The following is a 72,089-nucleotide window of genomic DNA, read 5'->3' on the forward strand; positions in this document are numbered from 1 at the left end:
TCCACGTCACTAGAGCTAGAAACTTCATCAATTTTCTCTTCATCTTCAAAATCATCAATTTGAAAATCCAAAATCTAGATAAACTTCTGGGTTTTCTTTCATTTCGTGATCGAAGTATTCAGTGACAGTGTGGAGAAAACGTACCCTCGCAACAGGTTTTGCATGCAAATGGAGCTTGACGTGGGAGAGCCAATCACGTCTCTCGTACACTTATACACGTCATCAAAAAAACCCAATTTCGCGGACGTAATTGTGCGTGTTTAAAGCATTCAGAGAGAGAACTTTAAACTATCAATTGAGTGAGTTTCATCGGTCTCCATGATAAATGATGTACACCATCGTGTTTTTCTTATTTTCTCCTTTAATTTGATATATAATTCTTTATTTTTATGATTTTCAATATATTTCTACTTAAAAAAAAACAAAAAAACTCAATGACAAGCTCGCTCTCTTCGCTCACTCGCTTTTGAGTTTCTCCGATTTTTTTTTCTTCTCCTTGCTCCCCCGGACAATATTCTGCGTACGGCTACTATTGTTCTTCAATGATTCTGAAGACGCTCTAGTAGAAACGTCGAATTGGTGCCGTGGTCGAGAGGTTTAAGGTTCCTGACTGTATGAAATTTCAGGGTTTGGTACCCGGCATCATGGGCACGCAGTGAAGCCCTTCCGTCTGGTGTTTTTTTTTACATTTTTCTTCTATCATCATGACCGTGTAATGAAATGAAGGAAAAATATGCCATAGGCCCTATGCATTTTCTATTTTTAAAAGACAAACGTTCTATACCTTTATCCGACAAGTTTTAGGCCTACAATTTGATATGATGGCACGAAATTCCCTCAAGCGCCACCAATAAATAGAGGAGTTCGCAATAGTGTTGAGGATTCGTAGAATGGACCTACCATGAAAAAGGCAATCATTATGGTCTTTAACATAATGTAGGATGGTATAGGCAATATCTGGTACCGTAAATAAGACCAATGTTGTACCCAGGACGAGACCGTACGTCAGAAGCACTTGCTTATTCTCTTTCCTCCGTTCTTTCATCTGGGCGGAATCACTGAGCGTTGCTCTGGAAATGGTCTTGTAGACGATGTAATAGCAAATGGCAGTTAGGACGAACGAGAGGGTACACACGGCAAAACGAATCTTGAAGACCTTCTTGTTGCCTGAAGTTTTTTCAATGGTTGCAGCGATTGCGATAAATATCACCCAGGCTGCGATGCAGATGAAGATTCTTCGATATCTGGTGAGAGTGTGACGGCCGCTTAAAGGATCGTACTTGAATGCAATGAAGTATTCCACAGCTACAAGGAAGATACTGGCAGATGATACCAGAAGGGAGGCCACGACAGCTACTTTCCAAGCGTCTGCATATTCTTGTGAGGAATCCTGAGATATATACAACAGAAAATGCTTGGTGATAAAAATAGAATAAGGACCTTTATGAATATATTTTAATATCACATAATAATAGTGATGGTGAAAACATGGTTTAATTATAACATGCAGGTTTGGCCGTGAATTATCACGTTTCATCCATCTATGAAGGATGACAAGTGATTTGCATTGTAATCCTGAAGGCCTGCATAAAATGATGTGTATATACGATCTCTCGTGGCTTCATGCGGCTACCGCGGCACATCACAATTCTGATTACGATTTACATTCCGTATTAATCACACTTGTGACGTGCAGAGCCCGTATTTTCCCCATACCACATATCAGACCCAAAGCAACCACGCGCCACTATTGCGTTCGACACGAAGACTGTACCAATACACGCAAGTAGAACGTACGTAGCACGTGTCAAGCAGGTAAGACACATTAATAAACTCGCAAAAATTCATTTTCCACCCGTATAAATTATTCCGCACGCAGTGAAATCCATGCACGCATAGTTTGCAAGAAAAGTCTTGACAGGGCCTTACATATGTATTGAGATTTAATTTAGTGTAATCTAAAGGCATTTATTCATTTCTGTTTAACATTCAACAAAGTACAACAGAACATGACACAGTCAACTATTTAACAAATATAATTCTTACTTGAATAAATATTAAATTTTTTTTTGGTTTTGATTTGATTTATTATATCATTTCACATTCCACAAAACATACATCTTGAGCAAATGAGAGTATAATGACAATAATTACATTCACTGTTTTACAAAGTAATATCGGAGGACGTGAAATTTGAGGAACCTATTTAAAAGCATAGATTGTAACGATTTAAACATAGGTTCCCAGAAAAAAAAATGAGAGAAAAGATTAAGTGATACATCTTGAGAAGATATAATTTTATGATTAATATCCGGCTATTTTTTTCCAAATATTTATTTTCTTTCATAAATGTTGATATTTTTTAAGCTAATAGATCTCGCTAAGGTTAACATAAGTTATGACTTTTTGTAGGTAATTTTGACGAAGGCAATGTTTCTATGGCCAAAAAATTACACTGTTTTCTTGTGTGTAAAGCAGAAATCAAATGCATCAAATAGATCGACATAAAAAAAAACATACCTCGTGATCTTGGTCATGTTGATGGCACTTTGGACAGGACAAAACATAAAGGACATTCAACACGCAGTCGGCGAGGACGATGTTGAATGGAAATATCAGATGCTGCTTTCGAAGTCGATGATGACAGATGATAGTAAGTAACGTGGCGGTGGTGAGCAGAAGGCCGACGACTGATAAATATCTTATTCCAGTCTCAAGCTTTCCAAGGCAAGCTTCAAAAGAATGATTGGAATTGCTTCCACGGTCGGAATGATTCATTGTTACTAGATCGTTGTTTTTGAAAATTTATTTAACTGAAGTTCTCCCTCATTGTGCATGATCTATGCCTTGATCAAGGAAATATTCCATTGCCCTGGTTGGAAAGTTTAACACTGCATTGGTGCGGGAAGTGGAATAAGTTGGTGGGCGTGTCTTAAGTCACGAGCGCCATTACGCACGCATATTGGAATGATTAATCTTTAACAATGATAAATAAAAAAAATACCCTGATCTGGTAAATGGTAAATCATGTAGCGACAAATTCGCCATTGAAAGTGAAAGCAATAAACTAGGGTTTCATTAACTATGAAATTCTTGCAGTGGCGTACCTAGGATTTTCCAAAGGGGGGGGGGGGGAATTCGTCCGCCAAAAAATTTGACAAGCAAAAAAAAAAAAGTCTTCAACCACAAATATAGGATTTCGTACCAGACAAAAATTTGACAAGCAAAAAAAAAAGGTCTTCAAGTTCAAAGGAGCGGGCCACTTGTGGCTCGTCAGGGATCAGTTGTGACTCGTCAGGGGGCAGGGATACGTCCCTTGCATGGGTTGTGACTCGTCAGGGGGGGGGGCAGTCTTCCCCCTCTGCCCCCCCCCCGTAGGTACGCTAATGAATTCTTGATTATAATGACGACTAGTTTATTTACAAACGAATGTGGGTTGGTATATCAGGTAAGTGTTTTATCATGATCGTGATAATAGTAATTTGGTGATGTGGAATGAGTTATGCATCTGGAGTGAGAGTGCATTGCTTTGAGCGCGTAAATGTGTGGGCATGTTCGTGTATTTTTGTGTGCGTGAGTGTGAAGTAAGGGTGAGGAGTGTGTGTGTGAAAAGAGAGAGGGAGTGGTGTGGGTGTGAAAGAGTGTGAAAGGGTGAATCTGAGAGAACGTGGGAGATATAAGAAGGGAAAGGGTGAGGGGAGAGGGGGGGGGGTATCAAAGGAAATGTAAAAAGGCAGAGAGAGCTCAACAGAGAAACAAATTGATTTAAATAAAAATAATGGATAGAGAGAGAGAGACAGATGATTTGAAAGATCTATATTGAAAAAGGACAAAAAAAGTGATGTTATCGAAAGAAGTTTTATAATCTAGCCAAAAAATGTCTCCGAAATGTTAACTTCGAATGTTCAGTTGTATCATAAAGAAGAGTCTGTTTTCATTCAAGATCATTATTTTCATGATTAAGAAGGAAAAAGTATCCGATTTAATGTTTCCGATCTGTGCCACTTTCTCGTGGAATTTCCCCTATATTTAAACACAAAATATTTATCTAAAAAATGGCCTTCTCCGTAAGATTCCATATTGTTTTCATTTCAATGTTTGAAATGCCCCTTCCTCATTTAAATCTATGTGTGACATTTAGAGTATTTTAATTTATTGAGATAATAAATTATTGTACCCTCATATCTGATAATAATTGTCTGGATTACATGGAAACCATGAACTAAACACCATGAATCACACTTAAGTATTCTACAGACGTATAGGGGATATCATCCTCAGAAAAAAATTGTAATTTTCATTTTTAAAAGATGTATCATAATCAAGACAAAAAATGTACTATTTCAATTTGTGTTTTTTTTTCCACCAACATGGAAACGTAGCCCTTTAATAAAATTTAACTCAAGTGCGATGCTCTAAAACAAATTTTTGAATGTATTCTTTTTACTCTGAATTTTCCAATTATTATGCTTCCACCATTAAAATACTGGGCTATTTCAACGCCTAAGAAGACTGGGGGGGGGGGGGCTGATTATGATCTCGGCCGTCGATTGCGACGAAAATTGGCTTGCGCGTTACCCATGGCATGATCTATAAAACGATAAGATCTAATTCTGCGAAAATCCCATTGCTAATTAATTATGTGAATTTATGTGTAAAATATAAAATTGCTTGAATTAAATAAATTCTGCCCCTAAGATGTTTTTTTTTGTTTAGAGACTACAGGATTCTGATCAAATGTATTCTAAAAAAATCAATATCACATTTATTTTCTTATGTATTTTGTTGCTTTCTAAATTGCCTATGTATTTCTTGTTTTTCGATTTTTTGCTTTTTATTTCAATGGAAATTGTCGGGGACTTTATTTTGACCAAAACAAGATTAAATTTATTGATTTAAATCAGTAAAAGGAAAAAATAATAGTACATTTATGAATTGTGGCTAAAAACACTATTTGAATTGGATTTGTTCACGAATTCACGTTTTTGAGCCACTTTGGGTCTGCATGCACTTACGAAATGTTGCGTAATTTCGGAACTGCGTACCCCGTGGGTCGTAATTTGGTATGAAAAAATTGCACGGCGGATTTATCGCGAAAATGACGAGGGCGGGGGGGGGGGGGGGAGGGGACTGAATCAGCCCCCAGTCTTATTCACACAAATGTTGTTGTTTTTTGACATCTGAAATGGCTTTACATCTGCGAACATCTAATTTTGAAATTGACAATTAAGAGTTGTCAAAAACTTTGTATTACGGTAAAAGAGTACACTCTCATCAATGGAAAATTCTCTCTCTTATACTGCTTATTAAATGAATGTGCTCCGTTCGCGCAACAAATGCAGCACACATGTGCACGCGCACCCACACTCACATCTGTACACATCCTCACCAAGTAAAGTCGCAATTTGGGATTGAAATTAATAAAATCGGCAAGGACACTAAGTTTACAGTTTAATGAGGGAACGCGACGTACCAGTAACATTGTGTAAAGTTGACGTGAATTAATAATAAATCAAAAGCAATACAGGCATTAGTTGATGGAAAGGCGATGCACAACTGTTCATTAGAACGGTTTCAACTATTTTATTATAAAAGGTACTTAGGAAATTTCAACATGAGTTAATGGTTTCTTGATATCAATAACACAATAATATTTTGTATCTATGAATATAATGTAAATGTTGATTTCAAATATATATATTTTTTAGGCGGGGGTGTGGCATTTGTGTGATAAATAAGTTAGGATCTATATGAAGTTTGGTTGCAAAAGGGTTTAGATCCACTTTGGACATGTTGGACCATTCCGAGAAAAATCATGTTTTTATATCCTCCCATATTGCAATGTTCTTATGAGAGACTTAATTGTCACGATGTACTTCCCTGCTGTGTCAACATAAAAGTGGGTATAAAAGAAATCTACCTGTCTTCATATTTTTTTTTTAATATTCTTTTCCAAAAATTTCCTTTGTGGATGTAACCCCTCTTGCAAACAAACTGAAATGGATCTAACCCCTTTTGACCTTTTGATAAAAAGGTATTTTTCTTTGTCATTTTTGTTCCCTTTTAATGGGAAATTCAACCTTTTTTGGTATCATCTTATAGAGCTACTAAAGTCTTTACATTGAGATTACAAAATCAAATTTGATAAAAAACTGATCTAACCCTTTTGTGCATTTGAGCTCTTCATACTAGCATTAATATTCAAGTGCTCATAACTTCTTATTCATTCAATTTTACTAGACAAGCAAACACAAGAGACGACCTTTTCCATTCCCTTTTCATGTACAATGAAATAAACAATATCTGGTAGTGTATATAACCATGATAACACCAAATTTGAACCAAGAACGAGGCCTTACGTCATCAGTATCCGTTTATTCTCTTTTCTCCGTTCTATTATTACCCCGGCTTTAGCTGGGCTGCCTCGGCGCTCAAGCATTCAAGGAATTAATCCTGCCGGGTACCCATTCACCTCACCTGGGTCGAGTGCAGCACAGTGTGGATAAATTTCTTGCTGAAGGAAAACACGCCAAATGAATGTGTGTAATTGCAAACGATTGTAAGACGCATCGATTTGTGAACAGAGATTGCTGCGCGTTTCGACGTAAGGACTACATCTCTCCATGTAAATTAGGTTACAATCATCTGAACAATTTGAGAATGATTCGTTTTTTTTAGTTCAAATGATTGAAGAAAATCATACAAAAACTAGAAGATCAACACTCGTAGTGCAGTCACTATACAAGCACTGTAAGTGCTAAATTAGCACTTCATTTTTTTTACAGTGCAGTAGTAGTAGTGTCATCGTCATTATTATCATCATCATCATCATTATTATTATTACCATTATAATTATCAATGTTATCGTTATCATGATCATCATGATGTTTAGATCACCATTGCTGTTGCCTTGAAATGATTATGAACATGATAGATGAATTGCCTTTACATTATTGACGGATTTGAGTTGAAGGAATATTTTAATACAAGTTCTCAACCAAGCCTTTAATAAACGACAACCACTATAGGAATTGAACTCGATATTACAAACCTACTGTAATCATCGTTCTAAATATAATACACGTAATTAATATCAGTTATCCTCGTCATCATTATCACTAATACAATGATCACGATATGTACTCCTCCTCCTCATCGTTATCATTATTAAAAATGCCGTCATGATTACTATCGAAATCACTGTTATAATCATCATCGACGTTATAAAAATGATAACAATAGTAATTGTAATGATAATAATAAAAGCTAATATCGTTGTGGTAGTAGAAGGAGTAATAATAATAATAACAATATCGATAATGATGATGCTAATAATAATAGTAATGATGAAATATATGTATATATATACAGTGCGTCCCAGAAAAAAACGAAACCGAGATTTATCGATGATTTATCATAACTTAATCACAAATACAATAGACAAGTGACCTACTATTGTAAAGCTTAGAATCTCCTCTTTCATCTGAGATTATTCCTCATTCACGCATGAGTGAGCGAAAACAATTTGAAGAAAGGATACCAAAAACTCATTTGGCGGGGGGTATCTGAATTTCAAAAAGAAAATCACATTCCTAAAAAGTTCAATATCTGCTCTTTTATTTGATACCTTAATCACAGAAAATGGTCAAGAAATAAAAAAGTTATGTTCCCTCGAAACAATGCTTGTATTTCCATAATTTCATTAAATAAACGTGTTTTCACCGGTTTCCCACAGAAGCTATCGCACGGTTAAGAAAAGACTTAGTGCATGGCTGATCGTCAACAAAATGGAGTGTCGAGTGACTCGGAACGCTAGCCTGTAAAACCTCTTCATTTTATGAAATTATTGAAATTCAAGCTTTATTTCAAATGAGCAGAACTTTGTTATTTTTTGACCATTTTCTGTAATTATTGAGGTATCAAATTAAAGAGCAGATATTGAATTTTTAGAAATGTGGTTTTCTTTTCGAAACCCAGATACAGCCCGCCAAGTGACTTTTGGTATCAACTTTTCAAATTGTTTTTGCTCACTCATGCGTGAATGAGAAATAATATAAGTAATTTCAGATGAAAGAGATTCTAAGCTTTACAATGGTCGGTCTTGTCTATTGTATATGTGATTAAGTTATTATAAATCATCGATAAATCTCAGTTTCGTTTTTTTCTGGGACGCACTGTATATATGTATATATATCGCTAAAAATGATAATAATAACGATAACAATGATTACAAGGAACCTGATGCTGATGAAAATGAACATGAAAATATCACAAACGAATTTCAATATCAATAAAACATGCAAACAAATCAATAAACCTACTCCTAAACAGAGTCAAACAACCAAAACGTGCAAACGACCAATACACAATGACAATCACTTTTTTTCTTCAAAGTTTATTCACTCCAAAATTCAAAACGACTGTAATAATTCAAATCTCCTAGCTATGATGAAGCTACACAATGTGAAGCTTATACCAAAAGAAATAAAAAATAGGCATTACACAGAAACTTTCTTGAACATATTTCTAGAGACGTGCACCCAAACATGATTTTGTAACCTAAATTTAGGTGTAAGCACTAGCTGTCTGAAATTGGTATTGTCTCCTTCACATTGGTTTTGTCTCGAAAACGTATTGACTATCGGAAAGAATATGATGCACATGAAATTAAACCTTATATCTTCAAACTTTAAACACTAAATGAAGTGATTAACATCACACTTGCCATAATAGCACATTGATTAGACAATTGTACACAGCTTGACGCATTGATAAGTTACCATCATCTGTCAACCTTACAAACAGGGAATATTCCAGCTCTGCCTTAGGACCCAGTGTGGCATGTCCACACTGTGGTAAATTGTTTGACCACAGTGATTCATGCGACAATACCCATGCGAACCCTTTGTTAGAATCTTTTACGTGATATACCCACCGTTAAACGGCTCCAAAAGCGCACCTGCGGTTTTACACTGTGTGTTTTTAAGCCACAAAAGGCGGTGCTGCACCATCCCGAGTTTGCTCAATCTCGAGATTTTAGCCCGATCAGCCCTCTTCGCGATTAATCTCGAGATTCAAGAAACCCCGTCTGCACCATCCCACGAAGAGCGATTCCTGCTCGAGCGAGGCAACAAGCCCGATATTACGAGCATGCGCACTTTCGGATCTTGGAGTTTCAACGGCCCGCGCTTTTGAATAACTTCCCGCGATATGCAAGCAATGTACTCCTTTCACTAGCACTTTCGCCGAATTCAACCGGTGTTATGCAACAATCCTCTCAGCTCAGCGAGTGAAGAAGTGATGTATTCTTCGTTAAATATGATGGCGGAGTAGGAGGCAACGACAGAGAGAGAGAGAGGGAGAGAAGGAGGAAAGAAATGCTATTTGCTCACATTTTGCGAAGGAATAAGACAACACTGCTGTCAGTGTTGTTATTGAATATGACCATCGTCGATGAGCGCCTCCCCCTTCGGTCTGGTCTCTCCCAAAATCCATTCACTGGTGGGACACCATCGTTGCTTCTGAACGCTATTCGCATGTATAAAGTTGACTTTCGCACGTGTTTATGTTTTGACCAAGGCGGAAGTGGAACGCGAATTGCATTATGGACTGACGTCATGAATAAATTACCCCGAGTCCAATCTCGAGTGCGTCTGCACCGACGAATTAGCGGGATAATTCGTAAAATAGTGCGCTATTTTGCAAATAAACCCGAGTTGACTTGGGATTGCAATCTCGAGATTAATCCTACGAACTAGCGCGATAATTGCGTCTGCACCGCCAACTATCTCGAGATTTTTCAGATCGGGATAATTTGCCGGATCAGAAATAGCGCGCTAATTTGAAAACTCGGGATGGTGCAGACGGCCCTAAAGGTGCGTTCTACCTTACCATATTGTATTATATACCACACTCAACTGTTTGACTTTGCCTATGCGCACCAACCAACTTTTGTTTACACTGTATTGAGTACAGGCTAGCTGCATACAGAGTATCACAGCGTTAAAACTTTAACACATAAATTGGCTTGATCACCAAAGACAAAGACAAATTCAGAGTTTACTTTCTCTTTAACATGTTAAATTGTATCTTAATAACTACGTAGCTTGTTTACATGCTATTAAGTTTTACTTACAAGTGAGGAAAAAATTTCTTGTCGCCGATGTAATGGTTTTCGTTTTCAGAGAAAAAAAATACCAACGGAGTTTTTCAGTATGAAACGACGGCATATTGACGCCACTCTCTAATCATGCTAAAACGTACAACCATTTTTAGTGTATCTACCATAAATACAATAATGAAGACATTGTGATTAAGGATGGGACATTATTGGAAGAGGAGCTTTGTCATTTGTTGCAGAACAACATCATACAACAGTATTCATTCCGACAGATTGGTAGTCAAAGCACACAAGTAACCTTGTATTGCTTCTTACGTGTAAGACGCAATGAAATAAATTTCAATCTAAAATAATTATAACATTATCACGAGACAAGCTTATGCTTTACAAAGACATAGGGTATCATTATAAGACAGGTGATGTATAAATTATATAACGATTACTTCCAAACCATCATCTTCCAAGCATCCAAATCAAATAAATAAAGATGTTTTATTTTCAAATGTACAGCATTTCCATAGGCAAATTAGGAGCAAGAATCTAAATACACAACATGATAATTTAGTGAGTACGTTTTGTTTTAAGATAGTGCGGTTTGAAATAATAAACTCGAGCTTTTTATCTGTACAAGAACATGAAATATAAATCACATCTTTATATGTTTACTATAAAGGCATCATTATCATCATCAATAAAAGGCACTATATTTAATCAGATCAAATAAATTTACGATTAAGCTGTCATATTATGCATAGTCCGCATTTAAATAATAGCGCCTCTACATAATATACTCGGACGCGACTAGTATACACACACACATTATGCAATAATGTTACAATATCTGAGAGATGAGTAGGTTTAGCAACAATCAACTCCATTGCACGATCAAACATGATATTTTAGCTATATTTCTGAATTTCCTCATAATCATTCAGATTATCTTTAAAAATAATCACGGGCTTGGACCGTACAAAGAGTCTCGTCTAATCACGTTAGAGTTTGTTACAAGAAAAATATTATTTTCTCTTAACTTTATACTACATGAATATATTACGATAACGTGCATTTATATAGTTCCTTTGAAACAATGTTGCATGAATTGAACCTTACTGATATTTATCACGAATGCAAAGACTAAAAATAAACATTAAAAACTATCATTGGCCAAATATGTAATTTTCTTAAATCTATTGCGGTATGAAACATATTTCAGGTTGCTAAAATCTGTAAATAGGGCATAAATATCACCATAAAGCATATTTTTCAAACGGTTCGTGATCATGATGTTTAAGCATATCGGAGATTTCTTCGTATCCCACAAAAGGTAAATATTGATTGCCTGAATTATCCTAAGCAAATAAACATGTGTATATTGATATTCAATGAATAACGGGCTCCACGCTACTCAAACAGGCATAGTTTTCTATTTTTCCTCTTTCATTTGTTATTTACCGCATACCATCGCATCAGAACGAAAAGTCGTGACCAAGGTGAATGTAGCGCAGAAAGAAACACGATGATTTGCAATCTCCGCGCTAACATTCTTTGATTATGATCACAACAGTGTTGCGCGCAGGGCCGGAGAAGAGGCCAGGACCAAGACCGGGACCAAGATCGCGACCAGACTATCCGAGGCCAAATTCAAGGCCGAATAGTCCATCCTCGAAATGCACAACACTGGATTACACATACACTTACATAATATTCTGTATTCATCGCAACCGAAATTTTGAAACCCCCGATGCACGATAGTTACACAAAGATAATGAATAAAATCTAGACACACCCAAAGGGCAACCAATCTCCTTGAACAAGCACACACTAAATCTGTACACTCACGAAAAAATGTATTAATGCATGTTCCTAACTTATCCTATCTTGAAAGCTTAAGCGCGATGGAGTTTATACAGTCATATCGGTCAATTATAATTCACATATTCTTCATAGAATTACATGTATGCAAATGAATATGTATGTTTCATAGCAACGTAGGAAATATTCAAAATTATCCTATATTGATATCTATAAAAATATTCAGACATTCTTAAATATATATCTGGTAATTGGAAGAATAGTTTCAACGACGGCCCCTATGTTTGTGGCTAAACAAAACGCTCGCAAACGTATGTACAATGACATTATACATGTATTTTGTCTGGCTAAATATGTAATTCGTTTGACCTGTGGTTTATATGACGTTATCATGAAGAAGACCCTGAGGGCCTGTTAATTCATCATACATTTTTTTTTTAAGTCAGAGCATGAAGCCTAATATTCATCATATCTGTGGCCGGTATCAATGGTTACTACATGTAAAGATATTCACTTTTTTAGACGATGAAGGATAATCATAAAACTACTCTATAGCGCCTTTTTTTTTAGGATTATAATGCACAATGATCATGAATATCTTTATCCATCAGATAAAAGATTGACTTTTTTCTATTGCATAGTATTGACCTTGTAACACTTTACAAAGAGATGTTAATTATTTTTCAATAAACACATTTTTTTTTATTCACGAGTTCACAAGTTCAAAGTGGACGAATTATGAGTCCATACCGCGATTTCCAATTCGTTTGAAATCGCCCATCCAAATGTTCTGTTTATCCTCAATGCTTTGGATGCGTAGGTACATTTATAAATCATCGCTCTCGGCTAGTGACACCGTTGGTGAAAGCGCGCCATGCCTTGGCGAATCAAAGCCGTACGACTTTGGTTTGGGGTTGAAATCGTTGAAACCACCGCTGTATTTAAGTGATCTGGTTTGACCTTGACCTCTACCGATCGACCCTTCAGAGTTCAACGAAGCCGGAGACCCAGATCGGTTATCTCCGTTAGATGACACACCCCAACCGCGTGGCTTGACATTAAAGTCCTTAAAGTTGGTTTTAGAGAGCGTTGGCCCTTGTTTGAGTGGTACTGGTTCTACATGCTGGGATCCTGGGTACTTGGGGAAGTCGCGGTTGGCTTTGAAACCAGGCTTGATTCGTAGATCTGAAGGTGGCTGTACAACTGGTTTTGGTTTGGCCTGAGTCGGAGGAGGAATCTTCACTTCTTTTTTCGGAAAGGCATGCGAGACACATCCAAACGGCGATTTTTCTGCAGCCTCCCAAGGGGATACCTTCTTCTCTGGCTTCACAGAGGGCTGCGGTCCCGGTGGCTTCTTAAAGGGAGTTGGTGCTGGATGCTTCATCGTCGACTCATCAAGGACAAATTGTTCTGATCTTAATCTCCTCTTTTCAAACATCTCTGCTGCTCTACCGGAGTGTGACTTGAGGCCATCGGCAAGGACCAGACACTGCTTCGGCGACACCGCAGTGTGCTCGCATTTTACTTTGCTCTTCAGCTTGACATTGAAATTCGTCGGTTCCACCTTGATACGCTGTGTGAATCCTCCAGGAGGCGGCGGTGGTGGAATCGGAATTACCCCATTTGACATTGGTGGTGGTGGCGGTGGAGCGGCCTTGATGGTGATAATCGCTGCTCCAGACTCCCCAGTGGAAGATCCATCGCTGTCTTCATCGGAGTCCTTCTGCCCGGTTGCTTCAATCGTGTATCTGGCACTCCGCTTCCGACGCTTGGCGAACATCCTTGCGCCTTTGGCCTGCTTGTTCTTGGGAAACATCAGAAGATCTGCGATTGTTTTACACGCTCGCCTTTTCTCGACAATTGAGACTTCGGGCTCGGGATCTTCGCTGACTCGCCCAGCTGGTTCCGAGTACGGACGCTGTAATCGCTCTTTACGCTCTGTGAAAACGAAAAAAAAGAAAAGAAAAGAAAAAAAGTAGGAACTTAATTGTTTAAAGCAATAAATCATCAACATGAGATTAGTTGTATAATGAAAACTAAGCAAAGGCATTAAAGATACATTTACCAGTTCAGAGATTTCAAGATTAGGAACTAGAAGCGAAGGAACGATCTGAGGAGATAAACTGTGGGGACGGAGGTCGAACCATTGTTCACGCGCAATAGACCTTATGCATTGACGTAGTCCCGCCCCCATCTAATAGAGGCTGAAGTAACTGTCTCGCATGCTTTGGTAATATGCAGCTAGTGCATCTCTAACAACTCCGTTTACACGTATTCCTGTATCCTCTGAGGGAGGGCGCTGTGAGATTATGACATCATATGCATGAAGTCTATAGCCTGTCATCACTAAGCTTTATTGAGCCTGAACACTTAGGAACTTTACAGTTTTAATAGGTGGACTCCTCTAAAGAGATATCTGTCAAAGTCAAACGAATGTCAGTCTCTTCACAAGCCACGAACCATTCTTTTCAGTCTCTTAGATAGGTTTTATCAAAAAAGACCACTTGGGTTTAGATCCACATACATGTTTTTCTTTGTCGGTACGAAGGTCAGAGAAAGAATCAAAGAAACTTACCAGCGGCAGGCTGGTCCTTAGCAAGGCTGCGAAGGATGATACTGGGATCTTTATAGACATCAGTCTCTTCTTCGAGATGTTTCTTCGGTGTAAGAGGCGATTCAGGAGGCACACCACTATCAACAGACATACCGCTTGGTGACTGAGGTGGGCTGCCAAAGTCCACCTGCAGATAGAAAGGAAATTGTAAATATTTAGTTTCTTGACAGTGGAATGGAAAGACGAGAAAGTAGAGGTTGGGAAGTAGAGTATTCTTTTCGCAATGAGTGTAGTCCTTAAAAGGAATGCAAACCAGAAGGAGTGGAAAGCTGAGTGGTAGGCAGGGAGAGAGGCTTGAGTAGATGAGAGAAGGCTGGGTTGAGTCGACGAATGGAGTTGTAAAGCAGAGGCAGGAGAGAAGACTCGACGTTTCGGGCGGGTTGACTGTCCATCTTCCGTCTTTACATTCCTTTCCAGGACCACACTCATTCCCAAAAGAATACGATACTTCTCAACCTCCACTTTCTCGCCTTTCCAATACCCTTCTATTCTCTCAGCCCTTCCAAGACTTTACACATATGTACCATACATCACTTCCGCGACAATATTTTTTGTTGAGAAATGAGGGAAACTTTGGTGATTTAAAATCAAGAAACATGTTTAGGGATGACTGTGTTTTCACATTCTCAAACAATAGTCGATACGAGATGGAAAGGTTTGTTCCAAGTTATTCAACTGTTCGAATATCAATATTGCAGAAATCCTTTGTTGCGATTCATTGATTTAAAGTATCATTTCCACAATATGAGCACGTGCTACTTCTCTTTAACGTTTCCTTGAATATTATTTTTTAATTTATATTCAGTTTTGTCCTTTTTACTTTGAAGATACACTCGATTTATTCATTGAGAGGGTCGCACAACACAAAGATTAGCGAATTATGATATCGTAAGCTTGATTTTAACGAATAATTGTACATCATAGTCAATGCAATCAATAGTAAAAAAATGTTTTAGGATGATTGCTTAGCTTTGTGTTACGGGCTCCAGAACCTACCTTTGTATTTTCATCAGGCATGGCAAAGGTGATCGTAAGTTCCCGTCCGACCCCGGCAGCTTTACCGGAAGGCTTGGACTGCATAATGCTGACCGGTTCGTATGTCGACTGTTTTTTGCTCTTCTGCAGCGGTGACGGTTTCCCGTACTGGAGAGCGAAGTCGGTTTTCGGACCCGGAGCCGAGTAGCGTGGGTTGGCGGATGGTTTGGGCATCTCAAATCTTGACTTTGGTTTCTGCTGCGGTTGTTGTTGCGGCGGTAGCTGGAACCGCGCTTGCTGCGGTTGTTGTTGCTGCTGCGGTAGCTGAAACCGCGCTTGATGCGGCTGCTGTCGTTGTTGAGGTTGTGTCTGTTGATAGATGGGTTGCTGTTTGGCTGGCGATGGTTGTCGCTGTGGAGACTGCCACGTTGTTGACCTCGACGAGTTGTCTACTGTAAATTGGGCGAACAATAATAAATCATGATGCATATTTTTCATACACTTTTTTTTCTTACTAAGCTATATGCACACGCATCAGTTAAGGAAAACGGACTGTCTTCGAATAACGTTAACATACGTTTTCCACCAGTAGCCAAACATGTTTTGTACTGTTGTTATGGCCTTTCCTACTTTCTTTGTTGCATCATGATATCATCACTTAAACTTGATCATACATAATAATAAAACATCAGATGAAATTGGAAAAAAATGACTAAAATCAAATGTATACATTTTATTTAAAAGATATAGCGCAACTCATTTTCGACCTGTAAGAAATTGATTACCTCGGACGAAAATATTAAAATAAAGCAATGTATAAAGGATAAGGGTGTGATTAATCTTTGGAATATGTTAAACGTTCAAACAACAACAAATTATCAAGGTACATATATTTAATTCAAGCCTGAAACTCGAGATAATATGAATCGCAGTGAGAAAATCAACGAAAACTTCAAAATCATAATCGATTGGTGAAAAATAATAAGGGTTCAAAATCAAAACAATATAAAAAAAGGAAGGGGAGAGGGCTAGTTTTCAAATAAATAAGCAGAAAAGGTAGAAGTACACGATACAGAGGGGATGAAGGAGCTAGAATGGTAAAATTATTACAGATTCAATGAACTACCCCTTCCTACAAACTTTCCCATAATGTATGAGTGAATTTACAGTTTGCATTTTCTTGATATAGCCTTAACGTCTAAAAGGGGGAAAACAGATCTGGGGTTTTCTTTCAGTGGACGTAGGAATGCTCCTCTCCCCTTCTGTTCTTTTCTAAGTCGTTCGATGATTCCCCGATCTCACCATTACCCGATATCCGTGCTCGATCGGTAGCCGATTTCTGTGGATGCGTGATGATGACGTCACTGGTACGCCTCCCATGATCCATCTTGATTGGCGCGGTGTGCTCAATTCCACCAATTGGCTTGCGCACCGGTCCCGCCATATCGTTGCGTTCTGTCGTCGTCTGCGCTACGGTTTTCGGCGTCTCGCCGTCCAGCGATTCCATCACGGTCTTCGTAACCGTCTCCTGCAGTCGTTCGCCGTCTTTAGTCGTCTTGATTCGTGTCGTTGTCGTCGTGACCTTACGGACCGCGCCGCCGCTGTTCGACATCCGCCGGTCTATAGATATGGGCAGAATTGGTTGACCTTTGATTTTTTTTTTGCCTTTACAATAGCAATTCACCCCAAAGATTCCTGTTTTCTAACGTTAAGTTTGATATATTTCTGAGCGTACATGTATAACTCTATTAATGAACTCCCATTTCAGATTTGTTGTTTCCGTTGCACAATTTTGGCAACTGAATGTTTTCTTGAAAATTGTGACAAGAAAGGAGAAAATAAATGATGAGGCTTCAACAAAACAAAACAAGATTTAAAAACAATAAGCTTTGAAATGAACGGTGATAATTTAAGCAGCATGCGAAAAGGGTTTATTATAGAAAACAGAGTCACATCAGTCGAAAAAAAGTATCATGATAACTAAAACAACTGTTTAAAAGAAACAATTTTGAGTCAATCGTAAGATAAGGGTTAATATATATATATCGTTGTAATTCACAACAACTCATCAACAAGGGTTATAAGAGTCAAAAGAAGATTTAGGTATACATGTACATGTATACTGGATTGTAATTCCAGTTTGGGTAAAAATATAGGAGGGGTTAGCAACGTTGGCTGGAGAGAAAAAACGAAGGGAAAAAAGTCAGTCATCAATCATAAATTATGAGGTAATGTCAAACGGTAAAAAAATTGAGGTTGCATATTTCTTGGTTTCATGAAACAAAGACCCCGATAGTGAGGAAAGGGGGGGGGGGGGCACAAAATAATGAGGTAACAGGTCGGAGCAAGACCTTTAGCATGAACCTGATACAGTACCTGAACTTTGTTTTTCTTGATTCATCTGTCTGTCTTGAATTCTTGGGTTGGCACTTCTTGTTCTAGAAAATAAAATGTAGAAAAAACATTGAAATTCAAGACCTGATTCTTTCAAAAGCCTAATTAAATAGCCTCTGAGCTTTTTGTATAGTGTCCTTCATGTTCTCCTTTTGTTTTGGGATGGCAAACTATTCCCCCGCATGTATAGGGGATTTGGTATAATTCCATACTCCATCAACCCAACGATCGTTGACTCTTTTCGTTGACCTGACATGAACTCATACTCCTCCCAGAATGATTGTGGTCGTACTTCATGGATTATACCTTCGAAACATCCATCATCCGATGAGGATTAGATCCGAATGTCAAAAAGGATGGTTTCCAACATTAACTAAAATAAAAAAATAATAATACTTTTAATCGGAATCTCCCCACCCTCACCTGTCCCTCTCTTTATTATTCGACGCTTTTTCTTCTTTTTTAACTAAAAATATCTACTGCTGGAACAATCAATTGACAAATTGCTGTTATTAAATGACAAGTCCACCCCAACAAAAAGTTGATTTGAATAAAAAGAGAAAAATCCAACAAGCATAAAACTGAAAATGTCATCAAAATCGGATGTAAAATAAGAGAGTTATGACATTTTAAAGCTTTGCTTAATTTCACAAAAACAGTTATGCGCATCCTAGTTGGTATGCAAATGAGCACTGGCGTAAATCCGTGTTGATGGGTGGGGGGGATGACTGAAATATTTTGGCATTTTTTTGCAATCATGTTTTTAGATATGCAAGGAATTGTCATTGAAATGTCCACAGTGGCGTACCGTGGGTCACGGCATTGGGGGGGGGGGGGGGGGGCACCAGCAACATTTTTGAATGACTGAGTGAGTGACCTAATAGAGACATTTTAAGGACAATGTCATTAAACGGATATATATCTCACTCATCAAATAATGCGAGCGCGAAGCGCGAGCTGAAATTTTTTTATATTCACACCTAAAAAGGGACATTATAATAAAATTTGTGTAATTATGATAGGTACCTGTCTCGCTTAACAATGCGAGCGCGAAGCGCGAGCTGAAAACTTAAATAATTCAGACCTGAAGTGGGGCATTCTAAGTTTTCTTTGTAGGAATTAACCAGGACCATACGTATTTCATTAACCAAATGATGCGAGCGCGAAGCGCGAGCTGAAAATTTTTGATATTCAGATCAGAAGAAGGGACATTTTAAGGACTGATTTTAGGAATTCATGAAGAGCAGACAGAAGCGCGAGCTGAAAATTTTTGATATTCAGATCAGAAGAAGGGACATTTTAAGGACTGATTTTAGGAATTCATGAAGAGCAGACATATCTCAACAATCCATGAAAAATGCGAACGTAATCACGGACAGGAAATGTTTCATATATACGAAGACCTTAACATGGGGCAATCACTTTTGAGTCATGAAAAAAAAGCATAAAATATGTCACTACATAAAACAATGATAACTCAAGTGCTAGGAAATATATTTGGTTTATATTGACTTGAAAACGGGATGTTTTGGTACAACAGGATTATATATCTCGTTAAACAGACAATGCGAGCACCAGGAACAATTGAGACGTAGGCCCTGGGCAAATTATGTTTCATAAAGTTATGATAAAAATGTTTCTTATGTAATGTAACTTAACATAATTATAATATAATATAACATTATAATGAATAATATTTTCTTCTTTCCCACTACGTTTCTCTTCCTTTCTCCCTCTTTTCTCCTTTTCCCCCTTTCCCCGTTTTTTTTTTTGGTCAGCCGATGGGGGGGGGGGGGATGTGCCCCCCATGTCCCCGTAGTTACGCCACTGTATGTCCATATGGCAAATACCCCTCCAATATTATTATCTTTTTTACCCCATGATGGTTTAATGGTTTATTAGAGATTACATTCAAATTTTTTTGACATTCCATCTTAATCCCTTCCCAAAGACCCCAACATTGATGAATTGGAAGTATTTCGTTTGGAAATGGTGAACTGGCTCTTTATTTGCATTTTATGATTCAATAATATTATTTTATTTGTTAAGCGGTATTTTTGGAAGAATTTTCAACAATAAAACAATTATCTATTGTGATTTTTTTTTCATTTCTTTCGTAAAAAGTGGGGGGGGGGGGGATGTTTGTACAGGCCATCCCCCCTCCTCGAAAAGTGGGGGGGATATATCCCCCATCCCCCCGGGATTTACGCCAGTGCAAATGAGGAGACTGATGATGTCATCCACTCACTATTTTATATGAAATCTAAAAATATTCGATTTTTCTCATTGTCAAGTGAAATAACGATTAATTCCTCCCTGAACATGTGGAATTAACATTGTTTAATACTATATGGTTCAGTCAAGTTGGTCCTCATTGTCAAATATGTAAAAAATGAAATATTGTATAATTCGAACAATAAAAAAACGAAAGAAATAGTGAGTGAAGGACATCATCGACTGTCTCATTTGCATGTCGAAACTTTAAAATGTCATAACTTTCTTATTTTAAATCCGATTTTGATGAAATTTTCTGCGTTATGCTAGTTTGATTTTTTTGTGTTTATCCAAATCAAAATTTTTCTGGGGTGGACTTGACTTTTAACCAAATACTGAAATACTTGTACAAAAATATGAAATCCCATACCTGACGATTTCGAGGTCGAGTGAGTCATCGGTCTCGTCGATGTATGCCATGGCGACATCGCGGGCAGCGTTCCTGACCGATTTCCCATTGATCGACAGAACACGATCCCCTTCCTGGAGATCGGCGTAGTCCGCCTTGCTCTTCTTGCGAATCTAGAGAAAATGGAAACGATAAAAAGGATTTATTCATTTTGCGAAATTGGAATTCAGAATAAAATACGAAATGATGTTTGGGGAGTACAAATTATTTGAGTGATTTCCAAATTCACGCAGAGCATATCAGCACCTGGGGCCTGTTCCACAAAACCTGTGATGATAACAAGTTGGCAATAACGGTTTAAAGCTACTGAAATCCTTTGATTTGATTGGCTGATACTACACTTGTTATAGAAAGTGTGCATTTGTTATTAAAACAAGTCTTCATGAAACGGGAGCCAGAATAGGCAGGACAGGAAAGAAAGACGCCACGGCCATCACCCATCATGCTGATATCATGTATTACCCATTGATATGCTAATGTACTTTGGCAATGCGTGACATCGGTCTACATGGTCTTGGGATTGAGTGGATGAGAGGTCAACTGCAAAAGGCCAATCGTACTGAATATCATTATTTGGGGTGCATCGGGGGGGGGGGGGGGTCTATAATATGCTCGAGGATAACAGTACGCAGACACTCCCCCTCCTTCAGGGGAGAGTGTAAGATATTCAATATTCGAAAAATTATAAAAACGAGCGAGCGAGGTTACCATTACCAAGGTGAGTTTTTAAGTCGAAAAAGAAGTTGGTGCATATGTGTTTTTACGGGATGGGGTTGGGCGGGTGCCTCCTGTCCCTTACCGCATAACCCTCCCCCTCCTTCAGGGGAGAGTGTAAGATATTCAGTATTCGAAAAATTATAAAAAACGAGCGAGCGAGGTTACCATTATGACCAAGGTGAGTTTTTAAGTCGAAAAAGAAGTTGGTGCATATGTGTTTTTACGGGATGGGGTGGGGCGGGACCTCTTGTCCCTTATCACTTAAGGCAATTGGGTCAGGCATGGGGATGTGTACGCTTGATATTGTAAGTACTTATTTTGTTCCACCCGCTTCTTTGCTTATGATTTTTTTTTAAAGAATTATTTGCACAATTGGTGATTAGAAAACTGAAGACCGAGCGTAACACCGCCTGCTTTTCTGGCTGCGTTTGTCCATTCAACACGTTCGATCGACTTTACACGATTGCAAAGGGGGACAGATTATACAACGTAGCAAATCTATTGAACATGCCCGTAAAAATCACAATGGAGATCTAAGAGCTCTTTGTCGAAAACGTGGACAGCAGATCGTCTCAAGATTTGGAGCTGACGAAAAATTGCAAGCATGTCGTTTGTCTAGAGTCCAGGACGACACTGCTGATTTGAATCACAGACTTTCGACAAAGACCTCTTTGTCATGAAAGGCTTTTGGCAATAGATTCTCTACGTTCCAGAAAGCATCTGTGTAGTCCCTTTGAGGCGGCACAAGAACAAGTCAGCATTTCAGCTACAGGGAAATGAACGTAGCCGATCATATGATAAAATAGCTTTCAAACGAACACGAGGAGGGAGTTGACAACATTTTCATATTGACGTCGCCGAAGGAATTACTAGCCCAGACTGGTTGGGTTATAACCCTTCCATACGAACAACGGGAACTGGTTGGGTTACCCAAGGGAGACTAGATCTACTAGTGACGTCATGCAGGGGTATTAGTAATAACTATTAACTAGTGCAATTACCCTGGCATTTTGAACGTCTCCTTATATTAGCCCCTGGAATACAACAAGGTGAAGGTAATTTATACTGTACTTTGTTGTCGTCACAAAGAGATATAAATATGAGATATCAGACAGGGACCCGTATATGGTAATTTCGTAGACGTCGCTGCACTTTAACCGAATGTGTCAGATAAGTCACATTTATGTCGCTGTCAGAAATTTGGTAAACTTGAGAAAACATGGATTCATGTTGGCCTCTGTCACCGACAGTAACAAACTGACAATGAATATCACAGAGAGAAAAAAAAAGGTGAATGGGAAATGGCTGCTGCGGCTAAGAGTTACGCTGAGGTGCAATTCAGTGCTCAGCCCAAAACCGTGCCAAGTTTCAAGGATTGTACGGCTCAAGGCCTAGATCTGACGACAATTGTTCCGGCTATAGTCCAAAAATATAATCTCAGAGTGAAGTCTCAAAGTGAAAAGAAGTGACGGAAGAAGGACTCATTGTCATGGTCGTTGCAGCAAATTTTCTTCAGAGCAATAGCCGCCGGGACATTTTATCTGCGCCCCTAAATCCCGAATTCCAAATCCAACCCTAACCCTAACCTTCATCATAGCCAATTACCTGACATTCTCTACAAAATTTTGCTTGTATGTGAATTCTCTTTGATTTATTTTACTGTTAATTAACACTCGGGACTATCAAAATCCTGAACTGTATTGACAAGTGTCCACTTGATAAGTGGTCTAGCAAGTGAGTTAATCGCCACACAGCAAAAAATGTGGTGTTAACCAGTGTACCAGGACCACACCAGTTATTTTACAACGGTGTTGAATTGACAGTGTTAGTTTAACACCTATAGGTGTTATTACAACACCTTTGGTTGTTACATTTACACTCTTGGGTGTTATGTTCAATCTCTTGGGTGTAATTTCAACACCTCTGGGTGTGATCCTCTATATATTAACACCAATTGGTGTCAGTTTGAACACCACAGTATTTACCGTGCAGGGCGGTTACACAAGTTTCGAGATTCTGTGGAAGTCCATTTGACATTAAAAAAAAATCATCTATAATGGCCGCAAAGATGCGCAATCTCTGTGACCAGCAAAGACTGTCTCGCAGGCTGTCAGTCTATTCTTGTAGAGTTCACTAAACTGTCAGTCGACGGGAATGCCTTTAATCTTCGTTAATCTCTTAAAAATCTCAGTATCCTCATCATATCATACGAGGGAAACCCCGCTGCACCATGAGTCATATACAGATTTCAGTCGGCACGGTCGTCACGATAACGTTCAACATGTTCAACTGTTCATATACGATAAGCGATTGTCGACTGGAATTCCAAAGCTTGAAATTTCTGTTGATAACAAAGTACATTGTTCTTGAAAGAGATTGATCAAGGTAAGCATGGTAAGCAGTATGTTGTGAATATGTGTCCGACCGATAAAATAGTCAATATCAACCATAATTCTGGCATAACAAATAAACTGATTGATTTTGACTATTTTTGTCGGTCGGACATGATGTTAACCAACATATTGGATTTCATAATATTAATGCCCTAATAATGAACATGAGCGGCGGTATAATATATTGGCCAAAGGTTGAGGAATTCTAAGATGGCAACCAGGTGGTTGAGCATCAGCAACGCAGAGGTTTCAACACCGGTCAGAACCGAGGTTTTGAACCACCTTGTCAAAACGTCCGTCTTATTTGAAAGGTAGCGAAGGGATTGAGATATCGAAGCCCTACCAAGCTTGGTGGTTGATGTTTTTTTTTAAAATCATGTTTTTTTTTTGTCTTCTCTCGAATCAAATATACTATAACAATGCAAATCTCATAAGCAATTTATACAATCACTCAAAACAAGATTCACATAATTATTGTATACAGCGGTCATTGAGAATGAAAAAAAAAATGATAATGATAATAAAGAACATGCAACTTGTCTCTAATTCAGATTGAAATTCATAAAAATCTAACAGATTAGAGAGAAAAACAAAGATGGTTGATTTTGCAATCGATCGTACATGATTAAATCTCAATGAAATTCGGCGTAAGCACTAGCGTACCTACGGGGGGCTGGGGGGGCACTCTGCCCCCCCTGACGAGCCACAACCCATACAAAATACATATCACTGCCCCCCTGACGAACTTGAAAGACCTTTTATGCCCCCCCTGACGAGCTTGAAGACTTTTTTTTTTTTTTTTTTTTTTTTTTTTTTGCTTGTCAATTTTTTTTCTGGTACAATAACCTTTATTTTTGATTGAAGACTTTTTTTTTATTTTTATTTTTTTTTAATTTTTTGCTTATCAATTTTTTTTCTGGAACAATAACCTTTATTTTTTATTGAAGACCTTTTTTTTTTTTTTTTGCTTGTCAATTTTTTGGGCGGCCGATTTTGCCCCCCCCCCCCTGTGGAAAATCTTAGGTACGCCACTGGGCGTAAGTCAATGCTGCAATCAAGAATTCCAGGCCTGATGAACTCAGCCCTGTGGTTCGAGGGCCAAGATGAATCTTTTCCTTATTCTTTTGAGCAAGAAATGCGACTCCAAAATCGCGAACTTTCTCGCGTTGAACATGCACTTGTTGTTAATGTTGAATGTATATCGTGACAAAAAACGGACAAATATTAACAGATTCATGAGTCAAGTGCGTAGCGCGATGCGATTGATTCCTAAAATACCGTTTATGGTCACGCGATTTGTGTCTTTCAGAGAGATGGAATGAGGCGAAAATATACGTCTACAGCTTTCGTAAAGTTTCATTAATGTAAATATTACAATCTCACAAAAGTGTTTTTAAGCGTTATTATTTTGTCACCCATTGAATATTTTCTTTTTTAATTTGAAAGTTAAACTGACTTGTAGTGTCTTCTATATCGGCTTATCTGACAATTTTACTTGTTTGGAGATTGTAATTACATCCATAAATTTTAATCTTATTCCATGCTTAATAAATGGTACCCCCCATACAAAGTAATAATACGCATTTGCGTTTATTTTGTTCGGGTCTTATATAAAATCGAAAAAAAATAAAATTTGAACACACTTTCCTATCTTAGCATCCATACCATATGTCATAGGCCTATTAAACTGGAATAGTGACCAACTCTTTTTAGGATCCCGTTCCCATTTCGAAAGTGTCCACAATCGATCGAGAAACCTATTTGGCCGTAAGTAACCCGTCGCCCTTAATATAAAAATTATTTAATTCAAGATATATCCACTTTGCAACCCAAAGGCTGAATTGACATTGAATTTACAATAAAATACATAATTTGCACATACACTGAATAAGATACACTGAATAAGATATACACAAAACTTATTCAATTTTACAAAATAATTACATTTTACAATAAAAATAATTTAAATTAACAATGCAAATTCCTCTTTGAAATGAAAATTTCAATTCACAATAATAATGATAACAATTATGATTTATTAATACCTCAGCCACATTTCCCCTACGGCGGCCGTATGGCGAGTGGAAAACAGCCGTTTTATTCATTTTTATTCAAACCACCGTATATGTAGACAAAAAAAAAGTTAAAACGTCTGTTTTCGACGCGCCGTACGGCCGCCGTAGGGGAAATGTGACTGAGGTATGAGTTGTGTAACGGTATCAGGTAACGCAAGGCGGAGCAATGGCAGTAATGAGAGTAATAACAGAGCAAAGTTACACTCATATAATTTACCATTTGTCATGTTTTTCATGGCTTGATCGTCCACACTAACCTAACCTCCTCCCCCTTCTTTATCATGTTTATTTTCAAAATAGATGATGGGATATTGGTCACAATGTGAATCACTCGTCTAAAAAGAAAAGCTTGCGGAGACAACCTCAACCTAAACCCAAGTAAAATGATTCCATTTATCACGATTAAAATCCACTCTCCGGTCTCCATACAACTTCATAGAACTTGCTTAAACATTTTATCAGGGTGTCATAATGTTTCCGCAGTGTGAAGAGTCTCCCAAACTTCGGAAACTCGTCGGTCGTCGTGACAGTGTGACAACTTGGTCATGGTCAAGAATCGAATCTTATGAATCATCATTCAATTGGTCGTGACTGGACGAGGGTGGTGAGGGGCAAGCGACAGGTATCTGGCCGCTTGCCATTGTCAAGTCTAGGCGGAGTTGGGTGACAAGTACCTCATCAAATTAATCATTGTTTTTCTTATGATTTGATACACCCTTGCCCTTTGCAGACGGTAAATAGGAAGTAAACAATGAAAACGTCATGGGTAGAAAAAAGACAATCCGTGGTAATCTCGATTATGAAATAAACCAATTAGTTGGGTTCAACTAACTAGTCCTTTTCCTGGTAGAACTAGAAGTGGTGCGTGATTTACTGAAGAGCCAAACCTTAATAATGAAATGAAGTAAAATAATAATTAAATATTCATCGTTTTAAGTGATTGAATTGTAATAAATCATTTGAAGAAACAAACATTGAATCATATTACGGCGATAACGGAAAATGACATCTATCATTCGTCACCTTTTCTAAAGAACTAGTCAATTTGATTCAAAATGAGTCAAACACTAGAACAGTGCTAGAAGTTTAGAGTTGCGTCGAGCGGGGAGGGGGCGAAAAAACCCAGAATTACTGTAAGAGGGAGAGAGGTGGAGTGGAGTGGAGGGAGGCAGTCAGAGAGTATAAGGGCATCTTTCGGGGCCCTCGTCATTTCTTATACATGTTTTTGGCCTCCAATTTCGAGCACACAAATAATGATAGCGAACATTTGAGTGGTTGTAATGTCTAAAGAATGTGAAACCTCAAGGCTTTTATATTGTGGTTAACCCACAGGAGCAGGAAATTGCCGTCTTGATTCGTTATGCCTTGAATGACAAAAAAGAAAAAGAAAACAAGGAAAGAGTGAAATGAACAGAACGAAAGAAGTTGTGTAAAAAAATACAAGAGTAATGACCAGTCGCAATGGAATTTCGTGCATGTTCTTTGTGTATCATATTTGGAAAATGTCTCTTTATATCTGGGTTTGTAGAAATTGACGCAAAGTGTGTAAATTCGAGGTTAGAAAGATGGAATGAACTTAAAACGGTCATTCAAGTTTTCCCCCAGTGCCAAAGCAGACAGAGCACTGTGCATTGCCGTTCGCAGAATGTAATTTGTTGTGTGTTTGTATGTGGGGAGGGGTCAATACGCGTAAGTTTTTTTTTCAGAAACTCAAAAGAAAAACGAGCGAGCGATGAGACCGAGCTTGTCATTGGGCGCTTTTGCATTTTCTAGAGAATGCTTTCGTGCACATTTTTAGTAAATTTCGTAAAAACTTTCAGTAAAAAAGTTTCAAAAATTTCTGGGGGCAACTGCAACCCCCAATTCGTATGGACATGGCACTGTATTAATTAGACGTGTTGTATTTTATTTTGTAGGATCCAAACCCCTCTACGTCATGTCAAAGTAAGCTTTAAGTTACATGAAACAACCCAACACTCCATGTAATCACGGTAATGCTAACGTAATGTTATGAACAGTAGCGTACCTAGGATTTTTCACAGGGGGGGCAAAACCGTCCGCAAAAAAATTTGACAAGCCCAAAAAAAAAAAGGTCTTCAATCACAAATGAAGGATTTCGTTAAAAAAAAGGTCTTCAATCATATTAAAATGAAGGATTTCGTACCAGAAAAAAATTTGACAAGCAAAAAAAAAAAAAAAAAAAAAAAAAGAGCTTCAAGCTCGTCAGGGGGGGGGGGGCAATAAAGGTCTTCAAGATCGTCAGGGGGGGGGGGCAAAAAAGGTCTTTCAAGCTCGTCAGGGGGGGGGGCAGACTGCCCCCTCTGCCCCCCCCCGTAGGTACGCTAGTGGTTATGAACATAAACTAGATTTAGCGGACATCTGCTAGGCAACCTTTAATATTCTGACATTGCCTCACATTGAAAACCAATTCACCTATTTTCCCCTCCATACTATATGTTTACTGAAGATTTGCAGATAAAACTCCAGTCCTTTTGATGAAGCACTGTTTTATATCATTCAAGAAAACGCGTACGTCAGCTACGAGCATGTTAAATACATTCTAAAATGAAATTATGATGGTTGTTGAAATTCTATTTCATTTCATAATTTATGATGAAGCCACGACCTTTCATTATTCAGAGACAACTGTCAATAAATCGGGGCCCATTGCAGAAAGAGTTGCAATCAAACGCAACTCTAACAATCATGCTCAACTTGATTTTCAACCAATCAACAGCGCGCATATGGGACTTGCAATTGATTTTTTTGACTTGCGTTTAAACGCAACTCTTTCTGCAACGGACCCCTGAGATGTCAAATATCATAAGCAGGTTGATGAGATCACCTCGAATTTGGGGCTTAAAGGTACCACAAAACATTTATTAGCTCGGGCATGTGTGACTTTAAGCCGTGCAAAGGTGGAAGTTAAAGAGCAATACTATATTAATAATTTTGCCACCTCATCCGAAGTAACAATGAACGGTGAATGATTTCGGAGACTGAGGTGATAATTGGGGAGGATCGAAGCTGTCGTCGAGATACAGCCATTTCCATGGTAACCAGAAATTGGAGGCAAGAAGAAGGATATACCGGGCAACCATCATTTCCGGCAATTCAAGCTTTCTCTCGACAGATCGATTGGTAATATGTCTAATCTATTGTTATATTGTCTTCATTATGATTCCATTTTCCATTTCCATTTTCTCATACTTACTACTTTCTCGGTGAGTGCCTGACAGGATTCTCTTGTATAAAATCTTGGTTCAAAATCGAGAGGGGATACCAAAACTTAATCGCGTCTCATCTTTAATCTTTTCATATCATGAAATAAATGTATTAATCGAAAATCAAACTTGAAGTTGTAAAATGAATCTTCTCATTCTTTTAATCAAAACAAAAAAGAAACACCCGAAGGGCAATTAATAATTATGATACGACTAATTTTTTTTTTCATAAAAATTATTTTCAATCAGCTTTTGTTCATTTTCAGTATTTGTTTAGTATTTTTTGTCAAGGCAAAGTCTATACCCCAACAGAAATCAAAATAAAATACAAATCACACAAAATAATATAACACTAAAATTTCAATTAAAATCAGATGAAAATAAGAAATAATGGCATCAACAGGGGACTTTCCCCACAAATTATTGATACCCATTATTTCAATTTTCAAAGATGTGTATGTAATAAAGAAGCTTTATTAAGCATTACATGACTGTTTATACGTTTTGAGACAAATTCTAGAACATTAAATTTCCACATTTTATGGTAATAAAAGGGTTATATTTATAATAAAGATATTCGCAAAAAAAAATCGATCGATGAAAAAAATTAACAAATTTGGATCATCGATGCATCAATTTTGCTATTACGGAGCATAAGAAGGATCGGCATTAAATCCCATTGAGTTTACTGAACATTACAGTAAAACAATGCACATAAATACCAATCTCTTTTCAAAGCATGCACACCTGTCCTATATTGCAATTTTAGCATACTCACGTTTCTTTTAAAATGATCTGGAACCCGTTTCACAAAAGATTTACATTTGCGGTATGATTGTGATACCTTCCCTGGAATCCTTGACAGTAATTGGCTGGCTGAGCCCGTTACCACGGTAGTTACCACAATGGCAAATTTATGATAATGTTCAGTTTTTAAGAAACGGGGCCACTGGATTAAAAAAGGGGTCGCAACCGTGATAACACAAGGCCTCATGATCACCTTACAAGGAAATTTAGTCATTAGCGTGAAAAGACGCACCTCTGTCATGTGACAATAAAATACATTGTTCTTTATTCTATATCAACATTTTGAAGGATGTAGTTGGTATGATGTTATAGCCCCCCCCCCCATCTACTCCCTTACTGCCCCCAACTGGCCCCCTATAACCAAACACCAATTTGCAGTGACAAACAGGCATCATTCGTGTAATAATCTTGTTTGTGTTGGTTTAGTCCTCTTTTAAGAACATAGTAATGACAATATAATGACTCAACGACGATTTTTATACAATCTTGAAATGTGATAAATGTGATCTAGTTCACTCGTGTGTTACACAGAACTGTTTTTCTCTTCTCAACTAACAAGCAAGCTGGGGTGAACCTTTAAAGAACCTTGCTTTATTTAGGTAATCCGCATGAATTACCTGTTTTTTCCCCTTTTTAAAGTATTTTTCAAAAGCATTTTCTAGCTTTTTCAGTATTTTTGCTCTCTTTAATTTTGGATTGTGCGTAAAACTAACCGTGCTTACGAAGAGCTTTAGTAAACACACATTAAAAAAAAAATAATCGACTATTATTTTATGTGATTCCAAACATTTTTTGTCCAGGGACCACAGATTGAGTTTCGTTTTGATAAAAGTGAAAATAGACTTGTTCCAGAGGCCCCGACTTGTGACTCATGAGACATGATTGTTATTCTACATTATTTCGGTACTCCAACTGAGAGTTTGACCTTAGCTCATATATCGCATGCACATTGCTGTGTAAACATTTTATAGAAATATTTATAGGGCCTACATCATTAAATCATGAATATCATCGAAAAAAAGTCACAGTACATTCAATCACACCAGAAATTAAGAAAAATCTGAAAGGATTATGTAACGCAAACTCTGAAATGTTAGAAATTGCATCATAATGCAAAGTTTGTAGATACAGATTTCGTTTCAAGTGAACCATGACAATTTCAATGCATTTATAATTATGATTATAGATAAAATATAATTGGGAACTTTGGTGTACTTTATGGATCAATAAATTATGCATTCTATTTTCCCAAATAATCAATATAGCAAATGTCAAGTATAATTTCTTATTTTGAAGAGTCCCGCTGAAAACATAATCCACCGACAAATCGCCAAAATGCCCCGTCATGGATCTTGGGTAACCCCACACCGCCACAATAATCCGTCAAAAAAGACCAATTTGGGCTGGAAATGCGTTCTAGAACGCGGGATCGGACATTTAATCTGAATAAATCTCTTGATCCCAAGAAATGTGGAAGAAGCGACAAAGATACTGCGGACAAGAAGATTTGTAGAGATTGACAACAGACATACTCTCATTGCCAAGTTCTGATATGGGGTAATCTTTGAGGATACATAACGATTCGCTTTTCGGTTCGATAAATCCCATCCGGAATCGTTAATAGGTTTTCTGTTTAAAAAAAAATGTTCAGAGGATGTCAAATAATTGTCATGAATTTTCATACACGTCTTATTTTATAACATTGTTTGAATTCAATCATGTAAAATCAAGTATAGGTCTTTCAAGTTCCAATTGTGCAAGAACGTCAATATAGGTATCACGGGTGTATAGAGGGGGGGGGGGAGTTGTTGGGGGCATTTGACCGCTAAGAGTACCACGACCAAGAAAAGGAAAAAAGTAAAGAAAATTAAATAAAATTCGGGTGAAATATGATATTATTGCCTGAAGGATTCTTATGTATGTTACAATCTATCATAAAATTAGATTCTCATTTTAGAAAGGCTAACATTTTTGCTTGCTCGCTATGCTCACTCGTAACATTAGAAATGTTCCCCATAAGCCACGGACCGTGGTGTGTCCCTAAATTTAGTCGTCTCATCACGCCACTGACATGTATATATTGATCTACAAGAAAATCTATTGTTGTCGGGAATATGTTAGCAGAAATTAATTAAAATACTACTAAGAAGGGATTAAAGATTAGTATGATGGTTTGCGCATGCGTAATTGAACTATGAGGTCACTTCTAGGTCAAGTTCAGCTCACCGGTTGGGAAGTATAAATTTCGATGTAATCTCCCTAATTCACCCTTTTTGTAACTAAACTAGGTTAATATGTCAACATGAACCGATCTCTGTCGGAGGTAACATATCGCTATGATTTCTTACAATCCAGTCAAATCCCATTACTGTCCAACCTTGCCTGTATCCACCAAACGTGCCAAAGGAGGGTGAACCCGCACCCCTTTTCCACATGTGCCACACCTTGTATTAAGCTCTTTCCCCCGAACTGCCCAACATGTACAAGTGCTTCAATAAAGCAAACAATGTTGTACGGTAATGAAATAATATGTGACATGTATGGAAAGCGAAACAAAGACAAGGAAACTTGATTATTCAATTATATTAAAGAGGACAACATAGTGCCAAACATATCAATCTAAATTGCTTTTCTTGTTTGAGGCAGCCCCCTTTTCCATGATGCATTGAAAACAGACGTGCTGTTTGATTTAATCATAAAACTCAGGGCAGAGGTGGTGCGGGAGGGGAAGGGGGGCAAGAAAAAAAACTTTGCTATTTAAAAACAAAATGTTTTAAAGTTGTTTACTTCCCCGGGATGACAATGAGTCCGTTTTGTTTTCTGTCAAATAACATTATTATCTCACTCCACTTCTTTTTCGTTTCCCATGTTCTAGTCATATGAACAAGGTGAAAGCTGTGAGTGTGTTTTTTTTTTTTTTTTTTGGGGGGGGGGGTAAAGATTTTAACACCCCTTCTATTTGAGGCCAGTGCAAATGGAGAAGGATGTTGGAAAGCCCTCTGAGTGAATTCTGCAAAATCATTCATCAACAAATGTTTATATTAGCTAGATATGATCGCCGAGACAATGACTTCACAATATACTTCAAGGCTTGTTTCAACAATATTTGTCATTGATGAAATTGGAATACAATTTCAAACCTTTGATAGGATTCTAATCATAACAACATTACAAGCAAGAGCGTTCGTCATCTTGCTCCGAATATTCATCTTACCCAAGAAAGGATGTATACAGGTGCCTGAATTTAAATATTAAGATACTTGAAGTAATCAAAACGAAAAAGTCAGCCATTTCTTAAATTTGTATATTTCATCTATTTCAACTCTGTGAATAAACTTAAATAACTACATTTTAAAAAATATCAAAGGCATTAGCATTTCAAATTGTACAGTATGAAACTGGAAGTGAGAAAAGTCATATTAACCAATCGTGTAATATATCGTACTACGCATGATCTATAAATTATCACGTGGTATATCAATCAATCCGAAACAATTACACTATTGTTTAATAACAGTTTTGAAATATCTTTCAAAATTTGAACATAGGGTATACAATACACATATGAATCATGCAATGAACCGGAAGTAGCTGTCTCTGACCTTAGCCCCATGGGAAGGCAACATGCCCCCACCCCCCTTCCCTGCCTGATCCTTCAACCAACAAAATCCTACTTCCCCAGAATTCATTTATTTAACTTTGAGAAAAAAAAGGAAGAATAAAAAAAAAAACCTTTCTGAAATGATCAAATCAGACAGGCGAGGCCACAGCCTTCGGAGTTTACAGGTGGAAATCGGAAAAGAAATATATTTTTTAAGGTTTAATTTTCGTTGTTTGATCTTTTCCTATGTTTAAATGAGTCCTTCAGGCTGAAAATTAATTTGATATTTACAGATAAAGAAAAATCAGATAAACAAAACACTGAAGATTTGATCAAATTCGGATAAGGAATAACAAAGTTATGGCATTTTAAAGATTTGCATTAATACAGTGAAACAGTTCTGTGCGTGTCTTCATGAATATTCAATGAGCAAACTGATGATGTCATATCCCCACTTCTTCTTTTGTATTTTATTATATGAAAATATGTTTATAACAAATTTTCCCCAAGAACTAAAAAAGTTGGATTGATAACTGATTTACTGCATTAGACATTCATTGCTTATCTTATCATAAGGGGGACACATCATTTACACTTGTATGAAAAAAATGAAATTATGATTTCATGTAATAACATAGGGAAAAGGAAAGTGGGGATATGACATCATCAGCCCAATTAAAGAATATTCATGACGACGTGCATAATTATAACTGTTTTCCCGAAATATTGCTCAACTTTAAAATTCAATGACTTTGTTATTTGTTATCATATTTTGATGATTTTTTGTTGCATTTTGCTCGGTGATGTTTACTCTATAATCAAATATAAATACTTGCAGCCCGGAGTACCCCTTAACAATTCCACTGAAACGAGTCTGCCAGGTACTAATACAAACCGTCTTATTATTGTCCCTACATACATTACAATATTTGTATTGTAAAACATATTTCAGTAACTATAAAACACTAAAGTAATTGATATAATTACGAGCTTTGAAGTGGCATCGGATTTAAAAAAAAAATAAACACGTGCACACACATTGGTATCAATAATGCATTTATTTGATGCAAGATAAAAGAGCGATGTAGATAAAAATGCCTTTGTCAAGGGCCGTGCTGGGAATCGAACCCCGGACTTTCATGGTGTAGTCGGGCGCCTTAGAGACAACTTGGCAACGGTAGCTCGCCCGTTTGACTCTATCCGATACCGATATTATGACTCGGCCGGCAATAGCCATTCAGATGTTGAATTTGATGGCGACTTCTGATGATAGCTTATATAAGCAGGAGTATGCCTGTCATGTATATCAAAATCCCAATATGCATAGTGATTAAACTGGCTAATTTTATTGCGATTTGTGTGTTTGTCTTCATACTTTTCTAAAAACAGAAAATAGAGCACCTTTGATTCAGACCCCCCCCCCCTCCCATCTTGGCGCCACCATCACAAATTATTACAACTTGTTGAAAAAAAATCCTTCCGTGTACAATGAAGGGTGGAACTACATTGGTATGTTGAATGTAAGAAACCAATGAAGTGATTTCGCCTTGATGTAATTACAATTTAATCAACAATCAATCCAATTGAGAATAAGTATCAATTTATTAACATTCTCTGTCGAAATGCCATGGATATTGTTTGGAACAATAATGTACCACAATGTCCCTATCTGAAGTGTCCTTAATTATCGAAGGGTATGCAAATCTACAAATTAAGATTCGTGATAAATTACAGATGTAAATTCTTTGAAAGAAAATAATGCGCGATTATACCATGTATACAGCGGCAATGAAATGTTAAGCGAGGGAGGGGAGGGGGGGGGGGGGGATTAACCCTCTCCCATGACAAGGACGTTAAATTATCTAATGTTCAGAATTCATATTTTTAAAGAGAAGATCTTTTTCATCAACTGTCTTTAAAGATAATGTCATAGGTCGTTCTGGTAATGTGGTGTGCGCCTGTAATCCAAGCTACATGGAGAGGTTATAAATTGATTCAGATGTTTGAGTTTCGAGCCCTGGTTTCGGTTGGTGACGTTAAATAGCAGGTATTAAAGGTCGGTCCCAGACGTAAAGAATCTGATTGATACATGTCTGTAAAAACTCACACACACGCACGCACACGATTGGGAATTCATTATCGACTTCTATTATAGATATTCACCATTAAAGTGCTGAACGTTATAACATGCATTCAATTGGGGCTTTACATTGGCCATATGAGTGTATTTTCATTTCAACAAAATGGAGCTCGAACTGTAAAGTAATCTGTTACATTTTGATCCTCTCTTTACGTTACCCCCCAAAAATTACAAGAATTGCTAATCGAGACATAATTATAGCCCCTTTTCCTTCCCGTCCATTACCACTGATTTACAATGCCATGTTCTTTTTCGAGAATTTGGACACAGTAAAATTATGCAAGCTGAAAATATCGTGAATAATCAAGAAAAAAACCATTGTCAAAAACATTTGTATCTAAGCTCTATCGCCAAAGTATGGTCACGTTTTGGGATTTTATGGGTCAGAATAGGTCGGACATGGTGGTTTATCTGCGGAGAAAGGGGGAGACATACAGTACCGATTCATTTTACATTTTCCGTTTCTGCACACGTCGAGTATGCATGTGCCAAACCAAAACGAGTCGTTTTTCCTCACATCATTTTCTCAATAAGCTGCACGTATAATTAGGGACAGTGGTAGCCCCCACCAAGAATTCCATAATTTTACTTCCCAAAATAAGTAAAATGTGGAATGTGGTCTAAAAGTTCCATTGAATTCATGTCCCGGTTCATTCCCTTTAAATTCTAAAAATTAATGCAAAAAACAAAAAAGACAAAAAACAAAAAATATTTTGCTTCATTGCTTTGCTTTCTCCCTCTCACCTTCCTCAATGAATTTGGCAGAGTTCTTACTATTACCCCTTAAAAATGCTTACAAGTGCCCATGATACCCCCCCCCCCTAAAAATAGCTCCATACTCCTATCAGTAAATATAGGGTAATCTCAACTTTAACATTGACGTTAATAATTATTTGAAGTTCATCTATCTTTTTCAAGTCCCCCTTTTCTGTCATTTCTCGCAGTTTTTATTTCCCCTTTCCCATATTGTCTCTAAAACTCTGTTAACAGCATATGAGACTGGGGAGACAGCACGAAATGTTACTTATTTAGTAGATGAAGTCAGTTATTGGGGAGTTCCCCGGTTATCGTATACAGTATCCTCAGAGCGATTCCACTGCTGGGCAAGCCTTAATTCCTGCGGATATGAGTGTAACAATCCTTGTTATTATACATCCGTTCTGTTTCTCTTCTTCTGTTTTGGGTTCGAACGGACTATAGTCTTTCTGCAAGAAGATAAATACGTTATATTGATCTAATAGCATATGTGTGCAATTAATTTTTACAGACGAATATCAATCAGATATTGTGATTATTTACGTCTGGACGGACCTTTAACGTCATCATTCGAATGTGACGAGGGCTCGAACCACGAACCTCTGCATCAATTCGTAATTTATGTGATAATTTTTCTATGGTCGCTGTCGAAAATCAAATGCAAGTCATAAATTCAAAAGACAAACGCATGCGCTTTGAGTTGTGCCTGAATGTCAACCCCTGCAGCCTGTATGGTCGTGATACAATCTAACGAAGATGTAAATAGATCGAGACAAGAGGCCTGGAGCCATTCATCAAATACAGGGGTGCAGGGGCAAAAAAAAAGAGGAATGAAAAAAACCCGACCAAAGATAGCTATTAGCGTGGGGGTAGCGATAGTTTGGAGTGAGAGAACGTCGATGAAGAAACGAGGGAACAGATCGAGGCAAGGAAGGGATGGGGGTCGAGGAGGGATGAGAGGGATAGAACAATGGAGATAGAAGACAATGAAACAGGTGAAAAAGGAGAGGGGGTATATAAAGAAGGAAATAAGAGGGAAGGGGAAATAGAGAAATTGAAATGAAGAGGAAGAGAGAGAGAAAGAGAGACGTTGATGGGAGAAGGAGCTCAATACTTTACATGCTATACTAAGTGGTAATAAGACCAGCATTCACAAGATCAATTAAAACCATTAAATTCATAGAAAAGAAATAAATTAGACGCAGCCCAGTTTACTGTAATCATAAAAAAGAACAATATTCAGTAATCGCATCATTCAATCACCTTAAGATCGCAACACTACCATGACTACACGGCGTAAGTGAGTGAAACTACTTATTGCTTGGCAACTGATAAGTTTTGAAAGTTATCAACTCCGGTTAATTGCATCATTTCTTCATGATAACGCTCTCTAATTGAAAATCAAATTAATCATACAAATCCAATCTTCAGATGGTGATCACATACATCAACTTTCATTATTATAGTAATAAGAATCTCCAACCTCAAACTACATCCCCCTTCATTTTCCCAACAAACGAGTCGATCATTTTCCTTCTACCGAATAACCCTTCTTTCCTCTTGCATACCCGATACCTTAACCTCATTTTCGTTTGTGAGGAGAAATTATTACCCCCCATCCATCTTCCAGTACATTCGTCACCTTAATCATGGAGCTATTAACACAGTGTTAATTGCTCCATACCTTAATCCTCTTAATTCTAATGAGGTGTAGGCAGGAATTATTACCCCCCTCACACACACACACATACACGCACACACGCAACCACCACCAAAAATATCCAAGTATATTCCCTAATACATTAACCCCTTCCTTTGGTGAGGTTCGGGAAATACTACCTCCACTTCCTCCAGCACATTCACTGCTCGATACTTTAACCCCTTTCCGTTTGTAAGGAGGTAGGATTATTACCGGCCCCCTCTTCCAGTATTTAACCCCCTTTCTTTGGCATGTTTCGTGAGAGTTTAGAAAATATTACCTCCTCATCTTCCAGTACAATCCCTGATCGATTCTTAACCCCTCTTCCGTTTGTAAGGAGGTGGATTTATTAACCCCCTCCCATTTTCAGTACTTAACCCCATTCCTTTGGTGAGGTGTCCCCCCTCCTCTTCCAGCACATTCCCTGATCGATACTTAACCCCCCCCTTCCGTTAGTATAAGGAGGAGGAAATATAATCCCACCTTGCTCTGCCATCAACCTGCTAAGATTCTCACCGTGCCCACCATGCTTGCCAGGGTCCACCGAAAGGGGTTTAAAAATACCCCCATCACACCCCAGAGACATCCCATGCGGGAAGTTCAAGATCATATCTTACAGAAATGATGCACTGTTAATTCAAATTATTTTTTATATTTCATGTCTCGTGTTAAGACAGAAATCGATTTCCAACTTGAAATCGCAGAATATAAATGCACCATTGAAAAATTATTGCAATCAGGATTCGCATTCATCCCAATTATATACAACAAGGAGCTAGATTTTTCATGATTAAAATTACTTGCTAAAACATAAAATCTTATTTCAAGGGTAATAACAATTGGTGCCAGTTTTCTTTTACAGTGAAAATATAGTCATTTACAGACGCTATATTAATTTTGTTGTACCGACCAACTGTTTCAAACGATAAATACGACGTAAAGCTACACTACGTACTTCCAAAAGAAGTGTCACATATGCTGACAGCTACCATAAATTAAACAATAATTATCGTGATTTTAATTCTTTATGAAATAGATCGATATTTTACTTGCACTCATTGCAGAATGGCACAATGTGTCATCGGCATCTTTACTCGTCAAAAAATGAAAGAATAAACAAGGATAAAACACGAAACTTTGTTTTTAAAAAATTAGTAGAAACGAAGAAACCCCCAGATAATTGACGGACAAAGACAAAAAAAAAAAGTGCATGCAATTTATACTCCCTCTGATGAAAAATAAGATCTTCTACCATGACAACGAACACTACAATTTCGTTTGTTATAACACCTTGGTGCTCTATTGTAGGCCTATAATTAAGAGGAACTCACCGGTAAGGAGTAATACCCATTGTTAAGTCCGTTCTTAAAACCGATGTAAGTTGGCCTGCTGATGTTTCTATTCCGAGGGGGTGTGTATCCTTGGTAACCGCTATCGAAGCTATCATTGGCATTTACATCCCCGTACCCGTACCATCCTCCTCCTCCTCCTCCCCCGGTCTCCTGGCCAAGGGTACCGCTGGTATCCACCTCCTCATCGGGGACCAGCCGAATCACAAGGGTATTGGAATCTTTGGAGGAGAGGGTAAGCGAGTACCCCCCTGCGAGATTTGGTAGAGAAATCACCCTTTCGTGGCGACTCATGATTGGTTCAAATCCCCAAAAGGTAACTCCGAATAAGCGAGAAAATAATCCTTCCAAGATATGTCTTGAGAATGATGCGCTCTTCACGTTTAAATTGCACGTTTAAACTTCACGTTTAAACTTTAACCTTTTATCAGAACTTGATAATCTTCGTGAATTAAGATTGTGGCATTTTAATCAACAAACAAGTCTTTCTCGGCGAAACGTACAATAACGGAAATACGGTCAGGAGACGTTAATGATTATTCCCGCAGTATCCATTACCAATGCATTATGTTGCAGGTATAATGACATGACATCTTGAGTTGAACGATGGGAACATTACAGAATCATGGCAAGTTAAACACGTCTTCTTCAGCAGAATGAGCAACTCATATTTTACAGGTGTCTCTCTATAAACTTCCTAAATATTCCACAATGTGATGTTAGGTCCATGTAGATATATTTCGTTCACCAAATCGTGCGAGTCTACGAGGCTTCCAGGATTAAATTATGATGCGAATAATATGAGAATAGACACACAGTCTCAAAAAGAATACTTTCGCATCACGCTGAACTTGATCTAATCCAAAACAAACTACTATCCTGTAGTGGCAACATCCTTCCGATTTATCAGAACGTTTGGTAGATTCCGAAGCATCAATTTCTTTTCTCCTCTGTAATTTTCACGTAAAATGACCGAGATTCGAAAGGAGGACTCAAGTCAATATTCAGCAGGTTTAGGTTGATCCGTCTCCGAAAACTGCGAAAAGCAATCAACGTCGATACACTTCGATGACAGAACGATAGAGTCGTATATAGCTTATCCCAATCCTTGATAAACCATTAAATGACTCATTAAGGACATATAGAACATCAAGATTTAATGGCCGACTTCTCAATGACGAGCGAAAGATGTCTGAGTGTTCCACCTCATCAATCAATGCTATTTTCTGGCAGTATCTTAAAATTCGATGGATTCAAGCTCCTGTTGGAAGTCTATGGTACGTATCTCACTCAAAAACAACGAGACGGGGTCCAATCTAAGGAATGACGAGTTTGTTTAGTGATGGATGATTTCGTCACCGGTATCCTCATGTCTTCATTCTGGTAGGGTGAACTCCACCGATGTCCACACAATTTTCTCCTCCTAGCACCCTTTCGAGGGTTCACTTCGTCTATCGGATACCCTGACACGAGTGAGCCTTGTGTTGCTTTGGCACGAAGGCAGATCTGAAATATTGTATTATCAACTACTTGGTATTAGTCATACCAAAGTTTTCCCCCACAGGCACCAGAGAGCGAAACGAAATGTATACTCGGATTTGCTCGCATGCCCACCGATTGCGCGATGATAAACGCACGCACCGTTAAAGGAAGAACTAGATATCAATAAAAGATATTAAATTGTTCGACATTGTAAATCATTTTTTCTCTCAGTATAATGATAAAAAAATATTTTTAAACTTGTAAAACATGGGGGATCTATTCAAATTTTTTCTCAAATTGTTTGTTTCTTTCCAACAAAATTTATAAATTTTACCGTCTACATTCCATCATTTCGATGATGATATAAATCAATTTTGATCCTTCATCAATTACGAGTGAACCATCATTTATTTTATTTCTAAATATGGTTTTCATCTGCATAAAAATACAAAACTCACTGTTTTAGTCCACCTTTAATTTGAAGATAATCATTCATTCACTTTGGATCATGGACTCCACACACTTAGAATAGTTGGGCAAAAAATGCTCAACTTTAACCAAACCTGGGCCACATACTGTCCACACAACCCTTGGTTAAAATCTGCCCAAATTGGGTAATAAAAACTAATAATTGGGTAAGAAATTTGCTCAATTGGATAATGATTGCCCAGAATATTTTACCAACATACATTACCGAACACAGTGGACAGTATGTTGCCCAACATTTTAAGAGTGCATTGTGACGAAACGTTAATCTAGCTCGGTGGAACGGTTTTCGTGGTTTAGATGTGGTTTACTATAATAGGAAGCTGATGAATCCACCTGCTGAAGAGAAGACTATTTCGGTGGAAATCGAGATGGACAAAAAAGTTCAGAGTCCTAGAACACGTTTAAAAAAAGGACCCACAGCAGTTATAAATTTGCCTTGAATGGATGGTCACAAAGCAAAATGCTGAAAATTTCATCAAAATTGGATAACAAATAACGAAGTTATTGAATCTTAAATTTAGCAATATTTTTTGAAAACAGTTATATGCACATCATCATGAATATTCATTAGGTGGGCTGATGATGTCATATCCCCACTTTCCTTTTTTCTTATGTTATTACACGAAATCATAATTGTTTCATTTTTCATACATGTGTAAATGATGTGTCTCCATTATGATGAAATAAGTTGTGGCAAAAAAAAAAACGAATGCACTTAATCAGTTGTCAATCTAATTGTTTTAGTTCTTGGTAGAATTTTTTTTGAATAAACCTAGTATCATATAATAATATACAAAAGAACAACTGGTGATATGACATCATCAGCCCACCTAATGAATATTCATGAAGACATGCCTAGATCTGTTTGCCGGAATAATGCAAATCTTTAAAATTCAATAACTTCATATTTTGTCATCCGATTTTGATGAAATTTTCAGCATTTTGCTCTGTGAATTTTACTCTATTTATTGAATATAAATATCTCAAGCCTTGATCATCTATTTAATGGCAACTACCATGGTAACATGGCTTAGCAGCCAATCATAATCAAGGTATCCATGGTAGTTGCCATTATGGCAAAGTTACAACAGTTGTAACTTTTGGTGAAAGAGGCCCCTGATCTCTATTTTCACAATAGGTCATTACCTCCAAATCTCTTGCCCTTTCTTTGTTTCTTGAGTACCTGGCAGATGACCAACTAAGTAGTGCCACACAGTCACAAGGGCAGGTAACGTGCTGCCGGATCAACGAATACGGAAATTCGCCGGTATTTATATTTGTCATTATGTAACCGAACAGCCATCAACTGTGATTCATCAATATGCCCAACCTGATTAATTACATCCGAAACGGTTCAATGTATGATCTTTGGGTCATTGGACATGTTTGTAGAGGGCATTGAGGGCACGATGCTCGATATTACAACGTGATTCTCGGCCCTATTTACGTCTTATGCATCTTCCCACTGTTGTGCATGCGATCTGTCACCAAACTTCCACGATGGACTTTTCGTAGCTGACGGCGAAAAAAAACATTCAAAAATTTTCTACGACCGCTACGACAGATGTGATACGATACGGTACGATCTGATAACACCACTACGATCGCTCTACGAGTAAGACCACGGTTTCGATTGTGACTCGACTCGTTGCCAGTGGGTATTACTGTCGTCTTTCGTTACCATCATGTCCACAGTGGCGTACCTAGGATTTTTCACAGGGGGGGGGGGGCAAAACCGTCCGCCAAAAAATTTGACAAGCCAAAAAATTTGACAAGCAAAAAAAAAGGTCTTCAATCACAAGTGAAGGATTTCGTACCAGAAAAAAATTTGACAAGCAAAAAAAAAAAAAAAAAAAAAAAAAAAAAAAAAAAAAAAAGGTCTTCAAGCTCGTTAGGGGGGTCAATAAAGGTCTTCAAGTTCGTCAGGGGGGGGGGCAAAACAGGTCTTTCAAGCTCGTCAGGGGGGGCAGGGATACGTCCTTTGCATGGGTTGTGGCTCGTCGGGGGGGGGGCAGACTGCCCCCTCTGTCCCCCCCCCCGTAGGTACGCTAGTGACCATGGTTACGGACGGCGATTCATAGGTGTGAAACTTGTTTTGAAAATAGAAACAAAAACTCATCTTAAGAAAAGTTCTGACAAGCTCATATCGAATTAGTGACCGTCTTTCAGGGGTAGTGCCAGGATGCTTGCTATCGGGGTGAGACAACCTTAAAGAAACGCCATTTTTTTCATTTATTGTTTACTTGGGCTATGATAAAGTTGTCTTCCCTCCCTTTATCCTCCCCGCTCAATTGTATTATTTTTTCACTGCTTGAAAAATGTTAGGGGAGCGTCTGCCACCATGGCCATCCCTCAATGAAAGATTTATAGTTTCAGAGAAATATCAACAGTTTTATGACAAACGGTAACAGAGTACATCGGGTACAATTCCAGCACTCTTGCTTTAACCACCCAATACTTGACATCAAGAAATAGATGTAGATCATTGTGAACAAGAAATTGCACCTCGTTGTTGTGATCACATGTTCATGAAAGAATTTTTGCGCTCAAACAAACAAATCAAATACAATTATTTAAGTCCAGGTATGCTAGGTTGCACACTATTTCCTTCAACCGAATGAATCCTATTGGAATTTCACCAAAATAATGTATGTCGCATTCCAAAAGACGCTAATAGAATAACATACCTATCCCTGCGTGACATCATTATGTAATTATGATCTATAATGAGACATAATTTCTACCTGCTATGAAATGTGAATGTTGCCATTTTCTGTTGCGGTTATGAGAGGAATACACAGAAAAGAATTTATTCACATTCACTGGTACACTCTTAAAATTTTGGGCAACATACTGTCCTCACAACAATTGGTTACAATAAATTATCCAACTCTGGTTAGTTTTCAACCAATACTGCGTAGTTTTCACCCAAAGCACACATTGGTTTAAAACTACACAGAATTGGGTAAAGTTTTAACCCATTGTTGTGTGGACATTATGTTGCCCAGCATTTTAAAGAGTGTATATTGGCCTTAATTCTATTGCAGGCATGCAGAGGCGGATCCAGGAGGTGGGGGGGGGGGTGTAAATACGTCATCAATACACAAGTGTGCCCCCCTTTAAGAGTCATGTTTTTAATGGGAATACGTCGTTAAAACACAAATGAGGACTTTTTTTTGGACGCGCGACAAAATGACCGTAATTTCTTTGACTGAAAAGGTTTTCTTTGCTTATCAGATTTTCCTAGAGAAAAAAGTGCCACCCTTTTAGAAAATCCTGGATCCACCCCTGATTGCAGGAGAGGTCGCCACTATGTGGAGCGTTTTGGCCCAGTGGACTCTGAAACAGAAAGTCGTGGGTTCGAATCCCAGCCATGGCGTAATTTCCTTCGGCAAGATATTGATCCACATTGTGCTGCACTCGACCCAGTTGAGGTGAATGGGTACCCGGTAGGATTTAGTCCTTGAACGCTTTAGCGCCTATTAATATGGCTGCTCAGCTACAGCCGGGGGCCCGGGGTAATAATATGATACCAAGTATCAAAGCGCAGTTGAGTATTATGCACATAGTAACTGCGCTATATAAATGGACATATTATTATTATCATGTTTTTTAAAACTAGAGAAATAGGGAAGAAAAGAAATAATATTAAGATTATTATATTACGATTATATAAATCCCAAACATTTAAAACGATATTAATAATTTCTTGCAGTTTTATATTAAATCATTGTGGCGGATGGCCTGGGTATGTTTGCTCTGTAAGAAACGTTCCTGCCTTCTGAAAACGTATGATTTTTATATTATTATTCATAATACCTTGCTCGGAATGGAACCTGACGGACAAGACTAAATTTAACACATTTTTTTAGTATCATGATTGCAAAATATGATTACTCTAATTTTCGATGATTTGTGACATGCAAACATCTCATTTTTAATTTTTTTATTTTTATTTCACGATTGATTTGTTGATTATGGAGGGGGGGGGGTGATTTCACGCCTCATGTTATATTGGAAATCATACCTGAACATTATTTTATTGTAACAAAAGTTCTATTCATTTCGAGTCTATATTTTTGTGTGTATAACGCAAAAAAACACGAACTTGGTTGAAATCATGTACAAACAAAAACTAAAAAGACACATACTAACAAAAATCCAAACATTTTCTGCGTTTATAGATTTCGAACCCCAAACATCACTTTAGTCAAACTAAATCTTATTTCATCCATAGCTTGTGCAACAGGCATGTTAAGGTTAATGTTTTCTTAATATGGATCCAGATTTAGTTCATGGCTAAGTCCTCTAATCCGGGTTTTCAGGGCCCCCTAGTTCCACAAACGAGTCAGAATTCCCTTCCCTTATACACCCCTAAACCTGACTGAGGGTGAATGACAGACCCCTTGTGGCTGGTTCGGAACATCACGTTGACTCATTTCTGTCATTTTTCCCCTCCAAAAAAGAGGATTCGGAAGTTATCGTGTTAGGAACGAAGGAGTCTTAAAGACCAAGGTTAACATTAGTATTGGTTTTAAAAAAATGGCTGAAATTTGATGTGTGTTGTATTATGCATTAAAAAAAATCATGTATGCACTTGTGTTTTAATCCTTGGACCCCATGGACATGATGGAAGAACATTACTGTCTATGGGCAGAGCTGATCTGGGTGTCCTTCCGATTTCACCATTCTCATGTCTCTTTGATATTGTTGTTTCTTTGTATATATTTGTTCTAACTTGTTATTTTTCATCTTGCTTTTATATGTTCATTTGTACACTTATGTTTTTTTTTGTGAATTTCGGAGAATAAATAAATACAAATACAAAATACTGAAATGTATATTCTAATTTATTTGCTGGGGAGTTTAATAATAATAATACACGTAGTATATAGAAAAGATTTAGTACGGTGTATCCCGCTGTCAATTTATTTCTCACTTATTTGAAGCACTTAATAGATAGTTTCAGCTACAGTTTCTCACAGGGACTATTTTTTTGCATTGTAAACACAGGTAAATAATTAGACCTTACAGTTCAAATATATGTTAAGTCAAAGCAACATGGCTCTGGGAAACGGGGGTGCCCCAAGATTATTTTCTGGGGCAGTAATCTAAATATAACCCAGGTAGTATATTGTTTTATATCCTCATGAAAGAAAAATATAATTTGAAATAAAACTTTTGGGAAAAATGACATTTTAGCCATAATATGTATTGGGAGTACATGGAAGAGTAGTCCTTGCCTTACATCACTATGACATCCCATATGCGGCCAATTTGAAGTCTCCATGGGTATAGTGATTACCAATATTTACAACTTTTAGAAATTCATAACTTTCTTGTTGTTTGTCCAATATTGTTCAAACTTTCACCTATCAACTTGTCTGATTTATCTTTTTCTTATAAAAACAAGTTTTTATTTGGGTTGGATTCCCCTTTAATTTTGGAGTGAAATAACCCACCTTATCTTTATTTTTATTTATATATATATATATATATATATATATTTTTTTTTTTTTTTTTGGGGGGGCGGGGGGCTTGTTGACAAACCAGCACCCACTTTCGTTTCAATCCAAAGACCCTGTCAACCAATGTTAACCGTTGCGTTCAAAGTGAGTATTCAAATTGAAAGGGTTGTGCCAAAAATATACACTCTTAAAATAGTTGGGGAAAATGCCCAACATTTAACTAACCCTGGGCAACATACTGTCAACACATACTGCCCCACAACTATTGATTAAGATCTGTCAAAATTGGGTAATAAAACTAATAATTGGGTAATAAATTTGCTCAATTACATAATAATTGCCGAGAATATATATATATTTTTTTAGCAACATACATTACCCAACACAGTGGACAGTATGTTGCCCAACATTTTAAGTGTGCATGAACATCAACTGGAGTACCGTTATCGTTTTTCCGGGCATGGGAGGGGGATGGACCGCCCCCACATATATTTTCTAAATTTATTACATTTTTCAAAATCACAATTTTCATCGAATTATGGCGGGATATTGAAAAAAAATGCTGAGGTTTCCTCGTTCGTTTCGTTCTCTCGCAAATAATCTGAACTAAAGCATTGTATCCAAGAGCGGACAATCACTTTCATTTCCTTATGATGTCATTAATGCAATTATGTGTCTCCCAAGAAGGGAATTATAGTTTTTCGTTAATTGCTGGTAAACAGACTTATATATGGACCTCATCCTTTGGGTCACGCCTTGACCCCAATTCAATTAGTCAACGGAAGTAATCGTTTTGATAAGAGTAAATAGTACATTAACATTGATTGGTCATAGGTGTATATGATCTACAGCAGCAGTATAACATCCTTGGATAAAAATTTCATCCCCCGGCTGCCGTCTGCTGGAAAAAGAGATTATTATACCAAACGCTCTTCTCTCTTAACCCTAAGAAGACGGGGCGGTGACTGATTTAGTCCCTCTCGACATTTTTCGCGATAAATCCGCCGTGCAAATTTTTGGCTGCGTCGCTCGCTGACTTTTTACTTTCAAATATCGCGCAACTTTTGAGACCAAAATTATGACCCCGGGTACTTGGTTCCGAAATTACACAACATAAGTGCATGCAGACCCAATTATTGCTCAAAAACGTGAATTCGTGTACAAATCCAATGCAAATAGTGTTTTTAGCAAAAATTCATAAATGTGTCATTATTTTTCCTTATATTGATTAAAATCAATTAATTTAATATTTTTTATGGTCAAAATAAAGTCCCCGACAATCTCCATTGAAAAAACAATAAAACAAACACAAAAAGTAAAAACAAAGAAATACATTAGAAATTAAGAAAACAAAAAAATACATAAGGAAATAAATGAGATGTTGAAATCTTTTTAAAGTACATTTGATTAGATTCCTATAAAGAGTCTGTGGACCGAAAATTAGCATTTTAGGGGCATTATTTAGTTAATAATACTAAATAATGATAATAATTTCTTCTTATTAAGCGCTTTTTCAAAAGTTACAAAGCGCTGTGATTAGACTGGTGATTAGACTTGTTTATATAGATGAGTTGGTAGTGGATGAATTGGCAATTTACTAAATAATCTTAACATCAGCATGACTTCAGGAAAATTATCTAAATAATTATAAGGATAATGATAAAAACGGTATAACTAACTATAACCACAATAATTATCATTTGCCTTTATCTCTATCAATTTCGGTTTTTTTCCTTTTCCTGTGATATTATATATTTCGAGTAATTCAATATTCAATTGATTTTTATGACATTTTCTATCATAAACTCTTGATCAGCTAATGGTATCATTTCAGTAAATTTGGTGCATTCCTAATATTTATTCAAAATTCCATTCTGATAGCAAAACAAAATCAATTAAGTTTACTTTTAATTATGGTAACTTGCAATGCATATCAGAAAAAAAAGATTCATGGGCACTTTTAAAAAGTAAGATTTTTTTTTTACAATTTATTTACCGTTTTAAGGTAAAACCCTGCATAATAATAATAATATTTAAGCACCGTTAAAAACTAATGAAATCTTGCAATTTGATTGATTGAAAATGATAAAAAAAATTGTCTCTCTTTGCTGAAGAAAGAATGCAAAGTCCTTCTCCAATAACTGTCTCACTTGATCTACAGGTAACTTGAGAAGAGATGAATGTACACAAGATGATGAGAGAAGAATAATTTCCATCCATTCCCACAATGACAAAGCTCAAACAAAAACATTTCTTTTTTTCACCTAGTCATTGTGCTTAAATCTTAAAGCTCATATCATTTACAGTTTTGATAAAGAAAGAAAATGATTGGTATAGTAGGAGGTCGTAGGATAGGTACTTTAAGGCCACCTCACACATTGCGACTGGTCCACGAACCGATTTTGGAACAAATCGCATTTGTCTAATTTTCTGAAAATGTGAATGAAAAATAGATTTTATTTGAGATTCAAATTAATGTGTAAGAATACTAATTTGGATGATTGTAATTCTTTATTTTGGAGTAAAGGCAAAAATAGTTTTAAATCGCAGCCAATCGTACGATTGCTATGACGTCATTACGACTCTTTTCATTCGCTTTTATTCTAATAAAGATGATAGCATAATCGTAGATTTGAACATGGGTATTCGCACGATGATTAGAACATTACACAGTGAGATATTCCATGTCTCAATATTAGCATCAAATTCTACTACGTTTTATTCCAAATCGGGTCGCAGACCCCAATCGTAACGTGTGGCCTTCAGCTGGCTTTCAAAGAATGCAAGTGAATTTCGTGCACCTGGAAGAGCGTTACATGAAGAATTTGTCAGTAATTTTTACCGACCAATTTGAAATCAGCCAATCAGATGCCATGATTTCCAGCAGCTTATTACATCTGTCTGGAAAAAACTGACAGAACTCTTCGTGAAACGCTCTCCGGGATAACAGTCATACTCTCTCGAGTGTGGGTGTTCGCATGTGACAAAAATATATAATAATTTATTAGCACGTTATGGCTAATATATTTCTCTAATTTCTATTGAAATGAAATCATAAGTATGTTATGGCCAATGCGTTTATCTCACTGTAAGTCAGAAAAGGTGAACGAAATGAAATAAGGTACACACTTAAAATGTTGGGCAACATATACTGTCAACTGTGTTGGGTAATGTAGGTAAAAATATATATGTATTCTGGGTAATTATTATACCGAGGTTGTTATACCGAGGTTGTTTTACCTGACTGCTAAGAAAGCACGAATGCCTGTGAGCAAGCAACCAGGGGACCAACGGCTTAAGGTCCTCTCCGAAGGACCTGGTAATGAGGATAAATGCCTTACCTAAGGGCACTAGCGCACCACTTGGGAATCGAACCCGGGTCACCGGAATCCGAAACCCCCGCTCTACCGACTGAGCTATCGCGCCTCCCAATTATCCAATTGAGCAAATTTATTACCCAATTGTTAGTTCTTATTTATACCCAATTTGGACAGATTTTAAGTAATAGTTGTGTGGACAGTATGTTGCCCAGTGATGGTTAAGATGGTTAAAATTGGGCCTTTTTTGCCTAACCTTTTTAAGAGTGCCAGGTTATTTAAAGCTTGTCTTCGCGTTATCAAAATAATTATGACACAGTTACTATTAATCTATATAATTTGAATACATGTACGTATATATGCAACAAAAATCCCCAAATGTGGTCGGTATAATCTCAAATTCAAAACCACAAATCATCAATGAGACGTATGGCAATAATTGTTATTTTTAGCGAATGCAACAATGTACGAGGAAAATAGAATAGATAGGAATAACCGCAATTGTGGGTAATAATACATACACACATACCTATAAATACACAGGTGTGCATTTTATATGCTAGACTAAACTGCTAACAGAATACCAAGACCATGAAGACCGGATACATTTTAAGTTTGACTATGAAATTATTTTTAGTGATACATTTAAGCAGTCCACCATCAATGGTTTATTCAACTCCTCGTAGGGAAATTTTCTGTTGAGGTTTTCAGAAATGCTCAATACAGTTGGGACAGAGCACATGATTAGGTCACTGTTGTACAGATGCGGGTGCAGGCCGTGCCCCCAAAATAATCAATACAAATAAATAAATCATAATAATTTCACAATGAAGAAAACAAAGGGATAAAAAGAGAGAAAGGAAAGGAACATAGCGAAATATTATATAATATAATAATATATTATATAATATTATATTATATTATCTAACAAAAAAAGGTCAAGATTTTCGCTGGATGGAATCTTTAAAAAAAATTTTGTTCCATCCGCCACAATTGGGCACCTCAATTTTTTGGCCCATTGTGCTACCGGAAAAGTTATACATATATATCTATTATTTTTTAATATTTAAACGACAATTGAACTTGATATGAGGACTAATCGCATCAACTTAATTTTCGACCAAAACCATTGTTTTGATGTTCTATGTCCAACACCTTAGCCGTAAAACTTCGGGGGGGGGGGATCCATTTAGATACACCCCCTTGTGTAAAGGTAAAATTCCTATAAATGAACAACTGCAGGATCACATCTTATTTTTTGTCATCATGTTCGGTAAAGCCAATTCATTTTTACGACACAAAAATTAAATTTGCCTATACAAACACAATCCGCCATTTTCGAGATCAGAGTCATCTTCTTTTACCATTTTTACTATTCCCTTCTTTATGTATACTATATCCATATTGACATCTGGTATTGATAATGGTCGCTTATTTCAGCCTAGTCATTGTTGTGGATGGTTATCTCCCTTGGCTACCGGTACGATCACCTGTCAACGGTGTGGTCATGAAACACTTCTTCTGAGATGTTACCGGATCCGAACCGGAACACTCGGATACATCAACAACCGTAAAAAAATTGATCTTGGGCCAGAGGAGAGGATATGAAAAATCGCCATGGATGAGCACTGGAAAGTTTCCATACGATTCGTTCACACTCGTCTTGCTCTTTTAATCAACTGTGGTTTGGAAGGCATGGGTATAGCACTGTGGTATGGTACTGGGAAACTAATAATACAAGGTTTTGGAAAGCCGCAACAATACCGGATCATGTTTCGGGTTGTGTACATCAGTGTGACTACACTCTGACTCAAGGGAGATATTTTAAGTATGGCAAAGTGAAAATCAATGTGAACAGTTTCTTTCTGAATTGCCATAAGTGTTCCAGTACCTCAGTTTAATCTTACATTGTCGCGTTAAAGATATTGTGTGAACTGCTGTGGTCACAGTGTGAGTGTGTCACTGTTCTCCACCTAACCTCAACATGAGCACAGTGTATTTACTTGACGTTTACACGCTAAACCTAGTCACTTCCCTTACACAACTTGCCATGGTGCAAAGACGGGTGTGTTAAAGAGCTCGGAACAAAGTGTCCCCACTGGAAAGAAGTCAGTGCCCTTCAGTGTGTCCCATCCCACAGTGTGTTCAAAGTGTAGAACATAGTGTGAAATGAGCTCCACACTGTGTGAGCGTTTCAACAGTGTAAATCACACTTTCACATAGTATTCAATGGACACACACTGAACTGACCACATGTGAACACCCTGTGAACACAAAACCGCACTGTGGACACACTGTGAACACACTGTGAATACACTGTGGACACACTGTGAACACACTGTGAATACACTGTGAACACACTGTGAACGCACTGTTAGCCACTGTGTTCTTTCCAGCAGGGTGATAACATCTTGTTACACCACCAACAATTATGTAGGGAAAAACACAGTGATTATCACAGAAAACACAGTGATTATCACAGAAAAACAGTGATTATCACATTAACCACACCACGATTCGCACACTGTCAGAGACTAGTGTCAGACAAATACTTACAAAAAATAATCACACTAGTTTAACCTCCCCGAGGTCAAACTGTCATCATTTTCCTCACTAAATCGAATATGTTCTACACGTTGTAAACGTGAACATACCGTTTCCAAAGCTACTGAATTCATAAATGTATCATATGCATTGTATTTTTGACACCGTTTATGGTTGTCCAGTCAATTTAGATTTGCAAAAAAAGTGTGAACATAATGAGGATCAATGAAAATTGTAGACCGAATAAAAATTGCTACATTTGCGTTTACAGTTTGTCAGTTCAGGTTCAAGTCAGGATTCTTAAACGATTGTGTTTGCAATGATGACCCTAATCATGTAAGATAATCTATGAATGCAGTCCTTATATCTCTTACTGTTCCTTTCATATGGACTGATTGCCTCATCACTCATTAATTAGACATGTTCCAGGCCCCACCTAATTAAATCCATCCCGAACACGTTTCTACCCATGCCCCACAGGCCCCGCCTTACAAAGAGTTGCGATTGATCCCATCAACCACAACTATGGAAAGCCAGCAACGTCTACATCTAAAACACATGTTTGTTCAACATACTATGTAGATATAATGTATATTCATACATTCATCGTTTTCTTGAAAATTCATTGTGCGTTGTTCAAAATAGACATTGTATACATTTCCTGTAGAAAAAATTATGACATTGATGGCTTTCCATATAGTTTAGGTTGATCGGATCAATCGTAACTCTTTGTAAGACAGGGACCAGGAGTGTGTTACTTAAGCCATTCTGAACGTTAACATAACGATAGGTATGGCAAGCCTAATGGTGTTTGTTAATAAATTTGTTAATTGATCAGATAATTTCTTTCTGGAATATAGTCTCATTTAGGGAATTATTCGTTTTGTATATTATGACATATCTTCTTTCTCAGAGGAACACAGAATGACGCAATGGAAACACAGAGTCACTCATTTAAATCTGAAATTCAATAGTGACTGTGTTGAATTTGATCAATTTGACGCAATGCCTAGGTGTTCACATTGATACACGGTGCGTTCTCAAGTCCAGCAGGGCTTTTACCTATATTTGTAATTATTAGATTATTTATTTATTCATTTATCGATTTTTTCTCCATTTTAACATACAGAAATGATTACACAGACTAGTTATAATAACATTGGCAAATGATATAAATGCACAAAAATACATTTTCCATACAATTCAGCATTTCCTCCCAAAGATCCTCTATGCAACAAAAATACATTTATACAGTGTCGATTCCCAATTTCATATTTCAATTATTTTAATTTTGGGACTGTGTATCCCCACAGCGTGAAAAAAGGTGTGGCTTTGTTTTATAAGGGAATGTCTTTAGTCGCTTATTGTTAAACTTTTTATCAATAGACGCACAAACTCAATCGGAACGTTACAAAGCTTATTGATCCTTCCTTTCTCTGTTTCTTATGTTTTCCTTTCTACGTTTATTATGTCATTGTTTCCTACATTGTTTTAGTCCTTCTCGTGTGTCATTCTTAGTTTCTTCCTTCCTTACCTTTTTATCATTTCTTCATTCCCCCCCCCCCCCATTTTTTGGCTTGATATTTATCACTGAATTCGAAAGTTCATCATCATATCTTTTTTTTTTAATTGGACCTCCGATTCCTATGAAAATAATGAAAGGCTAAACTGGGATTAGTACAGATCATCAAAAACTTAAAAAGTAGAGTTCTTATCCAGTTGCCGCAGTCACACGAACGAAACCGACTCCATTCCGGCAAATGATATTACGTTATTACCAATGACAGATCATCGGTCGTTTGGGAGTCGGTTTCATTGGTGTGACTGCATCTCATCCCTCGGTGAATCCCACTTGTCATCTTTAATCCCATCCTTACAAGAAATGAGGACACGCCTCCTACCCATCATGTGCTGATAGAAAAATAAAAGTGCACTGGGGATGACCCGATTCGTACTTTTTTGACGATCGAATTACACGTTTAATCTTTCTTTTATCAAGCGTCACCTTGATTACTCAATATTGTCATTCCGTTTAGTCTTCATCGTTTCCAGTATGAAGAGACAATTGGGCCGTATGCATAAAGACAAGCAATTGCTTATAAGCAAATGCTTTAAGCAAAAGCAAGAGCTGGTCAAGCAAAAGGGCAAGTTCAAGCAATTGCTTAAATTCGTATGCACAAGCTTTTGCTTGTGCTGAAACCTTTTGCTTGCACTGCCTAAGCAATTGCTTATGTGTTGGACAAAGGATCGTTACGGTTGTGCGAACATCGCACAGTAGGACAACGACGCTTCGTTCCCGACCTGGCAGAAATATTTTTTATTACGCAAATAGGGGGAAAACAGCGCAGAGCATCAGGGGGGTTTCTGTGTAGATCGATGGACAAAAATTGCCGTAAAAAAATCTAAAATAACAGGAATTTGATTAGATATGAAAAACTGCCTAAGCAATTGCTTATGTGTTGGACAAAGGATCGTTACGGTTGTGCGAACATCGCACAGTAGGACAACGACGCTTCGTTCCCGACCTGGCAGAAATATTTTTTATTACGCAAATAGGGGGAAAACAGCGCAGAGCATCAGGGGGGTTTCTGTGTAGATCGATGGACAAAAATTGCCGTAAAAAAATCTAAAATAACAGGAATTTGATTAGATATGAAAAACTGCCTAAGCAATTGCTTATGTGTTGGACAAAGGATCGTTACGGTTGTGCGAACATCGCACAGTAGGACAACGACGCTTCGTTCCCGACCTGGCAGAAATATTTTTTATTACGCAAATAGGGGGAAAACAGCGCAGAGCATCAGGGGGGTTTCTGTGTAGATCGATGGACAAAAATTGCCGTAAAAAATCTAAAATAACAGGAATTTGATTAGATATGAAATCACAACATAACCTCTGGAATATTGAGCTTGAAACGGTATGAAAATGTAATCCTTAAACGAGAATGCCATGAGTAAGCAAGAGCTCAAGCTGGTCTGGAGGTGCTTGAAAAAACGCAAGCAATTGCTTATCAAGACAAGTAAAAGGTTTGTTTTATGCATACGTTTTTAAGCAATTGCTTGATCTTTAAGCAATTGCTTGCGGACATCAAGCAATTGCTTGTGCTTGCTAGCAAAAGCATTTGCTTGTAAGCAATTGCTTTTGTTTATGCATACGGATTCAAGTAAAAGGCTAGCAAAAGCAATTGCTACTTTTTATGCATACGGCCCAATGTCGAGATCTAAGAACGGGAGGGGTGGAGATGGAACGGGGAAGGGATAGAGGAGGGGGAGGTCAATGGCGTTCCTTGACGTATTCACATTATCAACGAAAGAATGGAATCTAATGCCATATATACCTGCAGGACAGAACACAGCGTGTTCACAGTGTGTTCACAGTGTGTTCAGTCAGTGGACTATGAGAATGGTAAAATCCTAAAATGTAACAGTGTGGAGATAACCTCACTGTGGACACCTCGAAAATGTGGATGTCCACAGTGTGTTCACACAGTGGATTATACACGACGATGTGATACATAGTGTTAAATGCTCAAATACAACAGTGTGAACATTCACACTGTAGATGTATATATCCACAGTGTGAATGTTCACAGCATGTTCAGACAATGGACTACACGAAGATGTAATTTCCAATGTTATAATGCTCAAATTTAACAGTGAGAACGTGATTTCACATTGTGTTCAATTGTGGAAAATAAAGATAACCCATCACAGAGTGACAAGAAAACGTAATCATATTTCAAGTCAATGTGAAGCTGATTATTGATATCAGAATAACACAAATGAAGTAAAACTTCTGGAATCATCATTTTCAGTAAGCAGGGTAAGAGAAAATCAGTAAAACGTTTCATCTACTGCCTCGTATCATCTCTCTTTCTTATCTTAATCACCATCTTCTCTTTCCTTGTCCTTATTTTGTCCTTTTTATATCCCTCTCTTTATCTATTCGAATGCATTATCATAGCATTAGAGAAAATTGGACTGCTCATCAACCAAGAACGAGTATCATTTTTTTTTGCGGATGACAATATTATGAATAACGATGGATTAAATGTGGATATCCGGTTACGTGTTCCTGTCATTATCTATTAAAGGTGATCGGATAGATTGAGAGGGGGATGATTAGCTCTTGCAAGGGTTGAGCTTTAAAGACTCACTGTCATCAATGGACTTACGTTAATATGTTAAGCTAGCCGAGACTTTCAGGCCCGGCCTACATGTCGTTCAGAGGGATAGCTGATTAAATTAGATGAGGAAGGGCGCAAGTCTATAATTGTTTCTACGATGATGTTTTAAAAACGAGATTTTAAAAATAAAAACAGGTGAAATGACACAGTTCATACCTTTGTCATTTCGTAGATCATCCACCATTCTTCCCATCCTGAAAATCTGGAGATTTTATGTACGATTTGTTTTATCGGTAAGGGTCTGCATCCTAGCCCTGCTGGGGAAAGCACAGTGTGTTCATGGGCGGCGGAGCGCAAGGTATCTTTTTTTTTGGAGGGGGGTCGCAACAATAGATGTCCATAGGTGCCCCCCCCCAAAAAAAAAAAGGATTATCCTTCGCTCCGCACAGGAGTATTTCACACAAAGCTAACTTTAAAAAGATTGGAATCCATTCAAGAGCAAGGGAAAGTCACTCTTTATCCCGTAAGTCTTATTCATTCCATCTGATTAGTGAATCATTTTTAGAGAGATGTTTTTTTTTAGCGAGAGAGATCGAATACTCATACTAATAAATATTATACAATTTCATATTTACCACCACAAAGGAGTCACATAATGGTCTCAATTGAGAAGACAGTCATAATGGCACTCTGACAACGAATTAAGGGCATGACAATAGCGCCATCTTCTGATCAGCATTGGTCATGTTAGTGAGGAGAAGAACGTCAGGGCATGAAGTTGAAAAAAAAAAACCACCGTGGTAAGAACCAACAAAAATGATTAAGATATCAATGATAATCATAATTATAGAGGGGGGGGGGGCATAGAAATGATTAAAAAATCAGATTTCACAATGAATCGACAATGTCAACGACTGATAAAAGAAATTCGGAGGCCATGACAAGAAATGTCGATGTATGATACTCGAGTATAATTCCCATCGTTGACTGTTTAACAAAGCTTTAGTCGGGCTTTATTTTGTATCCATCCCCTAGTCTACTGACCCGGGTGCTGACCGATTTATGGAGTAAGAATGTCCCAAGAAAATAATAGATGCACCAGTAAGATAAATTCTAATTATTTCTTAATGATCATTATAAAAACATGACTGTGACCTCTTTCAACAACAGACCACGTGTGTTCACCATCTTTAGATAATTAATTATCTACATAAAGTGATGAAGGTCGATTTTTGAGCCTGTATTTAGGGCTAAATCAATCCCTAAAATGAATAACTGTAGAGCAGACAACGACTAATATTGAACAAAAAAGACAAAGAAGTATTTAACTATATCAAATAGGAAATAAGAATGTAACGTAATTTGGAATACTTTGCATTCATTGTATTAAACCAAAGAGAAATACATCTGTGATGATGATGATGCACAGCATTTGTATAGCGCCATATATCTGTCAAGGACATTCAAAGGCGCATTGGAGGAGCTAGCCAATCTGGCACCGTGTTTACACTTAATCGGCATTTGAATCGGCTCGCGATGCAGCATCGGCTTTTTTATAGCGTGTAAACGCGAGTAACTTGCATCGGCTCGCGGTTCAGAACGTGTAAACAGAAAGCCGATTCTGCATCGGCAATTTGTGCGCATTTCATTTACTTACCATTGTGACGTAATTGTAAGCGCACTGATCCAGCGTTGTCTTTATTATGACGTATATTGTTGGTGTGTGTATCATTTCAGGTTTTTGTATCGGCTTTCTGAACCACGAGCTGTAACAACGTGTAAACGCAAACCAAAAGCCGATTCTGCATCGGCTCGCGGTTCAGAACCGCGAGCCGGTTAAGTGTAAACACGGTACCATGGGTCACCTACAAGGGCGCGCACACAGAACTGTGACCCGCAGGTCTCTCCTCCCGATAACTGGTTGGGGGAATGCAGGTGGACCACTACACCGGGGTTTCCCTCTACTCTTATTCGAATAATGCATCGGGTTCTTAACGTGCAAAGGTGGTGATTCTCCTCTACACGGGGCTTCCATTTAACGTCCTATCCGAAGGACGTAGTGTTATCCACTGTAACATAGCCTGCATCTATGAAACAGGGGAGAGACGTTTACACACAACGCACTAGCTTCAGTCATCCACCCGGGGTGGACTCGAACCCACGATCTTTGGTTCGACGGGCAGACGCTTTACCGACTGAGCCAACTTCGCTCTCCTGTGCATATAACACTGAATTTGTGCAGATGTCATGACTATTTTCCTGGAATTATACTGAAAATCGGGGGGGGGGGGTATTTTCATGTCTTGTCAGACGTCTTATCCGACAAGTCTCATTTTATAGTTGTCATTGGACGCGGTTGTCCTAGTAACAGTGCTTCACAGCCAATCAAAATCAGGGAAACTGAGTTGTAAGAACGGACAACTCTTAAAATGTAAAAAACAAAAATGTGGATGAAACACTTCACGGGTTATGTCTGGCCCAGACTTTTCTCCATAATCAGGGAAATGTGTGGTAAATAGCAAAAAAAAAAAAAAAAAAATTGTAAGTTTTGTTCTCAACTATCAATATAATCATGACAATATTAAAGGACAATAAGATACGTTTGAACCCCCCCAAAAAATAATAAAATTGGTAAATAATTGAATTAATGTATAATTAGGATAGCAAACAATAAATATCGTTCGATTTCTTTTCTATAAAGGAATATTTCGGCATTCAAGAGTGCCAGTGTGGTAAACCTAGCAAGTAAGACACGTTAAAGTAGTAATTATTTGGCGTAGAGGGGGTATGGTTGTGATAAATAAAGAATGCATTCAGCGATGTCTTCTGTTCATGAATAATTGCCTCGTAATTATACAGTGCGTCTCAGAAAAAACGAAACTGAGATTAAGCGATGATTTATCATAACTTAATCACAAATACAATAGACAAATGACCTACCAATGTAAAGCTTAGAATTTCCTCTTTCATCTGATGTTACTAAGATTATTCCCCATTCTCGCAAGAGTGAGCAAAAACAATTTGAAGAAGGGATATCAAAAACTCATTTGGCGGGTGTATCTGAATTTCAAAAAGAAAATCACATGCCTAAAAAGTTCAATGTCTGCTCTTTTTTTTCATACCTTAATCACAAAAAATAGTCAAGAAGTAAAAAAGTTATGATCCCCAAAACAATGCTTGTATTTCCATAATTTCATTAAATAAACGTGTTTTCACCGGTTTCCCATCATCGATAAATCTCGGTTTCGTTTTTTGTGGGACGCACTGTATATTTCATTTACATATTGCAGCGATTAGTAAATCAAGAATCCAAATTGTTGGTGAAAATATTTGTGATTCCAAATATGACTCAATAACAGTTGCATCCATTTGACTGTTTCCTCTAGTCATTTAAAACTAGCCTGTTAATATGCTGTGGAGTTTTATTTCAAAAGAGACGACATCAAAGTCAGTAACCGACTTTAAAAACCGATGTACGGTACTAAACCAAAGTAATAACCATAAATTTCGTATGTTATTGGATATTGAGAATCAGAGTTGGATACTGAATTAATAAGTACGATCAATTTGTCAATCTAATCGACAGTAAAATCTCTTCTCATCGCAAATAACTAATGAAAATAATAAAACAAAATGTTTGAATGTATTATGCTGGAAAAGGGGGAGCGTCAAAATATACCCCATTTCAAAATGCAAATTCTTTAACAATCGGAATCTACTTCATCAAGTTTATGAATATTCGAAGTTAAGTATAAAGAAAATGTGAAGTCATAAAGGTGCAAATGTTATGACATAGTAAATGATTTATGTTGCGAGATATTTGCCATTGGGTTAAGGCTATCAGGATGGTATGGTATATCTAAACACGATATCTCACGTATGAGCCGTAGAGATTACCAAGGAGGCGAAGCTATATGGAGAAAGACATGTGGCTAATATAGTAATACAAATGGCGTATAGATGGGAGGCTATCGTCGTCGTATTTCTTCATGCCAGGCCATCAGGATGACATGCACTTAGGTTTCAATAGCATGGGGCAAGGCCTTATGATCGATGAACGTTGGGAGTAGTGGCGGACGGATCTAAGGGGGGGGGGGGGGGGGGGAGAGACATTTCCGGCCAGTGCCCCCCCCCTTTTGAGAGTCTTACTAGTCAATATTTTTAAAGTAAATATATCGTTCATACACAAGACAGTGTGCCCCCACCTTCTTTTGAGAGTCATAGCAAATATTTTTTAATGGGAATATTTCGTTGATAGACAAATGAGGACCTCTTTTGTCTGTTTTTATTTATTCTTTTTTTTTGCTTGTCAAATTTTCCTTCGGAAAATGTGCCCCCCCCCCCCCATTTTGGAAAATCCTCGATCCGCGCCTGGTTTGAGGCTCATGCCGACTCGGATGAGGTAGATTTACAAAATATTAGCGTCGATAATCACTGTACGATCTACATGATCTATGAGGTTTTAAATTCTGACGCCAAAAGTTAACAATAAAAGATATCTAAAATTGAAAGCATTGCGCTGATGGTATTCTAAATAATTTTAAAGTATTTAGAATTTACGATGTCCGTTCAAGACCCCATTATCACACCCCACACGAAAAAGGGGGCGAAATGTATTTCAGGTCATTCAAATGGAACTGCTCAACTCACATTTCTTTGATTTTATAGAGATTGCCAACGGTATGTGGACATGGCCGCAATACCGTCCATATAAACAAAGTCCCTAGAGTATATATATCTGTTTATACTATTGCAAGCCTATAACTCTCCTCTTCCAAATGCTTTAAGAGATATATCAACATAGCAACGCACATAGCAACCGACTGTGACATCACTGCCGCATCCTGTGCTCGGAGTGTATGTCTGATACGAGATACGTGGCATGATGGGATTTTTTTTTTGCCTGAAAAACTTTCGCCGAATCGCGCTTGAAGTGATGACCCTGTGAAGCGGGGGCGCTGATAAAAAAGCACCCTCAATTTTTTGCCTTGGGGTGCTCATTGTATTGTATTGTATTGCTCATTGTATCCATAAGCAGCACCCCCAGTAATTCTGGTAGGTGTTTAACTTTTGAGAAATGTAGCCAAAATGACACTGATAATTTGATCAAAATCGGACAATAACAAAGTTATGACATATGAAATCCTTGCATTATAATATCACGGTAAAACAGTTCTATGCATGTCTTCATGGATATTCAATAAGATGATTGATGGTATTATATCCCTATACTTGTACTTTTGTATTATATTACATTGAATTATGTTTATTCAAATTTTCTCCAAGAATTACAAATAAAGGATTGGTAACCGATTTAATGCATTAGATGTTCATTGCTGCAACTAATAAGAGAGACGTATCGTACACACATGTATGAAAATACGAAATAATGAGGATGTCATGTAATGACAAGAAAAAGGATAGTGGGGACATTTTCATCATCAGCCCACCTAATCAATATTGATGGCAAAGTGCACATAACTGTTTTCGCAAAATATTGCTCATTTTTGTATATTAAAATTTTCTGCATTTTACTCAGTGAATTTCACTTTATTTTGAAATAATTATTTTCAGCCATTCAATGCGCAAGTTTTAAAAAGTGTTTTGAGAAATATCCTGTTGGCGTAGTGTTGCGTAGGAGCGGCGTACAGTTACGTAGGGTTGCGTATGAGTGGCGTACAGTTGCGTAGTGCTGCGTAAAAGTAGTAGATTTGCGTAGACCTGGCTCTACGCCAACAGTGCTAAAAAAATAAATATGTTTAAACATTTTTTGCGCTCCCCCCGCGTACCCATTTTGCGTAGAGTTGCGTCTAGGCAAATTGAATGTTGCGTAGTCTCTACGCAACTATACGCAACGCTACGCAACTCAACGCAGATACCGGTGTGAAGCCCCATTTTATGTACTTTGCAAGGGCCTGCCTGGGTCATGTGGGTAAAGGGAGTGGAGGCGGCTTATGGCAGGGGCCGCGGAACGGTTTTCAAGGGGGGGGGGCTGACCATGCAAAAAATCACAATCATATGGTCATTTTTACGTTTTGTACATGGTTTTAGAAAAAAGCCCCCCCCCCCCCCGCTTCCGCGGCCCCTGTATGGTGGGGTCAGGGAAAGGGAGGGTGGGGAAGGAGGGGACCTCGGAAGGACAATAATGTATTATATTTTTGTGTGTGGGATGTGTGTGTGTTTATTCTCCCCTCCTTTTCTGTATTGTAATTACTTAACTTCTTTCAGTGAAGTGGATGTTGATGTACTATTTACGAAGTTATTATGATCAAGGGCGCCGGAAGCGGGGGGCCGGGGGGCAGGGGGGCACTTGCCCCCCAAATACAATTTTTTGGGGGGCAAAACGAGATTTTGCCCCCCCCCTTATGTGCCCCCCTAAAAGTAGAAAAATGATGAATTATTTAAGGACAAAAGTAAACGACGAAGGCACTTTTCTGCCTAAAAATTGTCATTTCCATTGTCAACAATGAAAAAATTTCGCCCCTGACGACGCAATTATATATCATAGTAAGCCTCGCGTCTTTTGACGAACATGTCCCTCTGTGAAACATACCTTTGATAAGCCTCTTTTCCATCTTATTACAGTGTGATAACGCTTAACCTTTTAATGAATACATTTCAGACGAAAACCGAATGGCAAATTGAAAGTGGTTCACCAATGCATGCTGGCTGTGTCGGCTAACAAACGCGCGGTCGCCCAGAAACGCTCAGACCGGACCCAATATCACTAACGCGCTTGAACGCTAGTTACTCGAGCAACATTTGGAATCTATGTCATATAGCTGTCAAGCCCAGAAACCATAACTTCTCGAGGTCGTCAATATCTCATATACTTGTTGCCTGTGTAAGTCATCCCTGAAATAGTAAGTATAGATTAATAAAGATAGAGATTTATATTATTAAAACTTATTTCAATTATTTCATTTTCAACTAAATATAAATTGAATTAATATAACAATGATAACAAGTTAGTGCCCTAAAGAAAATACCAAGGTCATTTCAACTCAATATAGACATGTTATCAGGAAATTACACACAAAATAATTATGTGTAGAGGATTATAATTTATAATTTGTGAAAATGGTGAATCCCACTCGAAAGCAACTTAGAGATAATGTTCATGCATGAAAAAATAAAATCATCTGTGAAAGTTTCTACTTGATCCGACTAATATTATCCGAGATATGAATAAAAATGTTAATAAAGAATATAAAAGAAAAATAAGCGTTACAGTACTGCCCTACTATACAAATCTTAAGATATTTTCATAGCCCCGTATTTTCCTCGATTTCTTTTCATTGGCATGATTGGCATGCGTTTTGTCTGATACTATTTCAGCTCGTATGATATAGCACTTTTGTATTTTAGATTCCAAAACTCCTCCTCATTACCTGTTACTAATCAGATCGAGAGGCAGCTATATGTTCTCTGGTTCATCCCATTCATGGACGTATGCAACAATTAAAAAAATCCGGGGTGAGTGGGGCTGCAAGACCTAAATTTTCGAAGAAACTTAAGAGCGAGGGGGTTTGTGATGGGGGAGCTTTTGCATTTTCTAGAATAAAATTGAAGGAGTTCGTGCACACTTTTGGTGAATTTTGTGTATTTTTGCCCTCCCGATCGGCGGCCCCCGGCTGTGTACGGACTACGGTCATGTTTGTCATCTTAAAGTCTTTAAAAGGCCTATATTACATCGGTTTGAAACAATTTCGTTTGCCAGGCTCGTCATTTGCTGGACCTGCGACCCTGATCATGAAAACCACATTCCGAAGCGATTGTTTTGCGCGTAGATTTCATAGGTTCTCATAAATTATGAGTATATAGTCTTTCGTAGTGAATTCTATGTTTAATTCTCAAAACAATCATTTGATGTATGATTAATGAAGTTATAAAGTTATGAAATTTATGAAGCCAGTTTATGTCTGTTTTCACTGGAAGAAGCAACAAAATAATACTTACAAAAAAGTCTGACAGATACCAGCATTATACGTCAAATGGCGCCGAATTTGTCAGAAACGCGGGTTTCGAAAAAAAATATCAGTGTAAGATATCATAAAGTTAAAGTAAATTCGATACTAGATTATAAATCAAAACGAAACCAATTAGCCTCTGATTTCAGGAAAAGAAAAATGAGTATGGAAATGTGATCATAATTATAATCCCTTATACACAAGCCGAGATGGTGAATTTTCATCATACCTTGATTGGAAATTATACCACGGGAGTATATAAACATAAAGTTGTATAAAAGCGAAGTGGAAGACAGTTCTTCATGTTCATCTAACCTAATTTGACTGAACTTAAACATGTTAAAGTTGCTGCAAAATCGTAGTGTGTTTCGATGAACGATTAATCGACGGTAAGTCGCGTTTGTAGCTGTTTGATGGGTTTATTTCCAATTCGTCTAATGCCAATTGCCAACTCGTCTACTACCATTTGGTTTATCATCAGTTCGTCTACTCACCACATGGTCTACTTTCATTTAGTCTAATGCCATTCCGTCTAATAACCAGATGGTCCAATAGCCATTTAGTCCATATACCATTTGGTCTGATTAAGCTACAGTGTTAATTGTGCAAAGTAAATGAAAAGAAAATGGGTATTAGACCAACTGGTATTTAGACGAAGTGATGATTGGACCAACTGGTTATTAAACAAAATGTTGATGGACCGAATGACATTAGTAAATGAAGGTAGACCATGTGGTGAGTGGACGAGTTGGCAGGGGACGAATTGGCAATTTACCGTGTGGGGTGCAATCGACATGTCATGCGTGCGTGTGTGAGGGTGCACTGTGTGGGTGTGAGTGTTTATGTACATCCCGGGGTGCAAATACTATCTGAATAGACTGGACACATTTCACTGTGGGTGTGAGAGTATGTGGGTGTCAATTTGGTATAACCAGCCGTTCTATAACATAGACCTCTGTGTTTGTGTGTGAGGGAGGTTGTCCTTAAATGTGTGTTCGTCATGATCATTTTGGTGTATATATACATTGTAAAACACAACAAAAAACAGACCAGAATATAATTTTATGAAATTATGTTTTCTTAAAATAACATTAAACTCCAGTCTTTTGTTGGGTATATCCACTGTTCAACGTAATGCGCACTTCAAAGATGAGGCACATTTAAAGTGACAAGAATGGCAAGAAAGGGTCAAACTTTCTTTCAAGGTGCATAAAGTCATGTTTCTCCTTTTTTTTTCATTTTTCGGATTCCTTTCAGGCCATATCTCTTCCTGCATTTTACGACCAATCAAAATCAAGATGGACGCGCATCTAAAGATTTATATTAGCGTCATTTTTTTGATCGCAATTACTGGAATCATCGGTAACTCGGTCGTCATTCTTGCAATCGTTCTCTCTCGGAAGCTCAGGTCAACCCTAAACTGGTTCATTCTAAGCCTGGCGTGTGCAGATCTCTTGACATCAATCTTATTGCCAATACAAAATGTGAATATCTTCCTTCCGTACCACATCCAACTAGACGTAGATCTCTTTTATGTAATTTTAGTTGGAGTTGCTGTTAGTCTATCGACGCATGCATTCATTGCTTTTACCAGCTGGTATCTTATAACCAAGAACCCTTCTCGATCCAGGTACCTCTTTAGCGCTCGGAATATTATCATCATGATCAGCTTATCTTGGATGTTGAATATCGTTTGTGTAAGGGTATACACATTAATTCCATATGACTTTCAGCTAGTATTCAAGGGTGTTCATATCTTTTGTCATCTTGTAATCATCGGAGTTAGCTATCTGAAACTCTGGAGGTTTGTGGCAAAGCATGAGATGAGAGCGGGAGCGAGGCCACGATCTCATGGTATTGAACGAAATGAAGATGCTAATGCTGCAACGGATGATGAACTAGATGACAATCAATCACTAAATGATCCTTCTGTTGCCAACAAGGATCAACCTTCGAGCCAGACGCCTTGTGACACAAACGTGGGCGATGGAGAAGCGATAGAGCTTTCCACAAGAGCAGAAGGCGGCCAGCCAGCCTGTGGAAATGGGCCCAGTGATGGACAACGAAGAGGTAAAAATGCTGTTCAGAGGAGGACAGCGACGTTGGCCGTTACCAAAAGCTTGGTAGTCGTTCTCGTTGTTTTCATAATTTGCTTCATTCCCAGTCCGGCAGCCCAGGAGGTTTATTCAACCGAAAGCCGGACAAGCAAATGACCCCATAGCTTGATGGCATGGACCCTGAAGTTTACAAAAATGCATTGCTGCCGGGTTCTATCCGTGGTCTTCCCTCCGAAATGACGTAATATATGACGTCACTACAAAATGGCCCTATTTCGCCATTTTCAGACATTCTACACATAGCATGAAGTTAAGGGGAAATATCTCAGCTAATCCATGCTCGTTTTGTATGAAACTTTCAAAATATATTGTTCAAATAATGCACAAGAGATATGCAAAATTTCACGAACAGATATTATTGTTTACATATGCAAATTACGTAATGAAATTTGCATATCATTAGTTTGGGAGATTTCTTGCATCAAAAATTGTCGAAAATCGATTCAGAAATTTATTTTCTTTTTTAGTGTACTTTCTTTGATATATTTCCTCTCAAGCATAATATCATTCTCTTCATCTATATCTCTACTTTTAGAAAATATATGCCAGTAATTGGAAATGACATTATAGACTGTGATTTCAGCCCCCTTTACAATATGGTGCGCACATAGAAATCGTGCGTTTTGGCCTATTTTCACCATATAGCTGAGGTGTGCGAACGATATGCCTACTTTATTGATGTTTATCCTGCATTTTGCATGATATTAAATCTTCCAAACAACATATTTTCATCTTCATTATGTCTCTGCTGATAGATAAATGATTTCAGCAAAGATTGATTGCCCACTGGGCAGTCTATAGGCTACGTTTTCAGCCTAGTTTTCAACAACGAACCTATACCATGTATGACTGCATCGTTGTAGTCGAGGCGGATAAGAGGGTCCCTGTGTAGGCCTACCATCAAAATATTTTTCACTCAACGTTTTTGTATTTGCCTGAAGTTAATGAATCTTGATGTTCCCTTTTCAAAATCGTGTCCAATGGGGTTCAAAATTGATATCTTTGGCGCCCCTCTTGGACTTTTTTAGTGAAAATCAATTATTTTCATATTTTATTGCACAGAGTCTGACAATAGGACAATCTTAAATGAATACGCATTTCACTATAATTTGGATAGTCGAAATCTGTATTAGAAATTTTCTGAATATTCCGGTTAATATATTTTGAAAAAAAAAACAAGAATGCATAACAAAAATTGAACCAAAATAATCATGTGCATTGACATCTATCTGTTTTATCTTGCATCGCCTTTGTTGATGTGCCTAACATGCAGAAATGCATGTAACGTGCTTAGCGATCGATAGAAAGGTATGTATTACTTGCATCAAGTGTATTAGGGTAAAAGGCGATTTCTACACAAAGCAACTTTTATAATAAAGAAATCTCTTGAACATGATAGAGGATCGAGGCATTGCTCTGCATTTTAATTTTGCATGCAATTACTCTCGGGCATAGTCCCACAAAAGCCAGTATAGGTTACATACCACACCCTTATCCGTAGCTTGACTATTATGATATCGTGCTTTTCGGAGCCCCCAATGTGGCAACATTTAGTTTTGGGTATGTATTTTTTCCTTTAAATCACTTAGAGACAAAAGCTATCAGCTACATATAAAGAAGTTAGGGCCTAGCAAAGCCTACCCCTCAGGGGGCTGCCAAAGTCACCCAATCATTTTTTCGTATTTTGCCAATTTCTCGGAAAATTCGTCATTTTGGAGAACCATTGAGGCAAAAGGTGTTTCTGCCTTGCAGTAAAGCCCTTGTTTTTGTTTTGTAAGCACATAAAGATGACAAAGTAGGATCTTTATCAGTTACATATAAAGATGTGGTAGCACACTGAAGCCTTCCCCCTTCAGGGTCTGCCGAACTCTTCCAACTTTTAAGTCTATTTTCCCTCTTTATTGAAAAAGTTGCAGTATTTGAGCCTTCATTCAGGCAAGAGGGCATTTCTGCTATATAGTAAAGCTAGTTTTGATTTTGGAAACCACTTGGATATAAAATAATAGGCTTTTTGTATCAGCTACAAGAAAAAAAGAGTGCTGGCACATCGACTTCTACCTTCTTCAGTGGCTCCAAGATTGGCAGATTTACCCATATATTGGAAAAATATGGAAAAGGGGTGGGTGACTTTGGGAACCCCCAGAGGGGATAGGCTTTGCTGTGCAACCACTTATTAGCAGCAGATAGAAGAAAGTCTACTTATTTAATTCCACGTAGTTTCAAAAGAATAAAACTGGCTTTACTATAGCAGAAACACTTTTTGCCTCAATGGGGGCTCGAAAATAGCATATTTTCCCATAAATAGGTAAAATATGGAAAAGGGGTGGGGGATTTCGGCGACCCCCTAAGGGGGTATGCTCCAATATGCCAAAACTTCTTTATATGTAGCAGATAGAGGAAACTCGACTATTTTGTATCCATATAGTTTCAAACCAATAAAAGTGGCTTTATTACATAGCAGAAACACTTTTTGCCTCAATGGGGGCTCGAAAATAGCATATTTTCCCATTAATGGGCAAAAGACGTAAAAGGGGCGGGTAACTTTAGCAGTCCCCAGAGGGGTAGGCTTTGCTGTACCAGCACTCTTTTATATGTAGAAGATAGAAAAAACTCTACTTTTTCGTCTCCATATAGTTTAAAAACAATAAAGGTGGCCTTACTACATAGCAGCAACACTCTTTGCCTCAATGGGGGCTCGAAAATAGCACATTTTCCCATAAATAGGTGAAATATGAGAAAGGGGTGGGTGATTTCGGCGCTCCTTAAGGGGGTATACTTCAATATGCCAACACTTCTTATATGTAGCAGATAGAAGAAACTCTACTCTTAAATCTCCATGTAGTTTCAAAAGAATGAAAGTGGCTTTATTCCATATCAGAAATGTTTTTTGCCTCAATTGGGGCTCAAAATTAGCATATTTTCCCATAATGGGTAAAATACGTAAAAGGGGTGGGTAACTTTGGCAGTCCCCAGAGGGGATAGGCTTTGCTGTACCAGCATTTCTTTATATGTAGCAGATAGAGAAAACTCTACTCTTTTATCCCTAAGTGGTTAAAGAACAATAAAAGTTACTTTACTGCAAAGCAGAAACGTCTTTTCCCTTCAATGGGGCTCCAAAAATGTCGAATTTTCCAAGAAATGGGCAAAATACGAAAAAAGGATGGGGGACTCCGCGGTCCCATAAAGGGGGGGGGGGGTAGGCTTTGCTGCGTCCTCATTTCTTTATAATGTAGCTGATAGAGAAAAATATACTGTTACAGAGGTTGCTTTTTGGTGTCAATTTATCGCAATATCGAGTAATATATGGTATTTGCCCTTTAACTAAGCAAATTAAGACATACATACTGGCATGAAGCGTTTCAGTATTATCGGTATATTATATCCTCTTTCGTGTCGAATGCTAATATTTTGCAATAGTTGTTGATGTTAATGATTAAACAGATAGATATTAATGCACATGCAAATTTTTGGCCAAAATCATGGCAATTTCGGGATAAATTTTATTTCAAAATATATTAGCTGTCCAGAAAACGAATTCAACCGATTTCTACTATCCGAATCATAGTGAAATGCGTATTCATTTAAGATTGTCCCATTGTCACACTCTGTGCAAAAAATATGAAAATAATTAATTTTCATTAAAAAAAATCCAAGAGGGCCGCCAAAGATATCAATTTTGAACCCCGTTGGCACGATTTTGAAAAGGGAACATCAAGATTCATTAACTTCAGGCAAATACAAAAACGTTGAGTGAAAAATATTTTGATGGTAGGCCTACACAGGGACCCTCTTATCCGCCTCGACTACAACGATGCAGTCATACATGGTATAGGTTCGTTGTTGAAAACTAGGCTGAAAACGTAGCCTATAGACTGCCCAGTGGGCAATCAATCTTTGCTGAAATCATTTATTTATCAGCAGAGACATAATGAAGATGAAAATATGTTGTTTGGAAGATTTAATATCATGCAAAATGCAGGATAAACATCAATAAAGTAGGCATATCGTTTGCACACCTCAGCTATATTGTGAAAATAGGCAAAAAACGCACGATTTCTATGTGCGCACTATATTGAAAAGGGGGCTGAAATCACAGTCTATAATGTCATTTCCAATTACTGACATACATTTTCTAAAAGTAGAGATATAGATAAAGAGAATGATATTATGCTTGAGAGGAAATATATCAAAGAAAGTACACTAAAAAAGAAAATAAATTTCTGAATCGATTTTCGACAATTTTTGATGCAAGAAATCTCCCAAACTAATGATATGCAAATTTCATTACGTAATTTGCATATGTAAACAATAATATCTGTTCGTGAAATTTTGCATATCTCTTGTGCATTATTTGAACAATATATTTTGAAAGTTTCATACAAAACAAGCATGGATTGGCTGAGATATTTCCCCTTAACTTCATGCTATGTGTAGAATGTCTGAAAAATGGCGAACTAGGGCCATTTTGTAGTGACGTCATATATTACGTCATTTCGGAGGGAAGACCACGAATAGAACCCGGCAGCAATGCATTTTTGTAAACTTCAGGGTCCATGCCATTAAGCTATGGGGTCATTTGCTTGTCCGGCTTTCGGTTGAATAAACCTCCTGGGCTGCCGGACTATATCCATTTACCGTATGGCGCGATCCATATACATTAGGAGCACAACGATGGGGTATAGCACTCATATTCTTCAACAGTAATGTTGTGTCAATCCCATTATTTACGCGGGAAAGATTCGTGCATTTCCGGAAGTGATGGTCTTTATAATATCATGTAGATATAAAAAAATTCCTATGCCCGTCGAATGGCTACGACGAATGAGGGACGCAGGGTGAATTTATTCTTGTTTAATATAAACCGATATAAAAGGTACTCTAGGCTGAAAACAATGCGATTTGAACAATAGAGTAAAATCAGACAAACGAAAAGAAGAAATTTTCATCAAACGAGGAATTACAAAGTTAGTAGATTTCAATGTTTTGCTTTATTCCGGTTTGAACAGCTCTATGTATGTCCTCATGAATATACAGTGAGCAGGCTGATGATGTCATATCTCAGTTCTTCTTTTTTAATTACTTGAACTTATATTTTTTTCAAATTTTGTTCACAAAGAATTGAAAAATTGGCTGCAACCTATGTTTTTTTTGCAAGGGAGACATTATCATACACACATGTATTACAAATAACTTCATTATTTGTTCATTTAATAATTA

General features: G+C 37.6%; 1 protein-coding gene across 1 annotated transcript; it reads right to left on the reverse strand.

Moving 5' to 3' along the window:
* Nucleotides 1-8,375: 8,375 nt before the first annotated feature.
* LOC129282201 (uncharacterized) lies at nt 8,376-39,653 on the reverse strand. Its single transcript, XM_054918123.2, has 7 exons — nt 39,342-39,653; nt 20,560-20,711; nt 17,898-17,959; nt 16,824-17,141; nt 15,543-15,973; nt 14,508-14,673; nt 8,376-13,870 (listed from the first exon to the last, which is right to left on the reverse strand). Exons 1-7 carry the CDS (start codon nt 39,651-39,653, stop codon nt 12,759-12,761), a joined length of 2,553 nt encoding a protein of 850 aa, XP_054774098.2. The 3' UTR covers nt 8,376-12,758.
* Nucleotides 39,654-72,089: the final 32,436 nt, after the last annotated feature.

Source organism: Lytechinus pictus, chromosome 18 (assembly GCF_037042905.1).
Source record: "Lytechinus pictus isolate F3 Inbred chromosome 18, Lp3.0, whole genome shotgun sequence".
Lineage (NCBI taxonomy): Eukaryota > Metazoa > Echinodermata > Echinoidea > Temnopleuroida > Toxopneustidae > Lytechinus > Lytechinus pictus.

Coding starts and splice junctions, on each gene's coding strand:
- LOC129282201 (XM_054918123.2), bottom strand. CDS start 39,653: ATGAGTCGCCACGAAAGGGTGATTTCTCTACCAAATCTCGCAGGGGGG. Junction 15,974..16,823: donor AGCACGGATATCGGGTAATG/GTGAGATCGGGG, acceptor CCCAATTTACAG/TAGACAACTCGTCGAGGTCA. Junction 14,674..15,542: donor TGCCTGATGAAAATACAAAG/GTAGGTTCTGGA, acceptor TTCTATCTGCAG/GTGGACTTTGGCAGCCCACC.